General features: G+C 39.5%; 2 protein-coding genes across 2 annotated transcripts; both read right to left on the minus strand.

The window, feature by feature from the left end:
• Window positions 1-19565: 19565 nt before the first annotated feature.
• Window positions 19566-24731, minus strand: LOC110940760. The gene is made up of 2 exons (XM_022182324.2): window positions 24433-24731; window positions 19566-24002 (listed from the first exon to the last, which is right to left on the minus strand). The coding sequence occupies exon 2, from the start codon at window positions 22909-22911 to the stop codon at window positions 22195-22197; it is 717 nt and encodes a 238-aa protein (XP_022038016.1). The 5' UTR covers window positions 22912-24002; window positions 24433-24731; the 3' UTR covers window positions 19566-22194.
• A 4270-nt stretch (window positions 24732-29001) lies between these two features.
• Window positions 29002-31401, minus strand: LOC110943313. The gene has a single exon (XM_022185064.1). It carries the CDS (start codon window positions 31399-31401, stop codon window positions 29002-29004), a length of 2400 nt encoding a protein of 799 aa, XP_022040756.1.
• Window positions 31402-72089: the final 40688 nt, after the last annotated feature.

Below are 72089 nucleotides of genomic sequence, written 5' to 3' on the forward strand. Positions count from 1 at the left end.
AGTCCGATCGGGTGGCAGCTCGGTCGGCTGGCCTCTCGATTGGAGTGCACGACGCGGCAATTTTTGCAGTTTCGGTTCGCATGACGAGCGTTGCGATGCGATGGAGTTTCCTATTCAAATTACTTTTAATCCCAACTACTATATCTAACATACAATCATCCTAATTAACCTGCGTTTAGTGTTTGCGATTGATTGCGATAGCATTTCGATTAATCACCACAACATAAACATAAATAAACACGCACAAGTAACACATAAGAGGCACACACACGTAACACAATATTCAGAACGCATAATTCGAGATGCGAGTGCGATTGCGATAAGCGATAAAGCGATAAACATCGATAAATAGCGAATAAACCTCGATTATTAATAATTACTCCACATAATATAACTAACGCTATAAATAAAGTAGACTATCTACGAGTCAAAGAAGTCAAAACAGGAATTGAGCAAGGAGTGACAGATCGCAATTAGCAATCTTTTCTTCCTTTGACTTCAATCTTGACTTTGACTTTGACTTTGGAAACACGGGGTGTTACAGCCTCCCCCTGTTTAGGGAATTTCGTCCCGAAATTAGGCTTCAGCCATAACAAACAGCTGCGGGTACTTCGCGTTCATGTCGCTTTTGAGTTCCCAAGTGAACTATGCGCCTCGTTTGCCTTCCCATCAAACCTTCACAATGGGAATGCGCGAGCGTCTGAGCTGCTTGGTTTGGCGATCCATGATTTCGACAGGCTTCTCCACGAAGTGTAGTGTTTCGTTTACTTGGAGATCTTTAAGAGGTACGAACAGATCATGCTCAGCCAGAAACTTTCTGAGGTTAGACACATGGAAATCGGGTGGACGTTGGTAAGTTCCTCCGGTTGTTCGATTCTGTTTGCCACTTTTTCGATCCTTTCCAGAATCTTAAAGGGTCCAACGTATCGAGGCGCGAGTTTCCCTTTCTTGCCAAATCTGACCACACCCTTCCAAGGTGATACCTTTAGGAGTACATGGTCGCCAACGTCAAATTCAAGGGGCTTGCGTCGTCTATCGGCGTAACTTTTCTGAAGACTCCGAGCTTTCAGCAAATTGTCTCTTATTTGGAGAATTTTGTCAGTTGTTTCTTACAATAGCTCCGGACCGGTTAATTGCTAGTGACCAATCTCGTGCCACACAATAGGCGACCGACATCTTCTTCTGTATAAGGCCTCGAACGGCGCCATTTGAATGCTGGTATGATAGCTGTTATCATATGAGAATTCGACTAGAGGCAAGTATGCATCCCAATTACCACCGAAGTCTATGACACATGAGCGAAGCATGTCTTCCAAAGTACGGATCGTTCTTTCAGTCTGACCATCGGTTTGTGGATGGAATGCGGTACTCAGATTAAGCTCAGTACCGAGTGCAGCTTGAAATGTTTCCCACAGACACGAGGAAAACCGTCCATCGCGGTCAGAGATGATGTCGCGAGGCATACCGTGTCGACAGATAACTTCGTTTGTGTAGATTCGGGCTAATCTTTCTACCTTGTAGTAGGGGTGAGCAAACGTTAATACCCGACCTGACCCAACCTTTACCCGACCCGACCCGATACCCGATCCTTCATAAAAACACTAACCGATCAGTGGACCTACTTAAATAATAGGGTATCGGCTCTCAGTGTATCGGTCCTCTCGGTTCCTACCCCTACCCAAACCCGATTTTCATTTCAACTTTTCAAGTGCACTTGATAAATTGAAGATGTAATTTCAGTTACACACGTATACGTATGAAGATTCTTCCCACTTCAATATGCAATCACTATTTCAGATTTCAAAATTGGTGGATTGTATCACAAATTTGAAGGTATGTTCTAGTCACTTATAATTCTGGTATTACTGTTAATTGTTTGATTGGTATGAAACCACTGTTGTAGTGTTTGATAGCTATCATCAAATTGGTGGGTTGATGTTGATTATTATCCATTGAAAAGGCTAGTATCTAAGGTTGCACTTTTTCTCACACAAGGTGTTCGATAGAATGTCGAAGTGAAATAAGTACCATAACTAATATGTTTGCTATAATAACTGAAAACTGATAGGAATTTGCAAGTATTTGATGCTTAAACATCCAAAATTTGATAACTTAAGCATCCAAAAATTCAAAAAAAATATTAACTTCAAACATAACAACGAAAAACATGTAAAAATCCAAATAAAATCCAACAAATCCAAAGCAAACGAACTGAAACCGATACTACTTTAAGAAGTTTAAGTCCTTTCTCGTTTTTCCATATCCATCTCCAGCTATCCGTTAATCGACATCGATGTTCATGTGATCCGGTTCAACTTTATCATAAATTTCTACATGAAAATAAATATAATGATAATTACAACGTAAACAACAAACAAGGATGTATTTCGGTGTATGTCAAAACTACCTTTTCCAATGTCATCGAACTCTGCCGAATCTTCGATGTAGATTTTCTTTTTAATTGATGCACGAATCCAATCCTCTATACATATCAATGCCTCGACAATCGGAGTTGATAAAGAAGTTCGATAAGTATCGACAACTCTTCCGCCTGTACTAAACGCCTCCTCAGAAGCAACACTGGATACCGGGATAGCCAATATGTCTATAGTGATAGGAAGAAAATCTAATTAACACTATCGTATTATTATAAGTAAAAAAAATAAACTACTAATTAGTAAACATACCTTTCGCCATTTTCGCTAATTCAGGGTATTTTGAAGATGCAGCCTTCCACCAACCCAGAATATCAAATCCCTTGTAATGGGCCTCCTCTCCGTCGTCTAGGTACCTCTCAAGTTCTGACTTGGTGTTATAAGATGTAGAACCGCCATCCGCTTTAAATTCTGTAAAAAAATCGCTCTCTCCTTGTGATGATGGTTCAAAGTTGTCCTGACTTGGTGAAACTTTATCTGAATCTTGTTTTTCACTGCTTGATGCATAATGCTCATACAAAAGCTTCAATTCATCCTTTATACTATTAACTACAATTTTAACTCGTTTCTTCAAGTCATCTTCTGTCTCATCGTCTTTTTTTCAGCCCTGAATATTCTCTCAAATCCAAACTGAATAACATGAACCTTTAACCTCGGATCTAAAATTGCAGCAAAATACAGAATGTAATTAAATGATATGCCAGTCAGTAGATTTCTCCAGTACTTGTCGAACTTCAGGTGCATCTTAGCACCCATAAGTTTACCTTCCAAGTCAGATCCATCTTTCATCTTCCTTAAATGCTTGTCTATATCCATAACCTCGTGAAAAAAAATTAACGGTAACTGTTTTTGTAGCAGAAGCGTTGGCAGTTTTACGTTGAAACAATTCTAACACACTTGCCAATTGTCTCGTGTAGTTCCAGTCAGTAACTCTAGGAGCATCATCACCCATATCATTTTTATAATTTGGGATATCCAGATCATATCTGTTAAACGCCTTCTCAAATTTTTCTGCCTTGTCTAACATCTCCCAAGTCGAGTTCCATCTTGTAGCCACATCTACACCTATGAATGCTTTGCTTTCGATCTTTTCTGCCTTAACACATTTTTTAAAAATGTCTAATCACTGAGGAGACAGTCTAATATTGAGAATTGCATCTCTGATACGATCTACGCATGCAGACCCATCACGTAAGCCGTCTTTCACAATCAGATTGATTATGTGTGCCATACATCGGATGTGCAAGTATCTCTCGTCGAACAAGAGGTTGTTTAACATATTTTTTAGAAACTGTATGGCAACATCATTAGCTGACGCATTATCTAATGTAATGGTCAGCACATTTTCAATGTCCCATTCTTTTAAACATTAAATAAGGGACCTACCTATCTCGTCTCCCTTGTGGCTGAATATTTGCTTGAAGTTGATGATCCTTTTGTGTAACACCTAATTGTCATCTATAAAATGAGCTGTAACACACATATAGTTAACCCGCTGACTTCAAGTCCATGTGTCTGTGGTTAGACACACCCGTGTGCTATTCTTTGCAAAAATGACTTCAACTTCCCCTTTTCCTCTAAAAATATCTCCCCAATATCCCTCGCAATCGTAAACCTGCTTGGCATCTTAAAAGTCAGATTAAAACTTTCTATAACCCTTCTAAATCCCTGTTCTGGCATTATATCCATATAGAGAGACACTAAACAAACTAGATTATATGTTCTGCACCTAAAAAGTTTTCAATTATAATGAGAATTATGTTTTTAAACACCCATGCTTGTGCTAACACCTGAATGAAGATGAATATAAAGGCGGTCGTTAGTAAGTAAACAAAATGGTATATGAACTTCCTGAATTATGTCTTAGTCTGTCTTGAAATTAAAGTAAACAAAGTTGCCAAGAGATGCAATCAGTTACCACTTATGGAAAAATCTTAAATCATATAGCCAAATCAACATTGTATTTTGATTTTGCATTCATGACAAATAAAAGGCATTTGGAGCCTAAGTAAGTTCATATTCAAAATCAGATCGATCTAATGGTTTGAACTAGTGCCCTTGAATAGATGACATTACTTAGAATTACACCCAGTGAAGTTCTTTTATCATGAAAATAACAATTGTACTTCTGACTGACTACCAAACCATCAACGTCAAGTATCTCGTCCCTAATACAGTAGCCTCCCCTATCTTGACACCTTTTACACACATCCATCACAGGATCTACAAGTATAAGGAAATTCCATGTCTAAATGGTCTAGTTGGGGTGCTAGTTGGCGAAACAGGAGATTATCCATTTACCCTATTAACAGTAAGTATCATTACGTATTTACGCTGCTAATTCTTTCTACTTTTGTGCCTATGATATGATTTGATGTGATTATGATTTGCTCATTGGTAAAAACTGTAAACAACAAAATATTGTATGCAAACAAGTTTTCAGTGAGATTGCAAACCTGATCAGACCAGCGTTTTCTTGTACGGGTTCTGGCGTTCTGCAGTCTTCAGTTTCTTGTATGCGTTCTGCAGTCTGCAGTTTCTTGTATGGGTTCTTCAGTTTCTTCAGCCGTCCCTTATTGATTTTAGGTATAAAAGAATATTGCATGTATAACAGATGATGATTATAATTGTATTTTATGGTCCTGCGTTTTTTTTACAAGTCTGTGGGCCCTGGCCCCTTATCGCTTAATCGCTTATGAACTAACTAATTCACACTTATCGCAATACGCTTTTTCATAAACTTATCAACTCATTAATTAGCCCTGGCCCTTATCAACTCATGTAACTTTCTTTACTGTATTAAATATAACGACTTCATTAAAAATATAGCACGTTCCTTTCTAACGGATTTACCATCTCTTACACTGTTTTGTAGTCTCTCCTAACTCTAAATATGCTTTATTAATATCTGGTGTGTCGAAACATGGAAATTTAATTTCATGAAAATATCATTTTTTATGATCAGGTCATTGAATCGCCCTGCATAATGTGCACTGGCAGTATTCGAACTTTCACATGACCATGCTAACCACGTATGCATGGGTGTCATACCCTCCTAAATGCCGAAATGGTCGTGTACCCAGAAACTGCTCATAAATAACACTCTGTGCGATGGTTTTATTCCAGGTGTCATGTACTTGGTTTCTTATATTGGTGTTGCTGAACAAGAAAGTCTTGCTACGAGGTTATTAAAAACCATCTGGGACAATATATTTTTAATATTCAAATAAATTCAATTAAAAAAACAAAAGTACAGATCTTCAAATTATTTTTAATATTCATCCACCGAACCACCACCATTCTCTAATCATCAGTATTTCTCACATCTTTCGAGATGCCTGATCAATGCCACTTTTTCGATTTTTTCCTTGTCCGCATTGACAACCGTCGAGCAATGCTTGCACCTTGCCTTAGCCTTCCCGTCCTCATCGGAAAACTTCTCAAATTCGTCCCAAACACTGATGTTTGAATTAATCCTGTTTAGAACCATCTAAGAAGACATGATAAAATCATGAGAAATTGCAAACTATATGATATGATCGATTTGTTTTCTTTTTATATACTTTGTAAATCAATTGTGGATTAATATGTCTTGTGTATTCTCTATTGACAGGTTATCAAATCACGTACCTCGTCAAAGATCAGCCAACGATTGATGAATGAATGATCATAGCAGCTAAGTAGGTTAATGCAGATGATATGAATGATGAGCCGTCCTGTTTTGTTATGAATCATACAACATTTGTTTTGTTAGGCGATTATAATATCAAAGGCTGATGCTGGGCTTTTAGCCCATACTTAAATGAAATGTCAATCAAAATTGGTTCCTAGGTTCAAGTCGGTTTTTACTCGTATATACCCGGAACCGACCCGAGACCGATTTACCAAACATACAAGGAACCGAACTTTGTACCTACTAGCTTAGGTCCGGGTCGGTATCGGTTCTTTTTAGGGTCGGTTCTCGGTTAACTTCGGTCCGACCCTATTTTTTCTCACCCCTACCTTGTAGTCTTCTCGTATTGGCAGGAAGTGAGCTGATTTGGTCAAACGAACAACGATAACCGTGTAGGTCCCCTGGTCGTATGGATCGTAACAGAATTGTCAATCCAATCAAGAGTGCGGAATCTTCTTGATCAGAATATCACAGAAAACGTGTAGAAACAACAATTCACAATCAACCGGGTTTCTATTGATTATCAAACGCGAGTATTACAATCAATCAAACCCTAATTCGTCCAAGCTAGAGCTCTCATGAAAATTCTCTCTCACAAACACTGTTTTTGGCTGATTAACCTAAACCCTAAAGCAAAGCCTTGTTTATATAACACAAGGTTTGCTACTTGGGCTAGGGATTCCTACATGGGCAAGCCCAATTCGTCCCCCCTTAACCCAACTGGGTTTTGTTTAGCCCAAACTCTATTATCTAACTATTACAAAGCTAAAGCCGCTAACTATTTATCGTTTTACTAATTACAAGATATCCAAAGACCAAATCTAAGCTGTTGTCACAAATATGCACCAACAAACTCCCCCTTGACAATAGCTTCATAAAATAACTTTGTCTTCAGTCATCTTGCAATCTTCATGTAATCTTGCACTGTCTTTGGTCTTTGGATAGCTTCAGCTTCAATAGCTTCTGTCAGAATTGCCAATCCAATCAAGAGTGCGGAATCCTCTTGATCAGAATATCACAGAAAACGTGTAGAAACAGCAATTCACAATCAACCGAGTTTCTATTGATTATCAAACACGAGTATTACAATCAATCAAACCCTAATTCGTCCAAGCTAGAGCTCTCATGAAAATTCTCTCTCACAAACACTGTTTTTGGCTAATTAACCTAAACCCTAAAGCAAAGCCTTGTTTATATAACACAAGGTTTGCTACTTGGGCTAGGGATTCCTACATGGGCAAGCCCAATTCGTCCCCCCTTAACCCAACTGGGTTTTGTTTAGCCCAAACTCTATTATCTAACTATTACAAAGCTAAACCCGCTAACTGTTTATCGTTTTACTAATTACAAGATATCCAAAGACCAAATCTAAGCTTTTGTCACAAATATGCACCAAAAAACTCCCCCTTAACAATAGCTTCATAAAATAACTTTTTCTTCAGTCATCTTGCAATCTTCATGTAATCTTGCACTGTCTTTGGTCTTTGGATAGCTTCAGCTTCAATAGCTTCTGTCAGCAACAGACTCCCCTTAATCTGATGCATCCAATCACCAAATCTTCAAAACGTTAGTACTTGAGTAAACTCCAGCAACATACTGCTTCAATCTGTATACTATAAAACAAACATATCGAGAAACCATAAGAATATTTCAACACAGTAAAATAAATTATTATTATTATTCAAGAGATAGTTAAACTGTATCACAGATTAAGCATTTTCAAGTTATCACCAACACACAAAACGTTTTGTTCAACACAAAAGAACCTGTCTGATTTAAAATTTTGAACTCACTTTCTAACACCGTCCCCCCTATCAGTAACAATTCCTCCAAGAATAACAGTCTTCCGTACATTAAGAATTTTTAACAGAAAATGGCACTATTTTTGGATTTTTATATTTTCTGAAAGCAAGTAAATAACAAAAGCAATAAACACTCTGTTTTTGTGAGAATCACCGGTAATAGGGGTGTGCACGGTTCGGTTCGGTTCGGTTTTTGGGCAAAATCAAAACCGAAACCGATATGTCGGTTTTTGGTTTTTAAAAACCGTTCGGTTTCGGTTTCGGTTTTTACGTTGGTTCGTTTTTTCGGTTATTTCGGTTTTTGGAACAAAATTATGTAAGATTCAAAACATAATAAGTATAATTTATATTATAACAATCTTTTTATATGTTTACATTTAAGTTATTATAGTTAAACTCTTTAATTAAAATTGTTTACATAAACCTAACCTTCTAATCTATTTTTATATTTTTTCAAAGTTTTTATTAAGATATTTTCTTTTATAATAATTTGAAGATCATTTAATTTTTTATATTAAATTTTGTTATTTTTTATAGGTAACAAATAAATTATTTCAATTATAAATAAACATGTAATTTTTTATTATAAACACTTAACATTCAAAAATAGAATTAATATTTTCTACTAGCATTGGGTAATTTGGGTTAAACACTTAAACAATTTAAACTTAAACATAAAAATATATGGATTGTAACTTATCGGTTCGGTTCGGTTTTTTTCGGTTATTGAAAATGTTTATCCGAAAACCGAACCGAAATTTTCGGTCATTAAAAATCCGAAAACCGAACCGTCGGTTTTTGTTTCGGTTCGGTTTTTTCGGTTCGGTTATTTCGGTTATTCGGTTATAGTTCGGTTATTTCGGTTTTCTTGCTCACCCCTAACCGGTAAGAAGATCATATCAGCATAATCAAACTGTTTCACACAATTAGATAATTCTTTATTTAATTTTTCGTGAAAAGCAGTCCAAGACGATTACCAGTATGTTTGTCCACTTAAACAAAATGCATGAACATTTCAATTACCATTACCGTATGATATGTTAAGGTAATATTATTACTGAAATATTAGTGTGTCCCACTTTAGGATATACCCCCGCGATCAAGGTATGCACAAAAATTCATCGTAGTAGGTGAGTATACTGAATTCATCCGATTTGTATTTTCAACGATAGATAATTGGTGATCAGGTCAGTACTTCCGTACAACAAAGAGACCAAAATATCTAACGAGGGCTAAGACAAATACCATTTTTGGTACGATTTATGCATTTTGCACTTTTTGAATGACTCACTAGGAGAGCTTCTTCATTTATGGGATTTGGCATTTTTTTGTTCTTTTAAGATATCCTGGTTGTGCCTAGGTCAGCATGTATCTGGATGCAGCAGAAGGACAACCCTGATATCCCCAGATGAAATAACAGTATAAAGACCTTGTGATATTTGTGCTTGTAATCATTGTAAACAATTCAGTTATCAATGAAATAAAGTTATTTGATCCCAATGTTTGTTTGTTTATGTTTGACATTTTTCATGTTTTGGTTTTTATTCAATTTCAAACTTTAGCATTCTAGAGAATTATAGGCAAACTGGTGCGTAAACGTAATCATTTAAACGCGACAAATACTCTGGAACATCAATTTATGCTTAACATACCTTAAATAACCCTTACAAAACTTAGAAATAAGTTTTGAAGGCTTTGGTATCGCAAAATCAAGTTTATTCGCTTACACGGACTAAAATTGACAAACTGCGAAAGTATGCCAATTTAAACTGTAACGAACATTCCGGAACATGATCATAAGTTAAACACACCCTAAATATCCTTTACATAGCTTATAAATAGGCTTTGAGGGGTTCGGTGTGCTAAAATAAACTTTATGCTCATTCAGGGACTAAAAGCGTCAAAAAGTGCATAAGTTTGCATTTTCGCGCATAACTTACGTTCTGAATACATCTGGACATCCAAAAATTTATGTAATCATTAAATATTTTATTTTAGTGTTTGGCATGAGAAAAATCCATTCATCGCGCAATTTGGATCTTTTTTCGCGCTTATGCGCATTCCATCGTAATTAAGCAAACATCGCGATTGTACGACCAAACGAACCGACATCCGGCATATTTTGGAGCATGTTTCATGTCCACAATGTTTAAGCATCATTTTAGGGCCTTAAAGTTGGCTTAACGGGCCTTAAACATGTCGGAAATGGCTTTAAACACCAACAGGGACTGAAACTGTCATTTTTCAAAGTTGGTTGCATATCAGAACACTCAGGCGGGGCGCGTAAACCCATGTCTGTTCCTTACGCGGGCCGCGAGGCCTCCCCAGACTTGCAAAACCAGTTTTCACAGCTGTTACACTCACACAACCCAATTGCAAATGGTATTTCTCAAACCATGGACTGAATCTAGGGGCTCCAATGGTTTTGTAAAACTATGGGCACGAGGTGTACGGCCTAGATCGAAGCACGATATTCAACGAACGATCTTAACGGTTCTACTACACCTATAAATACCCCCACCCATTTCATTCATTTCCTACATTTGATCTGAGTTTTTCTCTAAGTGGTTGTGTTTATACACTTCCTACTTGAGATTACTTGGAATCAAATCTTGCGGGGACCCGTTGTAAGTATTCTTTCGCGTTTTTCATTTGTTTTAGCGTTAAAGTCAAACTGCGTTTGACTTTCTGCATTGACCAGTTTATGGTCAACGCAAAGTTCGTTTGAACTTCATAACGTGAGCGTAATCACGATGGTTATAGTCCCTAGTGACTATACCTACTGATTACCACGTTATCTAGGCTCAGTGACGAGTCGTAGTTTTGGCCAAAATGCGTTTTCTCGCGTATTTTGTACCCAAACTACTCTAGGGTATTAAAACCATTTGTTTTAATACCATACCTGTTTTCTAACTCTACTAAACATGTTCTAGCATGTTTAGCTCGTCGCTTTTAGTTTTGTGCTTGTCTAGGGTCGTAAAGGTAAAGCAATCGCTTATACTTTCGAACCCGACCCATTTGGTCGATCTTTAGGATCCGACCAAACGCTTTAGGTGACCATAGTTGTATAGGGAATAACCTTCCAAGGTTATGCCTTATGGTCACGTCGTTTAAGTAGTTGTATGATAAGTAGTTTCTATGCCTTAGGAAAATTACCAGATTACCCTTTTCACGCCAAAAATTCATTTTAAGCCTATGTAACATAATTTTTGGCATATAAACTGATTTGACAACAATATTAAACATGTTAAGGCATATCTTGCTTGTCATAGGGCTAGTTAGGCGTCCCGAACGCGTTTTACGCGAACGACGCGTTAAAGTAGCATAAGCTACCTAAACGGGTCGTAACGGGTACAAAAGAACTTAGGATAAGTTTCGTTTTAGTATGTAGGCTTTGCTAAGCCATATTGCATTAGTTCCCACACTTATTTGGTTTACGAACCCTCGTACTACCCGATCCTCCGATAGGTCCGTTTATTAATGTAGATACCTATATTAGGTGTCGTTTGAATCCGTGATCTTCTAGCTTGCTTGGTGGATATCTAAAGTCTATTGAGCAATCTCAAGTGAGTACATAGTACCCCTCTTTTACCGTTTTCCAAACATTTTGGGGTGAAACACATGTGCCTACTTGTTACTTTTGTGTTTTCTTGTTTTCACATCATATGCTTGCTATGTTCTTTAGTACACTTATAGTACATGATATCATTACATTGTTTTGCTATGTATGTTAACTTAGCATGCTAGCACCTTGATTTCATTACATTGTTTTACTACATATGTTTACTTGGCATGTTAGCACATTGATTTACATGACTTTTCTGCTTTGTATGTTAACTTAGCATACTTCGTACATTGTTTTCATATAACATGTTTACATTTGGTATAACATTTGGTTTGCACATACGAGACTTATATACATTCATTAACATTAGCTACGCCGCTCGGTAGTAAGTAATGGTACCATAGGACTTGACAAATCCCGTTCCTGACATCCTAGGTTTGTTTGGGTGTAAGGAATGACTGAATCCGAAAACATTTCTTTTGATAACCTTTACTTAGGGTTATCCATCTGTCTCAAGGATTGAATGTATGCGTTAACTTACCACATAAATGTTTGTATCATTTAAAACATGCATTTACATGCAAAACATAACTTTTTGATACATTCAAAATACTTTGTTTTGTACATTTTTACATTTTTACATTTTTACATTTTTACATTTGGTTTATCTGACAAATTACATGACTTCATTTTGGACTTTTAAACATTCGACATTGGTTTATACAAGAACATTTGATGGTTGGTTTAAACATGGACTTTATACATTGATGTTTGTTTAAGTGACTTAAGTAACGATACGTGTGTAGTATGATACAAGCATGGTAGATACGCCGCTGGTACTTCCTATATATAAGTGTTTGTATCATATTACATGTCGTAGCGTTTTTTAAATCATTCATTTTGGACTTATACATTTTACACAAATAACATATTTTTCACAAGACTTTGTTTTACAAAACAGTTTATTTTATACAACTTATTTTTACTTGTTTTTTCATTTAATCATACTTTATCCTTCATTTATACATATCATCTGATTTTATCGCTTTTCAAATGATTTACAAAACAAAACAACTTACAAGGTTCATGACTTACTTTTATTAAACATTTTCTTAAATTCAAGTCATGAATCTTATTTTCACTAAACCTATGTATCTCACAGGCATTTTTATGCTGACGTACCTATTTTCACATGTGTTTTCAGGAGCTGTTGCTTAGGATGTTGATCGTGACACGCTAGGGTGGACTTGGGCCTTAGTGACATAAAATGAAGATAGACTTAGTTTAATTATGAACTCTTGTTTCTTTTATTTTAAGACAATGTAACTCTTTGGTTCTTGTTTTGAGACAATGTAATTCCACCTTTGGTTACGAATAAAATATTATTCTAATTACCATGGTTGTGGAACAATAATTCTGTTACAACACTCCCCGACGTTTCCGCCACGATTTGATGTTTTACGTGGTCGGGGTGTGACAGAAGAGTTGGTATCAGAGCCAATGGTTATAGGTAATTAGGTTATTAGTAATGCTTTGACCTAGACTATAACCTTTCTAGGACCCCAACACAAGTTGTCTTGTGTTTAGATTTTAAAACATGCACTTCACCTATCCTTAGGTGATCACCAAAACGTGAACCCAATTTTCTGAAACGATTTTTGAAAAACAATCTTTGTTTTCAAATGATTTATTTTATGGTTTTGAACCCTTTTTGATTTTTCGAATTGATTTTGAAATTTTATCATTTGTTTTTGAATGATTCTTTTGGCCTTGTGCCTTTCAAGTTTTCAAAACCTCGTCAAAGTTTTGGGTTCTAAATAGTGTGAACACGTGCAAACTGGAAGGGTGAATGCCTGTACCCTAGGTTTTCTATCTAAGGCTAGAGTGTTCGTACAAATCCACATAATCGGACCAGTCACTCTTACCTGGGAACTCCTGGGGTGGGTGTTCACTTATAGGTGAGCATGTCTTTGCTAAGCATTATTTTTGGACCCATTTACTTTGATTAGTCACTGTGTGTCGTTTGTTTGCTTTGTGATACAGATGAATGACCACCATCTTTGCCTTTGTTGATTTTGTTTCCTCTCGTTCTTTTCATCTAATCATCTCACTCATTTCCTCTCATGTTTCCTCTTTTTAGCATGCCTCCTCGACGTGAAAACCCATTAACAAATGCCGAAATGGCAGATATTCTGGCACAGCACATGGCTGCCGCACTCCCAAACATTATAGCTCAGGTGAACCAAGCCAACAACAATCAGAATGCTCCTTGTAACTTGAAGAGTTTCAATTCGGCTAAACCACTCAAGTTTAGTGGTACCGAAGGGGCAACTGGGCTCCTTCAATGGTTCGAGAGCATTGAGAGTACATTCCACCACGTTCTGTGTCCTGTGAATTGGAAGGTCGAGTTTGCTTCTAGCGTATTTCAGAAGAGGGCTTTGACATGGTGGAACGGGGTTATGAGAGACCGTGGTGCTGAAGTTGCTTTGGCGCAAACATGGGCTGAACTTAGAACTCTTATGATGAGGGAGTTTTGTCCTCGTCATGAGCTGCGAGCGTTGGAGAGGGAGTTTGATGATTTGAAACAGGAAAGTGGTGAGCACCGGGCATATACTGATAGGTATGAGGAGTTAAGCTTACTTTGCCCAACAATGGTTATCCCACTCGATAAGGCTATCGAGAGGTACATCGATGGTCTACCTGACTCCGTGCAAGACATCATCACTGGTAGTAATCCTACCACCGTCCATCAGGCGATCAAGTTATCTGCGACGTTGAGTGAATTGCAGATTCGAAAGGGTAAGTTGCACAGAAAAGGTGACAAGAAGGGTAAGAAGCAGGAGTTTGATAAGAAGGATAGCAAGAAAGGTAAAAACAAGAAGGGAAATGATGCGGGTTCCTCAAAGGGTTCTAGGAAGTGAAAGGCTTCCCAAAACTATGTCGTTACTGCACAGGCTCAAGCTGCACAAAATCAGCCTACGCAACAACCTGCCGAGAGGCCTTATCTTGGCAACGCACCTTTGTGCAACAGGTGTAACGGTCATCATCAGCCACACCTCCAATGTCTTCAATGCACCAACTGTGGCAGACCTGGTCATCTTGCTGCCACCTGCCGTATTCCTACCAATCAAAATCGGGCAGCTCAGAACCCGGCTCAACAAGTTGCTCAGCCTCTTGCTCAGCAACAAGGTCAAGCTGCACGACCTCACTTCCCACCAGGATCTTGTTATAACTGTGGGGATCTGACCCACTACCATACCCAGTGTCCAAGATTGGCAAATGCAAATCCAGTTCAAGCTCAGGCTCGTGGGCGAGCTTTCAACATGAATGCACAAGAGGCACAAGCAGACAATGATGTGGTGAACGGTACGTTCTTTGTTAATAATCAACCTGCATCTGTTCTTTTTGATTCAGGGGCCGATAGAGTTTTGTGTCGTTATCTTTTGAGCCCTTGCTTCGCGTGTCTAGAACGAAACTAGGTAAGCCTTTGACAGTCGAAGTTGCGAATGGTGAACCCGTTGTTCTTGATTCTGTTCTTCGCAACTGCCAGTTGAACCTTAGCGACCATCTTTTCCCTATTGACCTCACGCCTATGCAACTTGGAAGCTTCGACATTATTGTGGGTATGGATTGGTTAGCCAAGCATCGCGCAGAGGTAGTTTGTTTTGAAAAGATCGTTCGTGTTCCGCTTTCGTCAGGTGAGATACTCCAGGTTCGTGGTGAGAAACCTGCTAGTAGCCTCAAGCTTATGTCTTGTTTCAAAGCTCGAAAGTATCCGCGAAAGAATTATGTCACCTTCTTGGCACATGTTACAGCAGATAAAGATAAGAGTAAGTCTATTCAAGATATCCCAGTTGTTCAGGATTATCCGGAGCTGTTTCCTGAAGAGTTACCTGGTCTACCTCCAGCACGCCAAGTCGAGTTCCGTATTCATCTCGTACCTGGTGCAAATCCTATTGCCAGAGCTCCATATCGTCTTGCACCGTCTGAGATGCAAGAGTTGTCTAAGCAGCTTCAGGAGCTTTCTGACAAGGGTTTTATCCATTCGAGTTTTTCTCCTTGGGGTGCTCCCGTTCTTTTTGTTAAGAAGAAGGATGGATCCTTCAGAATGTGTATCGATTATCGTGAGCTGAACAAGCTTACCATCAAGAATCGATATCCCATACCTCGCATTGATGATCTCTTTGACCAGTTACAGGGTGCTACTTGCTTTTCGAAGATCGATCTTCGTTCTGGGTATCATCAACTTCGTGTGCATGAAGAAGATATTCCCAAGACAGCATTCCGCACTCGATATGGGCGTTATGAGTTCACAGTCATGCCATTCGGTTTGACCAATGCTCCTGCTATTTTCATGGACTTGATGAATAGGGTCTGCAAGCCTTATTTAGATAAGTTCATCATCGTTTTTATTGATGACATCTTGATTTACTCTATGACGCGAGCTGATCACGAGCAACATCTTCATCTTACTCTGGAACTCATGAAGAAAGAACAACTTTTTGCCAAATTCTCCAAGTGCGAATTTTGGCTTAAGGAAGTTCAATTTTTGGGACATATTGTCAACGAACAAGGTATTCATGTAGATCCCTCCAAGATCAGTGCGATTAAGGATTGGGATACGCCTACTACTCCTACTGAGGTTCGTTCCTTTCTTGGTCTTGCGGGTTACTACCATCGCTTCATAGAGAACTTCTCGAAGATTGCAGTTCCTCTAACTGCTCTAACTCAGAAGAACAAACCCTTTGTATGGGGTTCTAAGCAAGAAGAAGCGTTTCAGACCTTGAAGCAGAAGCTTTGTGATGCACCTATTCTGACTTTGCCTGAGGGTAATGATGATTTTGTTGTTTATTGTGATGCATCGAAATTGGGTCTTGGCTGTGTTCTGATGCAAAGGAACAAAGTCATAGCCTACGCATCAAGGCAATTGAAGGTGCATGAGAGAAACTACACCACTCATGATCTTGAGTTGGGTGTAGTTGTCTTCGCTCTCAAAATCTGGAGACACTATTTGTATGGCATAAAATGTGTGGTTTTCACTGACCACAAAAGTCTTCAGCATATCTTCGATCAGAAAGAACTCAACATGAGGCAAAGACGTTGGGTCGAACTCCTAAACGACTAAGATTGCTAAATTCGCTACCATCCTGGTAAAGCGAATGTTGTGGCTGACGCATTGGGTCGTAAGGAACGTACTAAGCTTCATTGTGTTCGTGTTTAATCTGATTTTCAAGCTCGATCTGATATCCAAGCACGCATTTCTCAGGCTCAACATGCTTGTGTTTCACAAGATTTGATGGGTAAGGAATTACCCTATCACACTAAGCCTGATCTTGTTCTGAAGGAAGATGGATCGTATTATTTCATGGACCGTTTGTGGGTCCCAAGCCAAGATGATCTTCGCACCTTGCTTATGGATGAGGCCCATAAGTCTCGTTATTCTATTCATCCTGGCTCAGACAAGATGTATAAGGATCTTCGTACTCGGTATTGGTGGCCTGGTATGAAGAAGGATATTGCCTTGTACGTTTCAAAGTGCCTTACTTGTCTTAAGGTTAAGGCTGAACACCAACATCCTTCTGGTCTTTTGGAGCAACCAGAGATTCCAGTTTGGAAATGGGAAAACATTGCTATGGATCTCATTACTAAACTTTCGCGCACAAAGAAAGGTCACGGTGCCATCTAGGTAATTGTTGATCGTCTTACTAAGTCAGCGCATTTCTTGCCAATCCGTGAGGATTTTTCTGCTGAAAGGTTGGCTAAAATTTATGTGGATGAAATCGTATCTCGACATGGTGTTCCTTTGAACATTATTTCTGATAGAGATGCTCGCTTCTCTTCTCATTTTTGGAGAACCATGCAATCTGCCATGGGGACCCAACTTAATCTGAGCACAGCATACCATCCACAGACTGATGGCCAAACTGAAAGAACAATCCAGACTTTGGAGGACATGCTTAGAGCTTGTGTGATCGATTTTGGTGGTAGTTGGGATTCACATCTTCCATTGATTGAATTCTCCTACAACAACAGTTATCACTCTACCATCAACATGGCTCCTTTCGAGGCTCTCTATGGTCGAAAATGTCGTTCACCAGTCTGTTGGAATGAAATAGGTGAGGCTCAGCTTACTGGACCTGACCTCATCCTAGAGGCAACTGATAAGGTTAAGAAAGTTCGTGATAACCTACAGACAGCTCGAAGCCGTCAAAAGAGTTATGCGGACCGATGACACAAGCCCTTGGAATTTCAAGTTGGTGATCGTGTATTACTTAAGGTCTCACCTTGGAAAGGTGTGATCAGATTTGGAAAGAAAGGAAAACTTGCACCTAGATATGTTGGACCTACAGACTTGATTTACCTCCTGAACTTGGTAATGTTCATCCAACTTTCCACGTATCCAATCTCAAAAAGTGTTTAGCTGATGAGAACCTCCACATACCACTCGATGAAATTCGTGTTGACAAAACACTACATTTTGTTGAGAAACCTATGGAAATTTTGGATCGTGAAGTCAAATGGCTTAAACGCAAGCGCATTCCGTTGGTTAAAGTTCGCTGGGAATCTAAACGTGGACCTGAGTTTACTTGGGAATGTGAAGATCAAATGAAGGCGAAGTATCCACATCTTTTCTCACGAGTTTCCTCTAAACGAATTTCGGGACGAAATTTCCACAAGTAGGGGAGACTGTGACATTTGTGCTTGTAATCATTGTAAACAATTCAGTTATCAATGAAATAAAGTTATTTGATCATAATGTTTGTTTGTTTATGTTTGACATTTTTCATGTTTTGGTTTTTATTCAATTTCAAACTCTATATCGCTTTCTGGAGAATTATACGCAAACTGGTGCGTAAACGTTATCAGTTAAACGTGAAAAATACTCCGGAACATCAATTTATGCTTAACATACCTTAAATAACCCTTACATAACTTAGAAATAAGTTTTGAAGGCTTTGGTATCGCAAAATCAAGTTTATTCGCTTACAGGGACTAAAATTAACAAACTGCAAAAGTATGCCAATTTGAACTGTAACGAACATTCCGGAACATGATCATAAGTTAAACACACCCTAAATATCCTTTACATAGCTTAGAAATAGGCTTTGAGGGGTTCAGTGTGCTAAAATAAACTTTATGCTCATTCAGGGACTAAAAGCGTCAAAAAGTGCATAAGTTTGCATTTTCGCGCATAACATACGTTCTGAATACATCCGGACATCCAAAAATTTATATAATCATTAAAATATTTTATTTTAGTGTTTGGCATGAGAAAAATCCATTCGTCGCGCAATTTGGATCGTTTTTCGTGCTTATGCGCATTCTGTCGTAATTAAGCAAACATTGCAATCGTACGACCAAACGAACTGACATCCGGCATATTTTTGAGCATGTTTCATGTCCACAATGTTTAAGCATCATTTTAGGGCCTGAAAGTTGGATTAACGGGCCTTAAACATGTCGGAAATGGCTTTAAACACCAACAGGGACTGAAACTGTCATTTTTCAAAGTTGGTTGCAGATCAAAACACTCAGGCGGGGCGCGTAAACCCCTGTCTGTTCCTTACGCGGGCCGCGAGGCCTCCCCAGACCTGCAAAACCAGTTTTCATAGTTGTTAACAGCTGCTACACTCACACAACCTATTTAAACTAATAGTTTGATGTCTGTCGTAATGGACATGCAAAAACCTATTTAAACTAATAGTATAGAATAAGCAGGGTATCGAACCAAGGGAGGACTGTGGAAAGCGTTTTTATGCTAAGTATTGATTAACTGTTACTAAATTGAGAAATTGGTTTGTTTGATTATGTGAAAGAACTAAGTTAACGAGTAAAAAGTGTGATTTAAATCAGTAGGAAGAAAGATGGTTCCTCAAGATTTCAGGTTTTGCAATTAGCTTCAATTATTTGTTTAATCAAAACATCCACATAGACATAAATGTTTAACCTAATTAACCAATTGTGATAACCAACGACTAAGTACTCCGGTCACTACATAACGGGAGGTTATCGAATGATTATCAATTACAATTACAAACCCTAATCCCATGTCAAATATATCCCAATTACTAGAACTCTCGGGAACTGAATGCTTAGAAATCAAGGTTTAAATAAATGCAACCAGTTACAATCAGTCAATTAAATCCATGGTGAAAAGCATCGAATGCTTAGATCACCAAGTTACAATGATTAAAAACACATAAAAGTACCTAATTACATAAACCCTCCATCCGGAGGAAACCACAAAAAGTTTAGCCGCTCATCTCGCACGAAGAATCTTCAAAAGCTTGAATTGATGAAGAAATCATGGTTGATTCGGTGATGAAATTAAGAATCTTGATGGATTTGGGGTGAAAAAGTCTTCAATCTTTTGTATTTTGATGCCTTGGATCGATTGGGAATGATAGATAATGAGAAACTAGGGTTTTTATCTTATAAAACCCTCTAAAATAAGCCCAATTCGCGCTCCCCTATTGCCCAGCTTCACCCACACTTCAGTACCGTGGGTCACAGTTTACCTTTGCTGCACTAACAGGAATTCTGAACAGGGAGTCACAGTCTGAAGTGGGGGTCACGGTATAGACTTGCTGTTGGTTTTATAACTACATACTCCTGAACCATGACTCATGGTTTACAAACCATGGGTGAAAACGTGAATTGCCTCACTTTCCTCCAACAATTGTGCAACTTTCATAGAATGGCAAGATTGGTCCCCCCAACTAAACTCCCATCATCTTCTTAACATATACCCATCATATAACTTTCGTTTAATGACCCGGAGACCCCTCAAACTTCAATATCACTTATGTCTTCAATATTTCAACTATGATTAACTTCCAATTAATTACCAAACGGCCCCTATACTTTGTAGAATCTTGTTTCTTGCATATTTAGGCACAAAGCAACTTCCAATTAAGTACCAAATGGTCCCTGAACTTTGTTCTTTCATTCTCCTATCACTCGTGGGCCTTCATATCACCCGAACAAACTTCAATATTCATCCTTGAGCTGCAATATCCCATCCAAAGCTCACAACTTCATCTTTAACCATCGTAAATGCACCAATTTACGTGTTTTCCCTACAAATCACCAAAATCTCATAGTTACTTCATTCCAAGCAAATAAACACATCAAATACACATAAAACATGATAATTAACCACTCTAAAGCTCGGGTTTCACCCTCTCCATCACATTCCCACACTTGCCTTTGCTTGTCCTCAAGCAAACCAACTAGAACTAGTCACCATAGCACAACACCTCTAAACTCCCTAACCGGTTCAACCTGTTCAGTCCCAAGTCATACCCATCCCATAGACTGACACAATCGAGATTGACAGTCTGACAAGTAAATGATGCAATTTTAAAAATTTAAGACTTGTCTATCTAAAACTAACATGTTTACAATTAGACACATGCTACACACCCCTCACAATGTACTCTCCTCTCGGGTTAATATCTGGACTAGCGTGTAATGTGCTAGTATACAAAACACTCAAAAAGCAAACATGAAATCCTGTAATCATAGGCTTGTATGACAATCACACCTCCACTGTATCATCTAACATGGCACATATCACAAGGACTTTCGGGTTTTGGGCTTAGGGTAAAGGTAGGAAATTATTTTTGGGTTCTTTTTTTTTTTTCTAATTGGCTCACAAACACTAACCAAACCGTGATACTTTATTCAAACACAACTTATACTTTTGGGTTGGTTTCTACCCAAGAACACATACGATATTCACAATACTTATATTTTTTTTCTTTTCTTTTTCATTTTTTTTCACATATTTTTCTATGTTTTTCTTTTTTTTTTCATTTTTTTTCTTTCATAACAATATCATCACGGTCGGTTTTTCACAGTAGATAATGGGCGAACAAACGAAAGGTAGTTAGGCTCAACAGGGCTACTAATGGAAATTTGGTGAATAACACAAAAGAAACACAAACACACAGGGTGTAACGGAAATCCTAATGCCTTTATCATATATGTGCACATGTCAAACTCACAGTCTCAGCATGCATCGAATCATACAAGTTCTAACACAGAATAACACGTAGCCTGCACTCAACAAATGAATTCATCATATAATGTATCCTATTCGTCTACAGGCTCAAGATCTCACCAAGAAAAGGTAAAAAATGTTGACGACATGTAGCATATGCAATTAAAACATGTTACCCCTAGATAGACATCTCTTTTCAACTCGTTTCCTATAAAACACTTGTCAAACCTACTCTCATGAAACTTAAAGGGACAACCATGACAAGGGACTAATCTAGTCTACTACCGGTAAGAAGCCTATTAGTGATTGAAACTTCAGGTTTTCGTATCCAATTAGCTTGTTTAAGGCGATGAAAAATTCAAAAGCTTCAAAATTTTCAAAATTTTCAATTTTTTTCAATTTTCATCGATTTCAACCACTTTCAATCGCTTCAAAGCTTTATCCACAAACCCTTTCCCGGGCTCCCCCATCCCCACACTTGGGATACATTGTCCCCAATGTATGATGCTTTCAAAATATAGCCCGGGAAACAAACCAACTATCCTAAATAAGCGGCTAACTCATACCAAAACAAACCAACGAAACACATCCCATAAAACGACACATAGAGTTTAAACACCACCAAGTACAAAACATGAAACAAACATAAAGAGAAGCAGTTAGTTGTTCATAACGGGGGAGAGCACATGGACCTGAACAAATCAGAGAGTGCCTCACTGATATGACGGACCCGGTGGCCCACCATAAAAACCGCCCAAATGCTCATAGAATGAGCTCATATCAAATATGTCTGCTAGATGCCCTCCTTGCTGCTCCTGTTGCTGTGCAGATGACGACTGAGGCTCTTGATGTTGTTGCTGCACAGGATACTCATACGGTGGTGGCCGGTACGGGTACGAACTCTGAAAATGTGGCTCCGAATACTGTCGCGGGAGCCACATTGAGCCATGTACTTGAGGCATCGGATGTCGAGGCATGCCTGGCTCATACGGAGGTAACTGACTATAATCCACATACGGTGGATTTTCAACAATGGGGACCCCGGCATAATAATCCAGATGCCTTCGAATTTGATTCCTGTCATAAGCTTGCAAATTCAGTTCCATTTGAGCATCCATATGCCTTACCTGATCAGATCGATGCATGTACGCCATCAACTCATCATGCTGTTGTTCTCTATTGACATCCTGCCTCGTCCCTTGATCATAGATAGCCTTCTGCCACAATTCCCAATCAGCATACTCAGGTGGCAGACTACTATCTACTCTCGCTTGCATCTCGTCGTCAAACACTCCCCATGAATAACCCGAATGTCTCGGCTCATACTGTACCAGTTCTTCTGCTCGAACACTAGACCCCTCGCCACCAAGTTCTCCAGCTGCCCTTTTTCTTCTTATCAACTCCTCATCGCTGGAGTCTAAGTCATCCATTCCGCCCTGACTCGGTTTCTCCTTACCCCACTGTAAAATCTTCAACTTTGCTTTATCACTGAATTCAATTTTCTGCCACACTTTTGTTTGCTTATATAAATGGTTCTCATGCAAGCAAACTTTGCTAAGTCGGTAAACTATATGCGGCCTATTGTACGGTTTCTCTTTTGGAAGCAAAGCTTGTTGTTTTTCTAACAACGCACTGATCAAGCGCACATGAGGTGTCAGTTTCTTTCCTTTTTGATTTCGGCATCTCTATACATTCAGCAATACCAGATGTCGAAAAGAGAACTTGATTTCTCCAGTCAGGATAGCATATAAAATTGGTATTTCCCATAACCTCAGTATCGATTTATCACCTACCCTCGGGCTCACATTCGCTGCCACAAAACTAAACAACAACCGTACCAATGGCTTAAGATGGTCTCGCTTCATTGTGACTTCTCCCTTCTCTAGCATAAACAATTCTCGTTGCGTTACACTCTCACTGGCCAGATTTTTCTGATGCAAGAACAGATCATTTTCCTTGACATAGTTATAAAACTTATCTGCCTTTGAATCAAATGGGGCCAACTGTTTCAGGTTGCAAATGACATTGTAGCCGGCTTCCCGTTCACCATGCCGGTCAATGTAGTGGTCTACGACGGGGTCGGCCCGTCATCCTTTGTCAGTGTGCTCATCCATTCTAAAACACTTTTCAAATAAATATCCCCGTTTTTGTTACCTTGAAATTCCATCACAGCCCCCCACCCAAGATCTTCTAACATCTTGTGGAAACCCAAAGCTTTGAAATCAGGCTTGTACACCACTTTCTCGAGAGTCAAATTAGCCTTAATCGTCGATTCCGCGCCCATTTTTTCATAATATAACTCCGGTTGATAGGCAGCGGCCATCTTGCTAAGCGATCCTTCCTTCCATTGAACCGTATACGGAACATGCGCAAGACCGTATTGCGGTTCTATGACCGCTGGTTGCACTTCCTCCATTTCAGCGTCCCTAATTTCGATTCCAGTGCCTCTCCTTTTCCTCTCTCTAGCCGGTGCAGCAGGCTCCACCGCTTTCTGTTTTCCTGCATCTCTTTTTCGACCCATCTGCGCACAATTAGCCAAACAACACAACACTTAATTAGTTTACTTCGGCTTAAGCGCAATCAAGAACAAGTGTATGTTCCCGTGAACACCCCCACACTTGTTCTACATCATGACCATACTTACTAGTTCGTGAAATCATCACCTATAAGGTCCGATTCACTACTTTCAATAAGACTTTCAGAATTGTTATCATTAACGGCTTTTAAACAAGTCTTACATCATCAACAATGGTCATATGTTCATCTAAAAAAAACATGTGAATACCCCCAACCTCTTTAGTTCAGCAATTCAAGAACAATGTTCGTCAATGTATGACTCCTAACACTCTTAACCAAACATAGTATGACTAAGCATGCAAGAATCAAAAACAAAACAACTCACCATACCTTGACTTCATTGATTACAAAGAATGCAGGGGCGAAAATCATACCTTTCTGCCTTAGGAGGCTTGGAAAGACACTTATGTGACTTTAGATTCACGTTAGAAGAAAAACCCCCAAATTTGGAAATTAGGGTTCTTCGTGCTCGATATGATTCGTGAGATTCTGGATGTTTTCAAAGGAAACCGAGGTTACAGATGTGTTCCTCTCGAAAAAATACTCAATTTAGAGCTTTGAATCACTCGATTTGGTCAAGGAACGAGCAAGTTATGAAGGTTAGAAGCTATGGAGTTCTTGAAAGAACTTGGTGACGAAGAAGAAACATCTCACGTGATTTTGTGGTGAAAAGCTGCTGTAAGTTGACTTAGATGGATATAAACATGGATCGGGTGTTATTATTATGGTTTTATTCGTTTTATAAGCCCACTTAACCGACCCGGTACGACATATCGCTGATGTTGACGTCGTTCTGTGGCCCACGGTTCCAAACCGTGGGTCACGGTGCAATGTTGCGGTGCGAACAGCGTTTCCAGGCCGGGGGTCACGATCTGAACCGTGGGTGACTTTATGGGCCCTGTTGTGCTGACGCCGTTCCGTGTCCCATGGTTCCGAACCATGGGTCACGGTGCATACCTACTGCGCATACAGCGATGTTGAACTGTGGGTCACGATTTGCAATGGGGGCCATGGTTCCTTGATGCTGCTCAAACAAAAGCTTTGCATTGGAGTCAAGGTTTGTATTATTCAAGAACCTTATTATGAATATACATACATACAAATTTATTATTATTATTATTATTATTATTATTATTTTTTTAAAACTAGACTCTTTTTATTTTTTTTAACTAAAACGTGACTTTTGCTTTTTTTTTCACCAAAATTATTTATTATTTTTAACTATATATATTTTCTTTTACACGCGAGAATCGTGTTTTTTTTTTCGAATAGCTTTGCCTTTTACTTGTGTACTTCTCAAAATTCTTAACTCGCTCATTCCCCTTTGAAAACTAGTGTTGTCCTCAACACTTGAATTCGACTAAGACGCATACCTGGCGAGTCGAACTTCCTCACACTTGAATTCGGCTGTGGGTGTACTACGAAAGCTTGAATTTTTTTTTTCGATTACTCGCCCGCTCCACCCCCCGTGAAAAATCTGTGTCGTCCTCGACACTCGATTTAGTGCTAAAACATACCTGGGCATCTCCGACGTTCCCACACTTGCTCGATGTCGTGGGTGTATGTTCCGGAACTCCTTCAAACCAAAAAAAAACCAAACAATATACAAAAATAAAAATGAACGAAATGAAATATGTACCGAAATCCGGGTTGCCTCCCGGTAGCGCTAAGTTTTAGTCTTCAGCCGGACTTCTCAAGACCCTCAGTCGGTCATATATTCCGGTGAACCTTCAAGAAAGCTCACCTCTTCTGGTAACGGATTCAAATCATCACCGTCTAGATACGGTTTCAGCCGATGACCATTAACTACTTGTCTTCGTTGGTCCTTCGGATCCTCGATTTCCACATCTCCGTATTGTCCCACTCGTGTAATAACAAACGGACCGGTCCATTTGCTCCTTAATTTACCTGGAAACAATTTAAGACGAGAGTTAAATAACCAGACTCTTTGACCTACCGAAAACGCCAAGCGCCTCAGCTTTGCATCGTGCACCACCTTCATCTTATCTTTGTACGCGGCTGCGGTATCATACGCCTCATTGCGTAATTCCTCCAATTCACTCAATTTCAACAACCTGTGGGCACCTGCATCAGAATAGTCAGTATTTACTTGTTTAATGGCCCACAACGCACGATGTGCAATTTCTAGGGGTAAATGACAACCCTTTCCATACACCAAACGATAGGGTGTAGTGCCGATAGGAGTTTTATAAGCGGTGCGATATGCCCATAAAGCATCATTTAATTTAGATGACCAATCCTTACGATCAGTTCGCACCGTCTTTTGCAAAATTTCTTTAATTTGCCTATTCGACACTTCAACCTGTCCACTCGTTTGTGGATGATATGGTGTAGCAATTCGATGGTCAACGCCATACCGTTTTAAGAGTTTGCCAAATTAAAGTTTTTAAAGTGAGATCCTCCATCACTAATTATCACCCGAGGAACCCCGAACCTGGAAATGATGTTTGAATGGACAAACTTGCAAACAACGGTATGATCATTTATCTTAGTGGCAATTGCTTCAATCCACTTTGAAACATAATCAACCGCCACTAAGATGTATAGGTTACCATTCGAATTGGGAAACGTTCCCACCCCAGACATCAAAAATATCAACAACCAAGATTGGTTGCATTGGCATTTCATCCCTTTTTGAAATCCCACCCATCTTTTGACAATTCGGACAATGTTTAACAAACTCAAATGCGTCTTTAAACATGGTTGGCCAATAAAGACCAGCTTCAAGAACTTTATGGCCTGTCTTTTGTCCGCTAAAGTGACCGCCACATGCAGATGAGTGAGCATGATGTAATACTTCCAAGAACTCTGTCTCGGGCACACATATTCTAATAATTTGATCAGCACCAATTCGGAACAAGTCCGGTTCATCCCAAATATAATTCTTCACCTGCGACAGGAATTGTTGCTTCCGACGCTTATTCCACGCATCTGGTATCGTACCTGAAACAAGATAATTTGCAAAGTTAGTATACCAAGGTCGGGAACTCGCAGCCATTATAAACTCATCCGGAAAGTGCTCATTGATCTCGGGTGTGAACTCCTCTACTTCAACCGGTAGTCGTGACAGATGGTCAGCAACTACATTTTCACACCCCTTCTTGTCTCTGATTTCGAGATCAAACTCTTGCAACAGTAGGACCCACCGAATCAGTCTCGGTTTGGCGTCCTTTTTCTCCATCAGGTACCTGAGTGCACTATGATCAGAGTAAACAATTACCTTGCTTCCACAAATATAAGATCGGAATTTATCCAAAGCATAAACAACGACAAGCAACTCCTTCTCTGTTGTGGTATAATTCAACTGAGCGTCGGAGAGGGTTTTGCTTGCGTAGTAGATAACTACCGGCTTCTTATCTACTCGTTGGCCAAGTACAGCCCCAATAGCGAAATCGCTTGCATCACACATTATTTCAAACGACTTTGTCCAATCGGGTGATTGCAAGATTGGGGCTTGTACCAATTGTTCCTTTAATACATTAAAAGCATTTAAACACTTATCATCAAATTCGAACGGAACATCTTTTAACAATAGATTACATAAAGGTTTCGTTATGACACTAAAGCCCTTAATAAATCTACGGTAAAATCCGGCGTGTCCTAAAAAGGAACGAACGCCCTTCACATTAGTAGGGGGAGGTAAAGTAGAAATGACTCTCACTTTTGCTCTATCGACTTCTATCCCCTTACTTGACACGACATGTCCTAAAATATACCCTCTTGAACCATAAAATGGCTCTTCTCCCAACTGAGCACTAAATTAGTTTGGACACATCTTTCTAACACCCTAGATAGTTCATCTAAACATGAATCAAATGATGACCCAAAGACTGAAAAGTCATCCATAAATATCTCTAAGGCGTCCCCGACCATATCCGAGAATATGCTCATCATACACCTTTGAAAGGTGGCCGGGGCATTGCACAACCCAAATGGCATTCGCCTAAATGCAAATGTGCCATAGGGGCATGTAAAGGTGGTCTTTTCTTGGTCATCAGGGTGGATAGCTATCTGATTGTACCCTGAATAACCATCAAGAAAGCAGTAAAATTTCTGACCTGATAATTTCTCGATAATCTGGTCAATAAAGGGCAAAGGAAAGTGATCCTTTGATGTGGCAGCGTTCAGCTTCCGGTAGTCAATACATACCCGCCACCCGGTTACCGGCCGGGTGGCTATCTGCTCGCCATTATCACCCTTGACAATTTGAATGCCTGCTTTCTTCGACACCGTTTGGGTTGGACTCACCCACGCGCTATCTGAAATGGGATATATGATCCCATGGTCCAACCACTTGATTACCTCTTTCTTTACCACTTCCCGCATGTTAGGATTAAGCCTCCTTTGTGTATCCCGTGCAGGCTTCGCATCTGCATCAGTAATAATTTTATGCATACAAACAGAAGGACTTATACCTTTCAAATCAGCGAGAGTCCACCCGATCGCAGCTCGATGGGTCTTCAGCACCTTCAGTAATGCTTCTTCTTGTTCTTTCTCCAAATTAGCTGCAATAATTACCAGGAGAGTCTGATCCTCTCCCAAGAATGCATACTTTAGATGTGCTGGCAGCTCTCAGCTGGAAGGCTCTCCACTTGATGAGACCATGGAGGCCTTCTCTCTTGAACTGCTTGTGCCTCCAACTTCCGAACTTCCTCTTCCAAATCACACATGTGATTTTCTTCTACCCTGTCACAAAACAAACAACACTCGGGCACCTCATCCTCGACATGAGGATCACATCCATCTATAATATCTGCCATGAAACATTCATCACTTTGAAACATGTCAGTAACATTAGAAAACACATTTAATCGGACCTTTCTATTGCCGAATGTCATGTCGACTGTGCCGGTGCGACAATCGATCTGAGCATGTGCAGTGGCTAAGAAAGGTCGGCCCAAGATAACATTTGGTTGATTGTTTTAATCAGCAGAGACATAGTCAAGCACCAAAAAATCAACAGGGAAAAAGAACTCTTCCACCTTAACTATCACATCGCGAACTATTCCTCGAGGAAGCTTAGGGGTCAAATCTGCCAACACAACAGTTGTGTCGGCACGACGCAGTGGACCAAAATCATATTGGTCGTACAAGCTTCCCGGAAGGATACTCACGCTAGCTCCGAGATCCAACAACGCCCTACTCATTTTAAAATCGCCAACTTGTATAGAAATTAAAGGCGTTCCGGGATCTCGTAGCTTAGGTGGAAGGACCCCATTCAATACGGCACTAACTGTATCAGTGAGATCAACTTTTTTAGGGACTTTGTGCTGCCGTTTTTGAGTGCACAAATCCTTTAGATACTTAGCATAAGCCGGAACCTGTTTAATGGCGTCAATTAAGGGTAAGTTGATTTTTACTTGTTTAAATACCTCTAAAATTTCCTCCGGTTGAGGTCCCCTTTTATTGATTATTTTCGTGTTACCCGGATCCTTCAAGGCTTCAGGAAAGGGAGGTAGAATAGATTCCCCTTCCTTAGCCTTGACTGGTTCAGAAGTTGTAGGTCGGGTGTTTTTACCATTACTTTTAACAATGTTCGGCTCCGACTCATCGTCACTCTCACCATTTTCACCTAAATCCTCCACCACACCATCCATGGGCTGTGGTGGAGTGTCGACCTTGTGATAATTTCTACCACTACGTAGAGTACTTACCTGGCCGACTGGACTGCCTTTCTTTTGATGAGCGGGATTTGGTGTTGTATCACTTGGTAGTTTCCCACTATTCTGTTTCAGATCCTTCACATCGGTTGCAAGTTGGGCCATTTGTGTAGTTAATGATTGAACGACTTTCTCTCGCATCTCCTCCTTCTGAGCAAGATTTTTCAATTCAAGTCTTCGACTCTGTAAGTCGAGCTGAATTGATTTCAACATCTCCATTATATCGTTACCCCCCGAAGTGTTAGACGACCCAGCTTGTCCTCTTTGATCATTTTGGTAGCCACCTTGAAAGTTGCCCTGAAATCTGTTCTGATTGAAGTTTCTTTGACCACCAGACTGATTGTTGCCTTGAAATCCCGGATTTTGCTGATTATTCGCATTCCCATAGCTAAAATTCGGGTGATTTCTAAGGCCCGGGTGATATGTGTTGGATTGCCTGTTGAAATTTCTTCCACCACCCCCACCTTGTACATAGTTCACATCTTCATTTTCACCAATTATGCCTGGGCATTGATCCGCTCTATGCCCTAGATCTCCACAATGTCCACACAATGGAAACTGACCATTTACCTCCGGTGGATTCTCTACTGCTCTCACTGTCGAATGTCGTGCACTTCTAGAAGATTGAGCCTTGCGTTTTGACGCCCTTGCGTTTCTTTCCAAATATTCCCAATCATCTTCTTCGTAATTCATTCCAAAAGTACCATTGGATATTGAATTTACATCCCTGGCATCTTCATCTGTTAGGCCTTCGTGGAATGTATTAATAAGCTCCCATAAATATATCTCATGATGTGGACAGTTCTTGAGCATCATTTTGAAACGATTGAACGCTTCGTGAAATAACTCACCGGGCTGTTGTCGAAACGCTCGAATATCTTTCCTTGCATTGTTAGTACGCAAATGAGTATAGAACTCATCTAAAAATTGCTGCTGCATTTCGCCCCAGGTGAATATCGAAGCTGACGGTAGCGAATGAAACCATTGCTGCGCTTTGTCTTCAAGTGTGAATTGGAGAAGTACCAATTTCACATCATCAACTGAGAAACCTTGGCTGCTGATTGTGTTGCAACGTGCATCATATGCAGCAATGTGTAGATATGGTTCTTCATGTGCATGACCATGAAACTTAGGCAGACTGGATATTGATTGCGTTCGTACTTCGAATGACCGCCCTCCTTGTAAATGTGGGATCACAACCGGTGATGGGTTGTTAACTATAGCAGGCCTGAAGTGGCTCTCTATACCTCGAACTGGACCTTGATTATTTCGACGTGGAATTCCTTCCGGTAAAATCACTGGTCGGTGTAAGTTTCGTGGCAGCGGTCTTGGCTGACCCTGCATCTGAGGTGCCGGCGGTGGTAATGGAATGTCCACTACCGGCCTTCTTGGAGCAGGCTGCTGATTGAGTGGGTCAGGTTGATGATATTGTTGTGGAATCTGTTGTATAGGCGTTGGTTGCACATATTGTTGATACCCTACGTTCCCTTGATTGACTCTCTCGGCCGCACCCAATCCGACTGTTTGCCTCTCATAGCTACCCGTGTTGACCACTTGTCTCTCGTTCTGACCCATGTAGTTATCATATTCCTCATAGCCATCATCAAAATCACCTGAGTTATTTCCTTGATCATATAAGGTTGATCTATAAAGATTTGGCATTGGCTGACTTTGCTGTGAAATAACCGGTCGAGTGGCTTGCGGAATTGATGTTGCATTAGGTGCTTGAGTTTGAATCGGTGATGGAGTGTCATCAGGAATGATTCTAACGTAAGGAGACGACTGCTGTAAATTGACAGTCTGGGTTGTAGTTGGGTGTTGAAGAGATGTTGTTTGGGTGGAAGTTGGTTGATTGTTATCAAAGTTTGGGAAAAAGGTTGAGAATGATGGTACTGGAGATGTAGAGGTAGGTTGTGTAGATTGCGGTTGTTGTGGTGGAATTGGTATGGTAGTGTTTGGTGAAGGTTGGGTAGGTGTTGGCGAGAATTGTTGTGGTTGTGAAGTTGCGGGTTGTTACTCCGGTGTTGCTAAGTTCTCCATTGTTTTAAATGTTGGTATAGGTGATTGTAGGATCTTGTTCTCACGATGTAGTACTCGCTTTGTATGCTTTACTGTTCTTTCGATCTCTGGGTCGAACACTAATGGTGATGACTTCCCGGAATTTCGAGTATGATGCATACACTTACTAGATCACCTGCACAAACAAAAACAAGAAAACCTCGCGTAAATCCGAACAAAACAGAACAAACTAAAAAGACACTATTTTTGGATTTTTTTTTATTTAACTAACTAGAACTTAACACTAAGCACTTTGCGCACGCCTCCCCGGCAACGGCGCCATTTTGATGTCTGTCGTAATGGACATGCAAAAACCTATTTAAACTAATAGTATAGAATAAGCAGGGTATCGAACCAAGGGAGGACTGTGGAAAGCGTTTTTATGCTAAGTATTGATTAACTGTTACTAAATTGAGAAATTGGTTTGTTTGATTATGTGAAAGAACTAAGTTAACGAGTAAAAAGTGTGATTTAAATCAGTAGGAAGAAAGATGGTTCCTCCAGATTTCAGGTTTTGCAATTAGCTTCAATTATGTGTTTAATCAAAACATCCACATAGACATAAATGTTTAACCTAATTAACCAATTGTGATAACCAACGACTAAGTACTCCGGTCACTACATAACGGGAGGTTATCGAATGATTATCAATTACAATTACAAACCCTAATCCCATGTCAAATATATCCCAATTACTAGAACTCTCGGGAACTGAATGCTTAGAAATCAAGGTTTAAATAAATGCAACCAGTTACAATCAGTCAATTAAATCCATGGTGAAAAGCATCGAATGCTTAGATCACCAAGTTACAATGATTAAAAACACATAAAAGTACCTAATTACATAAACCCTCCACCCGGAGGAAACCCCAAAAAGTTTAGCCGCTCATCTCGCACGAAGAATCTTCAAAAGCTTGAATTGATGAAGAAATCATGGTTGATTCGGTGATGAAATTGAGAATCTTGATGGATTTGGGGTGAAAAAGTCTTCAATCTTTTGTATTTTGATGCCTTGGATCGATTGGGAATGATAGATAATGAGAAACTAGGGTTTTTATCTTATAAAACCCTCTAAAATAAGCCCAATTCGCGCTCCCCTATTGCCCAGCTTCACCCACACTTCAGTACCGTGGGTCACAGTTTACCTTTGCTGCACTAACAGGAATTCTGAACAGGGAGTCACAGTCTGAAGTGGGGGTCACGGTATAGACATGCTGTTGGTTTTATAACTACATACTCCTGAACCATGACCCATGGTTTACAAACCATGGGTGAAAACGTGAATTGCCTCACTTTCCTCCAACAATTGTGCAACTTTCATAGAATGGCAAGATTGGTCCCCCAACTAAACTCCCATCATCTTCTTAACATATACCCATCATATAACTTTCGTTTAATGACCCTGAGACCCCTCAACCTTCAATATCACTTATGTCTTCAATATTTCAACTATGATTAACTTCCAATTAATTACCAAACGGCCCCTATACTTTGTAGAATCTTGTTTCTTGCATATTTAGGCACAAAGCAACTTCCAATTAAGTACCGAATGGTCCCTGAACTTTGTTCTTTCATTCTCCTATCACTCGTGGGCCTTCATATCACCCGAACAAACTTCAATATTCATCCTTGAGCTGCAATATCCCATCCAAAGCTCACAACTTCATCTTTAACCATCGTAAATGCACCGATTTACGTGTTTTACCTACAAATCACCAAAATCTCATAGTTACTTCATTCCAAGCAAATAGACACATCAAATACACATAAAACATGATAATTAACACTCTAAAGCTCGGGTTTCACCCTCTCCATCAGTAAACCCCTGTCTGTTCCTTACGCGGGCCGCGAGGCCTCCCCAGACCTGCAAAACCAGTTTTCATAGTTGTTAACAGCTGCTACACTCACACAACCCAATTGCAAATGGAATTTCTCAAACCATGGACTGAATCTAGGGGCTCCAATGGTTTTGTAAAACTATGGGCACGAGGTGTACGGCCTAGATCGAAGCACGATATTCAACGAACGATCTTAACGGTTCTACTACACCTATAAATACCCCCACCCATTTCATTCATTTCCCACATTTGATCTGAGTTTTTCTCTAAGTGGTTGTGTTTATACACTTCCTACCTGAGATTACTTGGAATCAAATCTTGCGGGGACCGGTTATAAGTATTCTTTCGCGTTTTTCATTCGCTTTAGCGTTAAAGTCAAACTGCGTTTGACTTTCTGCATTGACCAGTTTATGGTCAACGCAAAGTTCGTTTGAACTTCATAACGTGAGCGTAATCACGATGGTTTTAGTCCCTAGTGACTATACCTACTGATTACCACGTTATCTAGGCTCAGTGACGAGTCGTAGTTTCGGCCAAAATGCGTTTTCTCACGTATTTTGTAACCAAACTACTCTAGGGTATTAAAACCATTTGTTTTAATACCATACCTATTTTCTAACTTTACTAAACATGTTCTAGCATGTTTAGCTCGTCGCTTTTAGTTTTGTGCTTGTCTAGGATCGTAAAGGTAAAGCAATCGCTTATACTTTCGAACCCGACCCATTTGGTCGATCTTTAGGATCCGACCAAACGCTTTAGGTGACCATAGTTGTATAGGGAATAACCTTCCAAGGTTATGCCTTATGGTCACGTCGGGGGGGGGGATATTGCACGGTCCTCCCAACCGCCGGAGTGATCTCACTCCGGGAGCCGCTACCCGACCAAGCTAGCTCCGCGGTGACTTCCCCATGCCGAGTTCTTACCCTGGGCGACATATGCCACTCCCAAGACTCAAACTCAGTACCTCTGGGAAGAGGTGGGTGTCGGTGGCCAACTGGGCTACCCCAGTTGGTTAAGTAGTTTAAGTAGTTGTATGATAAGTAGTTTCTATGCCTTAGGAAAATTACCAAAATACCCTTTTCACGCCAAAAATTCATTTTATGCCTATGTAACATAATTTTTGGCATATAAACTGATTTGAAAACTATATTAAACATGTTAAGGCATATCTTGCTTGTCATAGGGCTAGTTAGGCGTTCCGAATGCGTTTTACGCGAACGACGCGTTAAAGTAGCATAAGCTACCTAAAGGGGTCGTAACGGGTCAAAAGCACTTAGGATAAGTTTCGTTTTAGTATGTAGGCTTTGCTAAACCATATTACATAAGTTCCCACACTTATTTGGTTTACGAACCCTCGTACTACCCGAGCCTCCGATACGTCCGTTTATTAATGTAGATACCTATATTAGGTGCCGTTTGAATCCGTGATCTTCTAGCTTGCTTGGTGGATATCTAAAGTCTATTGAGCAATCTGAAGTGAGTACATAGTACCCCTCTTTTACCGTTTTCCAAACATTTTGGGGTGAAACACGTGTGCCTACTTGTTACTTTCGTGTTTTCTTGTTTTCACATCATATGCTTGCTATGTTCTTTAGTACACTTATAGTACATGATTTCATTACATTGTTTTGCTATGTATGTTAACTTAGCATGCTAGCACCTTGATTTCATTACATTGTTTTACTACATATGTTTACTTGGCATATTAGCACATTGATTTACACGACTTTTCTGCTTTGTATGTTAACTTAGCATACCTAGTACATTGTTTTCATATAACATGTTTACATTTGGTATAACATTTGGTTTGCACATACGGGACTTATATACATTCATTAACATTAGCTACGCCGCTCGGTAGTAAGTAATCGTACCATAGGACTTGACAAATCCCGTTCCTGACATCCTAGGTTTGTTTGGGTGTAAGGAATGACTGAATCTAAAAACATTTCGTTTGATAACCTTTACTTAGGGTTATCCATCTGTCTCAAGGCTTGAATGTGTGCGTTAACTTACCACATAAATGTTTGTATCATTTAAAACATGCATTTACTTGCAAAAACATAACTTTTTGATACATTTAAAATACTTTGTTTTGTACATTTTTACATTTTTACATTTGGTTTATCTGACAAATTACATGACTTCATTTTGGACTTTTAAACATTCGACATTGGTTTATACAAGAACATTTGATGGTTGGTTTAAACATGGACTTTATACATTGATGGTTTGTTTAAGTGACTTAAGTAACGATACGTGTGTAGTATGATAGAAGCATGGTGGATACCCCGCTGGTACTTCCTATATATAAGTGTTTGTATCATATTACATGTCGTAGCGTTATTTAAATCATTCATTTTGGACTTATACATTTTACACAAATAACATATTTTTCACAAGACTTTGTTTTACAAAACAGTTTATTTTATACAACTTATTTTTACTTGGTTATTCATTTAACCATACTTTATCCTTTATTTATACATATCATCTGATTTTATCGCTTTCAAATGATTTTCAAAACAAAACAACTTACAAGGTTCATGACTAACTTTTATTAAACATTTTCTTAAACTCAAGTCATGAATCTTATTTTCACTAAACCTATGTATCTCACAGGCATTTTTATGTTGACGTACCTATTTTCACATGTGTTTTCAGGAGCTGTTGCTTAGGATGTTGATCGTCACACGCTAGGGTGGACTTGGGCCTTAGTGACATAAAATGAAGATAGACTTAGTTTAATTATGAACTCTTGTTTCTTTTATTTTAAGACAATGTAACTCTTTGGTTCTTGTTTTGAGACAATGTAATTCCACCTTTGGTTATGAATAAAATATTATTTTAATTACCATGGTTGTGGAACAATAATTCTGTTACAACACTCCCCGACGTTTCCGCCACGATTTGATGTTTTACGTGGTCGGGGTGTGACAGACCCAAAACCTCAGATTCTGGCAATCTATCAACGCAAGAATTAAGGTTATTAAACCATACACCACTGATGTGTTCCCCACTCATATTCAGTTCATTTAGGTTTATATCACTTTGGTAAGTTGATTATTTCATGCTTTTTGCCTACTGGTACATCGTATGATGAAGCTGCTATCACACTTAAGCAATTTAATTTCAGTTTGAGTGTAACAGTCTAACTTGCTGATGTTCTATCATTTCTTCTTTTTCACACAGTGATAACTCATTTTTGATTTTCTATTTTTTTATGTTTTTGATTTTTTAATGTTTTTGTATTTTTTATTTTTTAAGAAAAGCAGTAAACTATTTACAAAATTATTATAAAAAACCAGTTATTCAGGATTCCTCATCCCGTTGAGTTCGACTAAAGGTTCAAAGCGAGCCCTGTCAAATGCTTTAGTATAAAGATCTGCCAGGTTATCTTGTGTGTCGACTCGATGAAGTTCAATTAGTCTCTTTTCAGCACAATCCCGTATAAAATGATGACGAATGTCAATATGTTTTTGTAACAACTCTCACAAAAATCAATAATTAGGATGATAATTAGTCAATAAGGAAACCCTAATTGAGACACCCAAGTAATTCTGCATTAGCCCTAGAATTTTCAGAACAATCAGAATCAGGATCAGGGCCCCTAAAACTCAAGGGGGGCAAACCCTAGCTGGATGTTTATCTACTTAAAACGTTGTTTAAGTCTAATTGGACCAAATTTTTACTCAGCAAGGCTAGTCCCACGCGTGGCAACCCTATGACCCTAGGTGTCCCCTTACGAACCGTAAAGGGTTAGGCTTACGGTCCGTAAGCATGTCCAATTTTGTGTATAAATAGCCGACCTTGGCACTTGCATTCTGTTGTAAAATCGACGAAGAAATTCGTTTGATACGTCGAGTTATAGCTAAATTAGTCCACAACACACACTAATTCATGAAGTGCTGCCGCAATCAGGGTAATAACTCGATCGCTATTACGATTCATTTTCCGACCGATCAATATATCCAATGGATGTTTAAGTGCCGCCCACATTAGGGTTATACTTTGTCGTTCGTCTTTAATTCGATGGATGTTTAAGTATCGCACTTTGTCGTTCGTTGTGAGAATTTGATCTCGTGAGTTATCGTAAATGCTGTATTGATTATTAACCCGGTTTTGTGTGCATGGTTATTTAAATTAGATTAATCACAGACAAATCAGTAAGGCTTAAACTCTGCTCGTTAAATCTGCAATGTGAGTCCATTCTCTTTTCTCACCATTTGTGAGTCATTCTCTTTTTATCAACTGTTTTACAATACTCCAAATTATTTTCAAAAGTTATAATTACAGGGACTAAGTCGTGGATATCTTGAATTATTGGTTAGTCGGGTATTGTGCACATTACTAATTGGCTCCCAGTTAGGTTCATTGACCTACTAGGGAGAAACGTCACTATTAGAGTTCATTGACCTAATACTGGTATGACTATCGTCACCATTGTGACTTGTCACCATTGTGACAGAAAGCCAGATAAAAATAAGATATGAACCATTGTAATCGCTCTTATGCTGTAATTTTATAACTAAGAATCATTTCCTAAAACCTAAATGAACTCACTCAGTATTTCCCGCTGACAAAACCTTTTTAAAACGCGTTTCAGGTAATTACAGTAGATAGGAGTAAGAATTGGATCCGGCACCGAAAGACTTCAAGAAGTGGCTTATTAATTAAATCAAATTAAGAAATATTGTTTTATTAAAGCTACCATTGTAAAACAGGGGTGTATCCCATTTAAATCAAATTCGGTGTTTTATAAACTCTGATATTTTTCCTAACTCACGGTCCTGATGAAAATTCCGCTGCAACGTTTTTCAAAAATAACCACCGGTACCACTGGACTGCTCACGGCACCGATTCCGGCCAGATGGGGTCGGGGGTCGTGACAGTTTTGTGCGACTGTGTTTCATGGGATTATTTGTTATAGAAATTGTGGCATTATTGTCTATCATAATAGGAGTACGAGTGAAATCCAAACCGTAATCGCGCATCTGCTGTTGTATCCAGAGAACCTGAGAGCAGCAGCTACCCGCAACAATATATTCAGCTTCACACGTAGAGGTAGACACACAAGATTGCTTCTTGCATTGCCAAGACACAATCCTGCCTCCTAAGAACTGACAACCACCTGTTGTATACTTTCTGTTTGACTTGCATCCTCCAAAGTCTGAATCAGTGTAAGCAACAAAGTTCATATCACTATCAGCTGGATACCACAACCCAAGTTTAGGTTTCCCCTTCAAGTAAAAAAGAATCCGCTTCACTGCTTTCATGTGTGAATCTTTTGGATTAGCGTGATATCTGACACACAGACATACAACAAACATGATGTCGGGTCTTGAAGCAATCAAGTACATTAGAAAACTAATCATCGCCCTGTATTGAGTTGGATCAACATCTTCAGTACTTTCAAGATCTAGGCCAAGATTGTGATTTTCACATATGGGTGTGTTGAAAGTAGAGCAATCATTCATTTTGAACCGACTCAAAATGTCATACACATACTTTGTTTGATGAATAAACATCCCATCCTCCTTCTGTTCAACTTGTAATCCTAGAAAGTAAGACAGCTCACCCAAAGTGCTCATTTCGAACTTGCTCTTCATCACCTGCTCGAACTCTTTACACATGTTTTCATCTGATGACCCAAAGATGATGACATCCACGTACACCTGTACCAGCAGAAAATCTTCCTTCTTTCTCTTGATGAAAAGTGTACTGTCAATTTGACCTCTTTCAAAACCATTCTTGATCAGATGTGTAGACAGTGTCTCATACCACGCCCTGGGAGCTTGATGGAATCCATAAAAAGCCTTATCAAGCTTGTACACACGATCTGGATAATCAGGATCAACGAACCCATCTGGTTGTGAGACATACACCACTTCTTGGACTTTCCCGTAAAGAAACGCACTCTTCACGTCTAGTTGGTAAACTTTGAAGCCCTTGAATGTTGCGAAGGCTAGGAACAAACGAATTGCTTCCAACCTTGCCACTGGTGCAAACACTTCATTGTAGTCAATTCCTTCTTGCTGATTGAAACCTTTTACCACCAATCGAGCCTTGTTTCGCGTTACAATTCCTCTTTCATCCTTCTTGCACCTAAATACCCATTTAGTGACAATCTCTCTTTCACCTTTAGGAAGGTCAACTAACTCCCAAACCTTCAACTTAGCAAATTGGGCCAATTCCTCTTGCATAGCTTCAACCCAAGAATTGTCTTTTAGAGCCATATGAATGTTCTTTGGCTCCTCTTGAGAAATGAAGCAACTATACAAGCACTCGTTCACAATCCCAGTCATCTCAATCGAAACAAATAAACCTGTATTCGCTGCTATGCTTGGCCTTGTCTGAACACCTGTAGTAGGATCTCCAAGTATCATGTCAACTGGATGATCTCTATTTGCTCGTGTAGTAGCAACGGTATCCACTTCAAGATTGTCACCCAGGTTTGATCCAACCTCCCCCTGAATGTTCTGATCCGCAAACGGATTAATGAAATCATCCCCTTGATTGGGTTCAGGTTCACTATCGCTTGAATCAGGATCTGCAGCACCTTGGGAAGCTTTCGGAGCATCTGTCATATCAACATTCGATCTAGGCATGAACTCGCCTTCATCGTCTTCACTGATCATTGTTTGAATAAACTGAGAATCATCTACATTGGAAAACTTAGGAATATAAAATGATTTAAAAACACTTTCATAATCATATAATATAGCAGGTCCATTCGTTGATTGTTGAGGTTTGTATGTAATAATTTCAACATTAAACACAACCTCAATTTTACCAGTGTTTAGATTAAAAACCCTTTTATTCGGTGCGCCAGGTACGTAACCTAGAAAGTAGCCTTCGTCAGCCATCTCACCGAATTTGTGTTTGTCTTTATTTCGCACAATGGTGTAGGGTAATTGATGTGCGTGTGGTGTGATATATATTTATGTATATTTTTAGCCCTTTTTTTAACCACTTTAGTCAAGTTTTAAATTTTTAGAACACGGTATTTACTAACACCAAACACACATATGGGCAAGTGCACCCATCGTGAGCGTAGTATAGTGTTGGAAAGATACCGAGGTCGTCCGAGGACACAAGAGCTTTTAATACCGGTTTATCCTCAACGTCTAATCAAATAAAAAATTTAGGAAAAAAGTTTTATACTTGAAAATAAAAACTAAAATCTGAAAATAAAAATAAAATAAAATAAAAACAGATAGACAAGATGAATCACTTGGATCCGACTCGCCTTTAGTGTAACCTTTAATTATTTCCGAACTTTTGCACTTTTTAAGAGATTATCTTAGTTATTGTAGTAGGCCCCTCTTTTGAAGGTGACGTTACCCTCAACCCAGTAGTTTGAGTCAGCAAGGTTACAATCCTAAAGGGTCGGATTATTGAAAGATAATTAATTAAGTTATTAATGAATATTATGGTAGGCCCCTCTTTTGAAGGTGACGTTACTCTCGGCTAAGTAGTCTGAGTCAGCAGGGATACAGTCCTAAGTAGTCGGGTTAAAGTTTTAATAGTAGCTTACATATGAGGGATCAAAGAGTTTGGACCCCCGCCATCCAATACCATTGGGTATTGAAGGAGGTCCTACTAAATTTGACCCAGGTCCTTGCAGGATCTATACACTGAACAATGGCAAGACTCTTACCAAACCATTCCCTTAACCCCCAACCAGGTAGCCAACATATCTCCATATAGACCGTGGAGATATGAATGGTGGAAATCTTTTATTTTATATAGACAGTAAAATAATGCCAAGACACCACGGACAAATGATAAGGAAGAATCACCTTCAACATATGAAACTAATTATTAAAGTCATTAATACATAACCAAATAAAAAGTGCAAAAAGATTAAAAATAAAAAGTATTACACTAAATGCTTGTCTTCACCAAGTGATGTAAGAGACTTTGGCAAACATGGCCTTTGATTGTCAAGAACTCTTACGATCAATCTTGGATCCCGAGACGACTCACACACTCTATGATGGAAGATGGATGATGGTGGTGGATGATGGTGTTGTGGTGGTGGAGTGTGGGTGAAGTGTGAGAGAGGTGGTGTGCCAAGGGATGATTTGCAAGTGAGCCAAGCACGCCTATTTATACCCTGAACCGAAGCTCGGGCACGACCCTGTGTCTATTGGGCACGGCCCCGTGTCCATCCCTCTTCTCTTTCTTCATTAATTGCAGTTTGTCTGCATTAGTTGACCACGCCTCCGTGTCCGCTGGGCACGACCCCGTGTGTAGAAGCGTATCTGTACTATCAAGATTTCCTCAGGTTCTGCGAATCTTAGAGTTGACCACGGCCCCGTGTCCACTGTGCACGCCTCCGTGGTGGGTGATAGAAGCTTCTATAACTTTGTCTTTTCTGCTGACACTTGGGCCCGCCCCCGTGCTCATTGAGCACGGGGCATGTTCAGTCTTCTGTTCTCTTGTTTTTGCTTGGGAAGATGTTGTCGGGGGGGTCTAGCATACCACGTTTGTTCCTTTTCTTGTATTTATGTTAGATTTAGCTGCCTTTTTTCTTCTTTTGTTCATTTGAGCTCATTTAATCCTTAAAATACAAAAGGAAGACAAAAACACACTTTTTCCAACATTAGTACTAAAAAGGGTTAGTTTTATGCCACAATTGATGTAATTTATATGTTGCATTTTGTACACATCAAATACCCCCACACTTGAATCTTTGCTTGTCCTCAAGCAAAACCCTTATAATGTGGCTTTTCACTCCCAAATGGAATGGGTAGAAGAGAAGGTTTTTGGGCTTGTCATAGAGTGTCGGGATTCCATGATTTTTATTAGGTTTTATTTTTATTTTATTTACAATCCTATTCGTCATGATTTATTTAAAACATTACATAAGATAAATTACTTATTAGGGCATAGCATGCCTTTTTAAAATTCCATTTATATACAAGTTCACATACCTCACGGGAGATCACTCAACACTCGGCCGAAGATGTATTTTAGTGAAACACTCGAGAGCGTCATGGAACTTACTTCTACCATAAGCTTGCCAAGCAATCAGTCCTCCTCCTTTTTAACTATATACCTTTGTAAATATTAAGAGGGCTTTTGGGGTGAAGGGTTAGGCTTGAGTTACAAGTAGGTGGTTGGGTTAGTGGTTAGTAGAAAAAGGGCAAAAGGCGTAAAAAGCATCGGTTTTCGTAAGACTTTTTATTTTGATGAAGCATTTTTTTCAAACAAAGTTCTTTTTGATAAACTTGTTTGTTTATTTCTTTTGGCTTCATTATCATTTTTTTTGGAAGTCATAAGAAAAACCGAGCTTTGTTACTAAAATAAAGGGTTTAAAATAAAAAGGTTTTGGTGGGTAAAAGGGTGTTTGTTTTGGGTTAAGAAATGAAAAGGTTTAGGCTCAAAGGGCTTAACTAGGGGGATTTTAGGTAGGTGGTAAAAAAAAGAAAAATAATGGTGTAGAAATAAAAAGGGTTAGTCCTAATGCCTCCATCATTTACTTACTCGGGTTTAAGTTGGTAAGGACCGGGAATGTATCGTCGTGGCAAGTTCTAGAGTTGTAAGAAACCAAGCGGCTATTCACACAAGAAACGAAAGATGAGCATTTAGTTTAAAGATATGTATTTGTATGCTCAATAAAGGCTCAAAACTCACTTTTGTGGGAATGGGTTTTTATGTGATCAAGTATATATAATAAAATTTTAACTAGATTTGTCAGGCCGTTTCATAATTTCCTTATGTTTGTTCTTTTTATCACGACGCTATCGGTTGTAAATTTTTAAAAACATAACCTTTTTAAAACTTGTAATTCCCAACTTAAACCAAGACAAGTGACAAAAAAAATGAAAAAATTTTGAAAAAATTTGGGGTGATTAGCGGTTCCAATAGAGTTTTGTGTAAGGCTTGTGATTGACTTGCAAAAATTCAAGGTTTAGCATCCCCCCACACTTAAATTACACATTGTCCTCAATGTGTCCCAAAAATAAGTTTTTAGGTTGATTGAATGTGTTAAAAAGTGTGAAAAAGCAAAAATTTATGTTACTGGGCGTCTGGACACGGCCCCGTGGTGTCCGGACACGGCCCCGTGTTCAGATCACAAGTAACAAAAATTGGTAAAAAGTAACAGAAGCCTGGGCACGGGGGCGTGTTCAGTGAGCACGCCCCGTGTCCAGTTACCTGAACTGGGCATTTCTTGCAGATTGTGCAGCTCTGGGCCGTGTTGGGCAAGCACGGCCCGTGCTGAACTTGCTATAACGAAGAAAAATTTTCGAGCAGTTCTGTTTTTGTGCATGGGGTGCTGGTGCAAGTTTCCCTTAGTATCCTTCACCATCTTGAGTGTGTTTTATTTATTACATCATCATCCAAACACCAATTTTTAACTAAAACCATCATTTATTAAAATAACACATTACATAAAGTCCTAGAAAATTAAAAACAATGCAGAAAATAAAAGTTAAAGATAGATAAGTCAAGTGATACATAAAATCATCCTAAGGAGTTCTATTTTTTCTGTTTCATCTAAATTCCGGAAATAGCTTTCCGATTTAGTAGAACTCCGAGCGGAGAGGTGTTCCCTAGATGTTGTTTAAAGCCATTCTTCTATTTCTCTAGGGAGGAAGAAGGCAGCTTCATTCTCCTCAACATCTTGCGGAGGGGGAGTAGCACCAACTGGGACCCCTTGTAGTATATCGCGAGGAGGCCCCGGGTGTATGGTGTACCACTCGGCTGGTATGATGACTTCAGGCACCACGTTCCATGCCCTTTGGGTGATGACTGGTACCAAAGGAGGAGATGCGAGAATGTTGTTAGTGCATTATCTGTCTATTGCCTCCGTCAATCTAATCCGTAGCAGAAACCGAAGAAAACGAGAGTTACATTGTTATTTTAGAGTTAGTTAGTCAAAAAGGCAAGGTGGCATAACTGTAATTAATGAGAAACCTCATTAAACCCCTTGGCCTATAAATAGAACTCTAGGGCTTCTAATTTAGAACTTTTCCCATTTTCACATCTTGGAAAGCTAGAAGCTAGAGAGAGAAAGTTTATTGTTCGTGATTCAGGTGCTGTACGTTTTCAGATTTGTCAATAGAATCACAGTTTAGATTACATCTCGTGTGTTCGGTCACGTTCGTGTACGGATTCCGCACGTCACATGTTCGATTACGCAATCGTTTCGGAGTCAAACCGGTCCTAACAAGTGGTATCAGAGCAGGAGCTCGATTGCACGATCAAACACATCGTCTTCGTACCAGATTTCAGCCGATTCAGATCCAATTTCATCTATTTTCTTCATTTTTCACATTTTATCACGTTTTTTACTGATTTTTGTCAAATCGAACAGGTTTTCACAGTTCGTTTCAGCTGATTTTTGGATATGTTGTGCGTATAGGCCTGATCTACAACCCTACCAAGTTTCAGATCGAAATTCCAAGCCGTTTAGGAGAAATTCAAGTTTTTAGGTCTGAAGTTCGTTTGAATCAGCGTCTGGCCATTTGAAACAGTATCTTCCGTTTGAAATTTGGTCCTATCGTTTGAAATGTTGGTCCCGTTTGAACGTATCGTTTGAAAGTGATACCTTCCGTTTGAAAACAATTGCTTCCGTTTGAAAACAACACCATTTCGATTGAATTATCGATTGAAACAAGGCTTCCGTTTGAAACATCGTTTGATGCAGCATACCGTTTGAAATCCATCGTTTGAACATTAGTCTACCGTTTGAAATCTGTCACATCGTTTGAAACAGTGGTTTATGTCCGTTTGAAAAATTATCGTTTGAAACACACCGTTTGAAAAATGCTTTGAAGTGTGTGAATCGTTTGAAAAACTTCATCAATTCATGTGATTTGTCAGGTCTTATTAGTTGTGGTGCATGTGATATTATCGAAAGTGCATTGAGTAGTGTGAACGGTTCATCATTACACGTGATAAAATTGTTGTGATCAGATCTATATCATTGATTTGCATGTGATGTCAAGTTGTCGACTGGTTGTTATTGTCTGCACTGCACTGTTTCCACCACTTAGATTTGTTTGTTTGTTTTAAATGATATTGAATGTGATGTGTGGCCCATGTGTTGTAGTTGATCACTAAATTGTGTGGCCCAATCATAGAGTTATGTTGTCGTTGTATGATTGTAAGCCATAAGCACCGCCCATTAAAAGAATTCGTCCCAATCCCAGCCCGTTGCTACAACCGCCCAACTTCTTTTTGTGGCCCAATCAACAGATGGTTAGTGTGACATAAAGCGGCCCAATATGGTGATCATTAAAGATTGTTTGTTGGCTTTTGTGTGATTTAGCAACTCTGATTCACCGACCCATTAAAGAAGGGTGTTGTTGAGATCACTAAAAATTTGGCCCAATCCCAATCTTTGATTAAGCATCTTAGTTACACCGCCCCATTCATATTGTGACCCAATCAACAAGTGAATATGTAATACATATCACCGACCCACTAATTCAAGAAAGGCCCAATCATTGTTTAGTAGCCCATTTGTCGGTTGTTAAGTGTTAGTTGGCTTATTTGTCGGACACACTTAGCTTTGCACCGACCCATTGAATGTTGGCCGTTATATGATATATGATAGTTGATTTGTTGTTATTGTTAAATGGCCCAATCACAGCATCTTTTCCGCCCATCTTAGATTACAGCCCATGATTTGATAAGTTTGTGGCCCTATCAGCATTCAGATCCCATTTGTAAAGTTTGATATTGCACCGCCCGTTTTTAAAGTTTAGTGGATATATTTGGCCCAAGTTCAAAGCTTATTAGTTCAAAAGAGGGGGCCAGTTCATTTGAATTTTGTCAAGTCATTTGGATTTAAGTTCAACTTGCACAGTTTGATCACTCAAAGGTTCTGCTCGTATAAATTTTGCCGGGTCATAGCTTTTCATACGGTTTGAAAATTTGAATCTCAGTTCGCATCAAGTTCAGTTCGCCTGGTGTGTCAATCTTCAGTCTGCTCAGTCTGTCAACCTTCAATCTCGCACAGAATATTCACCAGTTCGAGTATTTTGTTTCAGTTGTTTGATAGTTTTTGAACTGATAAAGTATTTGTTTGTTTTGTGATTGTGATTCAGGTAATTGAAGAAATTCACATCATGGCTGAGGAAATCTACAACACGTTCTTCAACGCGTTCACATCCGAATCGACTGAGATTGCAAATGTTACCCTGAAAACCATTACGAAAGCCATCAACGAGAATATCAAGCATGATAACTTCTATGGAACGCATTCAAAGCCACCAACTCTTGATAGCATTGAAGATTATATCTGGTGGAAAGAACGTTTCATCAATTGGGCAAAAGCGTATGCGCATGAAAGCTGGTTCTGTCTGGAGTTTGGATACGAAAGGCCAAAAAATGACAAAAACGAAGAACTACCATTCAAGAGTTTTTTCAAAAGATGACAAAGCAGAATTTGCTGCCGAACAAAGAATGATTGCATTGATCCAGTCAGCAATCAGAAATGATATATTTGCTTTGCTTACTCATGATGGATCATCAAAGTCGGTTTGGGAAGCTTTATGAGTTAAAGCTGAAGGGGGAAAACAGATTCGGAAAAATAAAATTGCTTTACTAAAAAAGGAATTTGATCTGTTTGATAATATAAAAGGAGAGACAGTGAGACAAATGATCGAGAGATTCTGTCATCTTAAAATAGAGCTTGAACGTTTTAAAATTGATTAAACGAGAGAGGAACTTATAGATAAAGTCATTGAAGCGTTACCACGAGCAGATCAGTGGAAAACATTTGTTTTTATCTTAAAAATTGATGCTTCATATGATGAAATTTCTCTTGATTCTTTGTTTGAAAAGATTGAAAGTCATGATCTGGAGTTACAAAAGCAGAGCAAGATGACTGGTTCTTCACATCAACAGAATGTGGGCTTGTACTACAAAGGCAGTGTACCTTCTGATAAAGGCGTTGGTTCACCAAAAACAACATTTAGTGGTGAAAAGATGAAAGAACCACCAACAACATCAACACGTCATCATTCTGGATATCATTCATCTTCAAAGACAAATTCTGATGAAACTGAAGAAATTTTGTGCAACATTGCTCTTAAACTGAAGAATTCTCCAGCAATGAGCATCAATGCAGCGAAACAGCAAATGAGTTTTCTTGCATCTGTCCTGGAGTCATATGAAGATCTTGTAGCTGGTAAAATTGGAAACTCCGAATTGACCAAAGAAGACTACGACCAGATTGATCCGGAAGAAATGGAACTCATTGACATCCGTTGGTGTTTAGCTAGTTGTGTTCGTCGCGCTCAGAGGTATATGGAGATTACCGGAAAACAATCGCTTGGAGGTGCTTCAACAAAGCTTGGATTCGACAAATCCAAAGTGACCTGCTTCAGATGCAAGCAAAAAGGTCATTTCAAAAGAGAATGCAGAAACTCTGAAGTTGCTGAAGGAAATGAACGTCCTTTCAACCATGACTATTATCGAAAGGCGATTTACCATCGAAGCAGAGAAGAGCCAAAGCTGATTGAAGATAAACCGAAAGAAAAATCAAGAGCTTATGCTGTAATTTACGAGGATGAAGGCTATGATTGGTCTCAAATTTGTCCAGAAGAAGATCGATTGGAGAATGTTCGAAAAACAGCTCATGGGAGAGCTATGACAGAGGAAAGAAAGTTTGTTTTTGTTGCTGAGATTCAAGATGAAAACAAAGACAAAGCCACTGCTGTCACACCCCGATTTCCACGTGTATCACCGGTGGGCCCGGTGGGGGATTACCGTGACGTAGTTGGCAACAATATGGTCAAACCACAATATATGAATGCACAGCGGAAGCATAAAGATAAATATAATTCTACCATTTACTGTAATATCCAAATGTATCACAAGTAGTTGAATAGTATCCACAGGATGGATCAAATAAATAAAAATATTGTTCAACAGATAGACATCAAGCTTGCGAGACTTCCTTAGATGCTAGGGAGCTACTACCAGCCAATTACGTGTAGTACCTGCACTTAATCTTTTTGGGAAAATACGTCAGTTTACACTGGTAAATACAATCAACTGACTCATTTTGTAAGATGGTTAAAAATTAGTTTGGATGCACATGGCATAAACATGTTTGTTTAACTTGGGAGAATTATTTAAAAATTATAATCTTGTGAACGAATTACATGTTCCTTCTATGCGTTCAGTAGCCCGGATCCTGTCCGGGTTAAAGATCAATAGACACACCACATTTGCGTAAAACCGAGGTGGGTAAACCATCGGCTACGTCTTTTAATAATATAGACATAATACCGGTTGTACGCCTACACCCGACTGTCAAGGTCGTGGCCGTTTCTTCGAATGATGCCAAGGATATCCGGGACATGGTCATTAACCCCCCAAAGGCTTTTAAGTAACAAGACTGTTTAAATGAGCCGATCAAACTATTCAATTAACCACCTAAACGATGGAATTATTTGATGCTCAATCAAGCGGTATTTTATATACCGTAACCCAAGCCCGTATAAGGGAAAATAAGTTAAAAGTATTTACCTTTGCAATGTATATTCCTTAATCAATTAAATCACTGATATCTTTTACTGGGGCTCCTTATTCTGGAACGAAGGTTTTAAAATAACCTATTAGAATCCTAACGGGTCTTTATATTAGCCGTAGCCTAGACCGGTTAGTTTCGAGGGATCGATACGGTTTAATCGCGTGAAAGGCGAAAACCGAGAATGGAGTGTGATTCTGACCCAACAAGTTCGGAGACTTGTTTTGTATGGGTTTAATATTCACACTCTGGATTTTGGGGTCAAAATGATATGGTTTGACCCGTATCGGCTAATTTATGTAAACTAGTTACATAAGCCGAACCGTGCGCGCGATAGGCGCAACGGGTAACCGTAAGAGTCTTACACTGTTTTCCTAAGTTAATATACTTTTAAAGAGGTTGTGGTATCAGTAGGATACCTTCCATAATGCCCGTAACGAGTTTTAGTTCATTATACGCCCTGTAGGGGTTTTCCGGTTATTTTAAAGACTTTTTAAAGGGATTTCTGAGTTCTACCGGAAACCTGAGTTTCCCGATCAGTTTGATAAGTCTAAAACATCTTATTTAATATTTAAAATCAGTAGCAACTGGAATCGGGTCAAAAGACCTTGTAGAACTCAAGTTTTGGCCGAAAAGGGCATATTCGGTATTTACCGAACCGTGGCCATAACCGCAGGTTATGAGCAAGGTAAAAATAATTAAAAATCTTTAAAAATCCCAGAATATTAATTTATAACAGTGGGTACAAGTTTTGGTGACGAAATCATGGTTTAGATAGTCGTTATGCTAATTGCGCCGTTTATTACCAAAGTTTACTTTAATTGCGCTTTTTAGCATATCTTCCATTCTAGACCTCGGATTGACGTGAAACTTTAAGGACATGCTTATAATTTAGTAAGCAAGGTTATGGTCCCTTCACGTGTCCGAATATACTCGTTTTATTTTAAAAAGGGCGTTACGGTCAACTTTTAAGTAATTAACGGAAATGCGTAAAAGACTCGGATAAACAACGAACCGGTCACAAAGGTTTATACCATCATGTAACCTGGTCCTCAGAGAGTCCTAAGGCATACCTACATTGTACTAAAACGGGTCAGAACTGAAGTCAAAGCAAAAGTCAAACTTTTGCGACATTCGGCTCCGAACCGGGTCAATATAGCAAATGGCCGAATCAAACGAGTTTAGACAAGTTTATATACTTATTATCGTGTTTTATGATTGTCTAAATAGGTTGTATATCATTTGTATTACAGATTATGCAAGAATCGCAAAAATAACTTTCTGTTGACTTTTTAAGCATTCGTTTGACTCGACATTTGAGCTAGTTAGAGTGGTGATCATGGGGAACCCTTTCAGAGGTTTATTACCCACATAAACACCAACACATAACCACCTTTGATTCGACATAAGACTGAGCCATTAAGGATTTATCGTGAAGTCAAACCGTAGTTACGACGGTTTGATTTTTAGCTATTTTACTAAGTAAAACTAAACCACAAAAGATATAAACGACTTACAGAAGCTTGAACACGAGTAGGATGATAAGAGAAAGCTTTGAGAGCTTCAAGTAGGATCAGAAGAGTGTTGTTTGAAGTGTGGTGAACTTATGCTTACAATGAGTCTATTTATAGTGTAAGACTTACCCTTAGATCATTACAACACACCAAACAAATGAGTATGGATGATGGGCAGGTGTCCCAAGGTGGTATAGGTCGAGTAGGGGGCGCCCATGCCTCACTTATTGGCTAAATGATCGTTCACAAGCTCAAAAGGCATGCAAGTGCAAACTTTCTGCATTTGGGCGTCCCACGCGGCCCACATGAAGGAATCATGCACTTTGTACGCGGGCCGCCTGAGTTCAATATCAGACGCGTACAATTTAGGAGGCTCGCGGCCCGCCTCAACTTAACCAAAAACATAACGCGGCCCGCGAGAGGGTTGATTTTCAAGTTTTTTTTTTAGATCTTTTGTAATCATGACGAAATCCTGGTAATTAATAACGAAATCTTTGGTATTTATTAACCTGACCTTTCGGGTTTGAAGGGGTAACTTTGCGGTTTGGCCCTTGATTATTTACAACTAAGGGCCTTGTGTTATTTACCCGCATTGTTAAGTCCCTGGTTATGTTTGTTAATTATTCGGAAAGTCTTAACTTTCATTGTTGACGCTTTTAACCCTTCTCGTACGAATTTGATCATAACCTTCTCGTTTTAAAACGGAACTTCGCAGAATTTATACAGTATATTCTAGCGAGCGTATTTTACTGTTACAAAGCTCCGGGTACGTCAAAGGGTCACTCAGAGGTATAATTAAACATGTTGACACAGTTAACCCCTGTAGCTTGTAATCTCTCACTTTCTTCCGCGTCTCGCTTCCGTACGATCCATGATTTATTCGTTTGAGGGTACGAGCACCATTTAGGGTTACTATACAGTATACTTACCCTTGTTTGACATTTATAACCCTCGAATTTACATACTTTCAAGGTTTGTCAACATTAGTCCTTTATTTAATATGAAATGCCACGTGTAAACTTAAGACACGTGTCAATACATTATTGGACACAAAATTTCGAGGTGTTACATCCTCACCCCCTTAAAATAAATCTCGACCCGAGATTTACTCAAACAAATAGGGATATTTCTCTTTCATCGTGGATTCTACTTCCCACGTGAATTCGGGACCTCTACGGGCATCCCATTTAACTTTAACTATTGGCACATGTTTTCTTCGGAGCTTTTTCACCTGTCGGTCTTCAATCGACAAAGGCTTCTCCACAAACTTCAAGCTCTCATCTATATGCACATCTGTGTGTGGGATCACCAATGATTCATCAGCGAAACACTTCTTTAGATTGCAGATGTGGAACACATTATGAATTCCATTGAGCTCTTCCGGTAAGTTTAATTTATAGGCAACCGACCCGACCCGTTCGATAACCTCAAAAGGTCCTATGTATCGCGGGCTCAGTTTACCCTTCTTACCAAAACGCATCACCCCCTTCCAGGGTGATACCTTTAGCAACACTTTTTCACCTACCTCGAAGTGAAAATCTTTACGCTTCGGATCAGCGTAACTTTTCTGCCTATCACGGGCAGCCTTGAGACGTTCCCGAATCTGGACAATCTTGTCCGTTGTCTCGAAAACTATCTCCGGTCCTGATAATTGGACCTCTCCCACTTCCGCCCAACAAACAGGCGATCTGCACTTCCTACCTTATAATGCCTCGAAAGGCGCAGCCTTTATGCTGGTATGGTAGCTATTGTTGTAGGAGAATTCGATTAGGGGTAGGTTCTTATCCCAACTACCGCCTAGATCGATAGCACATGCTCGCAGCATGTCCTCTAACGTCTGAATAGTACGCTCACTCTGACCGTCTGTCTGAGGATGGTAAGCCGTACTAAAGTTCAAACGCGTGCCCAAAGATTGTTGGAAACTCTTCCAGAAATGTGACGTGTACCTAGTATCCCTATCAGAGATAATAGATACAGGTATGCCATGTAAGGCGACAATCTTATCAACATATAACTGGGCCAATGTATCGGAGCTATAAGTCTCCTTGATGGGTAAGAAATGAGCTGACTTAGTCAGTCGATCGACTATAACCCATATTGTGTCGTTTCCTTTGCTCGTTTTTGGTAACTTGGTGATAAAGTCCATAGTTACACACTCCCATTTCCATTCAGGAAGTTCAGGCTGTTGTAGCAAGCCAGATGGCTTTTGATGCTCAGCCTTGACTTGCGCACAAGTCAAGCATTTGGCTACATAGGCGGCTACAGACTTTTTCAAGCCTATCCACCAATAATTTGCCTTTAAATCCTGATACATTTTGTCTGCCCCAGGATGGACAGAGTATTTGGAACTATGGGCTTCCTGGAGGATAACATCTCGTAGTCCTCCGTAAATAGGAACCCATATCCGCCAATTCAATCTCAAAAGTCCATCCTTGTGAAGAGTTAACTGCTCCTCAGTTACTCCTAACTTTTCCTTATGATAATTAGCTTCCAACACAGCCTCTCGCTGTGCAGCTAATATCCTTTCAATCAAGTTATTCTTTACTTCCATCCTCCTTGCATTGATTCGGATGGGTTTCATCCTTTCTTTCCGGCTCAGGGCATCAGCGACTACATTCGCTTTGCCGGGATGGTACCTGATTTCACAATCATAATCATTCAAGGTCTCCATCCAACGCCGTTGCCTCATGTTTAGCTCTTTTTGGTTGAATAGATGTTGAAGGCTTTTGTGATCTGAATAGATCACAAACTTGATTCCATATAGGTAATGCCTCCATAGTTTTAGTGCGAATACAACGGCACCCAGCTCCAAGTCATGGGTGGTGTAATTCTTTTCATGCACTTTCAACTGTCTTGAAGCATAAGCAATCACCTTGCCTTTCTGCATGAGCACACACCCCATGCCAGTGTGTGATGCGTCGCAGTAGACTACAAACTCTTCCGTGCCTTCCGGTAGCATCAACACCGGAGCGTTGCTCAGTCTTTGTTTCAAAACATCAAAAGATTCTTGTTGTTTAGGGCCCCAAATAAACTTTTCCTTATTCTTGGTTAGAGAAGTTAAGGGTGCAGCAATCCTTGAGAAATTCTCGATGAATCTTCGGTAGTATCCTGCTAATCCCAGGAAACTACGGATCTCTGTGGGCGTCTTTGGCTCTTGCCAATTCATGACCGCCTCTACCTTAGCGGGATCCACCTAGATACCACCCTCGCTTACGACGTGTCCAAGAAATTGGACTTCTCTTAGCCAGAATTCACACTTGGAGAATTTGGCATAGAGTTTCTCGTGATGTAGCAATTTGAGAATACATCGTAGGTGTTTCTCATGGTCAGCTTCGTTCTTTGAATAAATGAGGATGTCGTCGATGAATACGATGACGAATTTGTCTAAATACGGCTTACAGATGCGATTCATGAGATCCATGAACGCAGCCGGTGCATTTGTGAGCCCAAATGGCATCACTAGGAACTCGTAGTGACCGTAGCGAGTCCTAAATGCTGTTTTATGCACGTCTTCATCTCTGACCTTCAGCTGATGGTAGCCCGAACTCAAGTCGATCTTTGAGAAATAGCTAGCCCCTTGCAATTGGTCAAACAAATCGTCGATTCTTGGCAATGGGTATCTATTCTTGATCGTGACTTTATTAAGTTCACGATAATCGATGCACAGACGCATCGATCCGTCCTTTTTCTTCACAAACAGGACAGGTGCTCCCCAGGGAGACGAACTAGGCTTGATGAAACCTTTTGCTAACAGTTCATCTAGCTGGGTCCTCAGTTCCTTCATTTCAGTCGGTGCTAGCCTGTAGGGTGCTCTAGCGATGAGAGCTGCTCCAGGGATGATATCTATTCTGAATTCCACCTGCCTATCTGGGGGCAACCCAGGTAGATCTTCGGGAAAAACTTCTGGATACTCTGAAATGACAGGAATGTCCTCTATTCTTGGTTTGGGCTCTTCGATAATCACTTGTGCCATGTAGATGACACAGCCTCTTTTTAAGCACCTTGAAACTTTGAGCATAGATACGTTCTCGGGCAGTCCATACTGCGTATCCCCTCGAATGGTGAGCGATTCACCAGTCGGGGTCTTTAGCGCAATTTGTTTTCTATTGCAGACTATCTGGGCCTGGTTGTGCGACAACCAGTCCATGCCCAGAACAATGTCAAAACCAGCTAGATTAAAGGGAAGTAGAGATAGAGGAAAAGAATGGTTCTTAATGGATATCATACATCCCTCTAATATAGTGGAGACGGTTTCTACAGTGCCGTCTGCTAGCTCTACTTCGTACTTTACATTTAGGGTTTTAGTAGGCATGTTCAACAGTTTGCAAAATTTTTGGTCTACGAAGGATTTGTCAGCGCCTGAATCGAAAAGTACTCTTGCAAATATATTATTCACGAGAAAAGTACCTGTTATTACGTTGTTGTCTTGCAGGGCTTCCTTCACATCCATTTTGAAGACCCTAGCGTTATTCTTTTTGGGTTCTTCAGTCTTCTTAGCGAACTTGGGGCAGTTGCTCCTGATGTGCCCCTTCTCACTACAGTTGTAGCAGGTTGCGTCCTTGATCTTCTTACAGTCCATAGTTTTGTGGTCTTTGGACTTGCACAGTCCACAAGCATACGTCTTTGACTGCGACTGTGAGTTCGACCCAAGCCTGCACTTCCTGAAGTGAAATTTCTGGCAGTTCTTGCATTTGGGCTTCTCTCCTGATTGTTGCCCATCCTTTCTCGACTCGCCCCCTCTCTTGCCATCACCGTTTCCACGGTGTTTCTTTCCTGACCTTCGCGAGGTATCATCCTCACGCTTCCTCTTTTCGGCCTCTTTGTTCCTCTGCGATCTCAGTCGGACCGCGTCCATCGTGAGGGACAAAGAGAGGTCAGTCACAGACCTGAAAGTCGTTGGCCGAGAGGCCTTCACACTAGCCTTTATCGCGGGTTCTAATCCCCCGATAAAACGAGCAATCCTCCTTGGTTCCGGGGTGACTAGATAAGGAACCAAGCGAGACATCGTATTGAAGCTCGTCAAGTAGGCCTGGCAGTCCAGATTTGTCATCACCAATGACACAAAATCGGACTCTATCTTCTCCACCTCATGCTGAGGGCAGTAATTTTCCCTGATGAGAGAAACGAATTCCTCCCACGTCATGCTGTAAAGCACAGCTTTTCCTGAGGCCTGAACCAGCGCCCTCCACCAAGCTAGGGCCTCGCCCTTAAATGACTGGGACACAAACTTCACTACATCCCTTTCAGCGCAGCCACTGATGTCCACTACTGTGTCCATCTCATCCAACCATGTCATGCATTCGACAGCACCCTTCTCCCCCGTAAAGTCTCGGGGTTTACAAGATACGAAGTACTTGTATGTGCAGCCCCTAGCACGGGAAGCATCAGTATACTCCCGTTCGCGACGAACACTATTTTCGTTTGACGAGTGATTGTCGTCGTCTTTCTTGGGCTTGGATGAGTGGTTATCGTCGTCCTTCTTAGGTTTGGATAGTGGTTTGCTGTGGGTTTTTGAGTGTGTCTTTGGCTTTGATGGTGGTTTGGAAACTGTTCTGCTTCGGGATTCTGTATATTGTCGATCCAGAGCTGCTTGCACAGCATTGTCGACAAAAGCCTTGAGTTGAGCGCCCGTTAAATTTATTTGGGCATTATCATAATCATTTTCATTTGTATGACTACTCCCTCCATTTGGATTCGCCATATTAGCTTGTATATGCTGCAGAAGATAATGAAAATTCTGTTTAGGAGTTTATCATTGAATTATCTTTTATGGCAATTCATCAACCATGGTATTGAAGACCATATTTGGTTAATTTGTTACTCACATTATATTTAGGATTTGAACATACTTATCCTAATTACAATTTATATTGCTAGTGGCATAAAAGCCTAGTCAGGAGGACGTTATTATAATGTTAGCCGAGATTACAGAGAATCAAGGTATGAAGGTTTGAACCGTAGTCCTTTTACTCCTTCTGACAGGGAGTCATAAACCACCACTGTCTTTTGTCTTATTATGACAGCAATTATGGCCCATAGGCACTACATCACTAACGGATGTTTGATAATTTGGCCCTTAGGCACTACATCACTTATGGATGTTTAACAAGTGATCATCTTTATTGATGATTTAACCCATGATTTATTATATCATTATTTTGGGCTTTGGAATCCTTTTAAGGATTCTTATATAAGAATGGCGTGTGTAATTTTAACGAATCACATCTGCCATGATTGTTAACATGCTTATAGAGGTTAACAGGGAATCAGAATCTTTTAATTAGGTCTTACCATCTTGGCCGGATCTTAAAAGACACCTGGCTAGGTTTCACTCTAAGATTCTTTATTCTGGCAGATCAAATTAAAAGGAATGGTTTTTGATTTATTTCATATATAGTGATTACAAAATGAAATTCATAACACAATATTCCAAAATTTTAATACGATTACACACCGCCCTAAACGGGACTTTTAAATAGTACATACCTACATAGAGGTTTAGAATAAGTGGCAAGTCCACGCAGGGACTAATACAAGATAAGTGTCCATGCAAGGACTAAAAGATAAGTCCACGTAGGGACTGAAATACGATAAATGTCCACGCAGGGACTTCTTTTAAAATAAACATTACATTAGAACATACATAAGGACTAATGGTCACGTTTCTTCTTCTTGCCCTTTAGTAGGTTTGCTAAGCCCTTGAGGAATCCTCGGTGGCTCTTACGTTCTTCCTCGAATTCTCTCTCCACACGGCTCAAATGGTGGAGTATTTCTTCTTGTTCGGGAGGAGAGAAACGTGGTTGTGGTGCTTGTTGCGGAACTGGAGGTCTGGGAGGTGCTGGATACCCATGAGCTGAGTAGTCCGGTGCTCCCATGTTCCCATGAGCTCCGTCGGGATATCGTGCATTATACCTGGCCGACACCACATATGGGTCGCGCTCATAGTTGTAGTTGTATTGTGCTTGCGATGACGGTTCAAACGGGTTGTAAGCCGTTGGACCTGTGTACGCAGGTATTGGGTGGTCATACCCAAATGGTGGCGAATTTGGTGCAGCTGGTGCGGAGTTCGCCTCCTGTATAGGACTTGGAGGTCCTTCTTCTTGTAGTGGCGGATAGTGGATACTACTAGAGTGTCGAGGGGTGCTGAAGTGGAAATCCCCTCCTCCTCGTGTGGACATACGAGCATTTGTCCTCCTACGCCTTGGCAGATCAGGCATTACTGGCTGTACCGGTGGCGGAGGTGGTGGCGTAACTGCCACAAAGCGTGAATCCTCGGAAGGATCTTGCGGATGTCGCGGTTGTTGTGATGTCTGCTGAGGTGGTGTGTAGTACCACTCATGTCGGTCGAACAACGCTTGGAAGCTATCTGGTCCCTGATAGGTGTGCCATGGAAGGATGACCCATCAGAGACTTCTATTGGATGCGTGGGCGTACCACGAGCAGGTTCTGTCGGATCAGTATCCTCGTCCATATGATCTTCGGAGAAATGATCTTGTGGCCCTAACGGAACAAAGCCTGAAGGTTCCTGGATGTAGTCAGCTGGATTAAACTGACCTCTGAAGTATGGAGTAGGGTCGTCAAAATTTCGATGCGATACCGAACGTTGTAGAGGTATGAAGGAGGGTTGCGGGTTGTTGGGATCATTCTAGGAATTTGGCCCGAATGAGTGCCGGTATGATGGCGTCGAGCTGTGCGAGGTGGAATGCCTCGCAGGTTCATAAAGGTCTCTTCGCCTCTGCGGTTCTTCACTCCTTGTAGTTGAAGGAGCTCGCGTATTTGAAGGCCCGGCTTCGTGATCGTGGTGAGTAACGATCTCTCCTCTGCCTCTTCTTCCCCTTCCTCTTCCTCGGAAAATCACTGGCGGCATATTCCCTGCTTTCAAAATCTTTAAGTAAAAATAATAAAAGAAAAGACAAATTGGGAATAACAATTCGAATTTGTCCTATGTTCTTGTCTAGACTCAAGTATGTGCAATTGTGTCACTGAGATTAAACACGTTAGGATAGTGTTTAATTCACTCAATGTTGGCTCTGATACCAACCTGTCACACCCCGATTTCCACGTGTATCACCGGTGGGCCCGGTGGGGGATTACCGTGACGTAGTTGGCAACAATATGGTCAAACCACAATATATGAATGCACAGCGGAAGCATAAAGATAAATATAATTCAACCATTTACTGTAATATCCAAATGTATCACAAGTAGTTGAATAGTATCCACAGGATGGATCAAATAAATAAAAATATTGTTCAACAGATAGACATCAAGCTTGCGAGACTTCCTTAGATGCTAGGGAGCTACTACCAGCCAATTACGTGTAGTACCTGCACTTAATCTTTTTTGGGAAAATACGTCAGTTTACACTGGTAAATACAATCAACTGACTCATTTTGTAAGATGGTTGAAAATTAGTTTGGATGCACATGGCATAAACATGTTTGTTTAACTTGGGAGAATTATTTAAAAATTATAATCTTGTGAACGAATTACATGTTCCTTCTATATGTTCAGTAGCCCGGATCCTGTCCGGGTTAAAGATCAATAGACACACCACATTTGCGTAAAACCGAGGTGGGTAAACCATCGGCTACGTCTTTTAATAATATAGACATAATACCGGTTGTACGCCTACACCCGACTGTCAAGGTCGTGGCCGTTTCTTCGAATGATGCCAAGGATATCCGGGACATGGTCATTAACCCCCCAAAGGCATTTAAGTAACAAGACTGTTTAAATGAGCCGATCAAACTATTCAATTAACCACCTAAACGATGGAATTATTTGATGCTCAATCAAGCGGTATTTTATATACCGTAACCCAAGCCCGTATAAGGGAAAATAAGTTAAAAGTATTTACCTTTGCAATGTATATTCCTTAATCAATTAAATCACTGATATCTTTTACTGGGGCTCCTTATTCTAGAACGAAGGTTTTAAAATAACCTATTAGAATCCTAACGGGTCTTTATATTAGCCGTAGCCTAGACCGGTTAGTTTCGAGGGATCGATACGGTTTAATCGCGTGAAAGGCGAAAACCGAGAATGGAGTGTGATTCTGACCCAACAAGTTCGGAGACTTGTTTTGTATGGGTTTAATATTCACACTCTGGATTTTGGGGTCAAAATGATATGGTTTGACCCGTATCGGCTAATTTATGTAAACTAGTTACATAAGCCGAACCGTGCGCGCGATAGGCGCAACGGGTAACTGTAAGAGTCTTACACTGTTTTCCTAAGTTAATATACTTTTAAAGAGGTTGTGGTATCAGTAGGATACCTTCCATAATGCCCGTAACGAGTTTTAGTTCATTATACGCCCTGTAGGGGTTTTCCGGTTATTTTAAAGACTTTTTAAAGGGATTTCTGAGTTCTACCGGAAACCTGAGTTTCCCGATCAGTTTGATAAGTCTAAAACATCTTATTTAATATTTAAAATCAGTAGCAACTGGAATCGGGTCAAAAGACCTTGTAGAACTCATGTTTTGGCCGAAAAGGGCATATTCGGTATTTACCGAACCGTGGCCATAACCGCAGGTTATGAGCAAGGTAAAAATAATTAAAAATCTTTAAAAATCCCAAAATATTAATTTATAACAGTGGGTACAAGTTTTGGTGACGAAATCATGGTTTAGATAGTCGTTATGCTAATTGCGCCGTTTATTACCAAAGTTTACTTTAATTGCGCTTTTTAGCATATCTTCCATTCTAGACCTCGGATTGACGTGAAACTTTAAGGACATGCTTATAATTTAGTAAGCAAGGTTATGGTCCCTTCACGTGTCCGAATATACTCGTTTTATTTTAAAAAGGGCGTTACGGTCAACTTTTAAGTAATTAACGGAAATGCGTAAAAGACTCGGATAAACAACGAACCGGTCACAGAGGTTTATACCATCATGTAACCTGGTCCTCAGAGAGTCCTAAGGCATACCTACATTGTACTAAAACGGGTCAGAACTGAAGTCAAAGCAAAAGTCAAACTTTTGCGACATTCGGCTCCGAACCGGGTCAATATAGCAAATGGCCGAATCAAACGAGTTTAGACAAGTTTATATACTTATTATCATGTTTTATGATTGTCTAAACAGGTTGTATATCATTTATATTACAGATTATGCAAGAATCGCAAAAATAACTTTCTGTTGACTTTTTAAGCATTCGTTTGACTCGACATTTGAGCTAGTTAGAGTGGTGATCATGGGGAACCCTTTCAGAGGTTTATTACCCACATAAACACCAACACATAACCACCTTTGATTCGACATAAGATTGAGCCATTAAGGATTTATCGTGAAGTCAAACCGTAGTTACGACGGTTTGATTTTTAGCTATTTTACTAAGTAAAACTAAACCACAAAAGATATAAACGACTTACAGAAGCTTGAACACGAGTAGGATGATAAGAGAAAGCTTTGAGAGCTTCAAGTAGGATCAGAAGAGTGTTGTTTGAAGTGTGGTGAACTTATGCTTACAATGAGTCTATTTATAGTGTAAGACTTACCCTTAGATCATTACAACACACCAAACAAATGAGTATGGATGATGGGCAGGTGTCCCAAGGTGGTATAGGTCGAGTAGGGGGCGCCCATGCCTCACTTATTGGCTAAATGATCGTTCACAAGCTCAAAAGGCATGCAAGTCCAAACTTTCTGCATCTGGGCGTCCCACGCGGCCCGCATGAAGGAATCATGCACTTTGTACGCGGGCCGCCTGAGTTCAATATCAGACGCGTACAATTTAGGAGGCTCGCGGCCCGCCTCAACTTAACCAAAAACATAACGCGGCCCGCTAGAGGGTTGATTTTCAAGTTTTTTTTAAAATCTTTTGTAATCATGACGAAATCCTGGTAATTAATAACGAAATCTTTGGTATTTATTAACCTGACCTTTCGGGTTTGAAGGGGTAACTTTGCAGTTTGGCCCTTGATTATTTACAACTAAGGGCCTTGTGTTATTTACCCGCATTGTTAAGTCCCTGGTTATGTTTGTTAATTATTCGGAAAGTCTTAACTTTCATTGTTGACGCTTTTAACCCTTCTCGTACGAATTTGATCATAACCTTCTCGTTTTAAAACGGAACTTCGCAGAATTTATACAGTATATTCTAGCGAGCGTATTTTACTGTTACAAAGCTCCGGGTACGTCAAAGGGTCACTCAGAGGTATAATTAAACATGTTGACACAGTTAACCCCTGTAGCTTGTAATCTCTCACTTTCTTCCGCGTTTTGCTTCCGTACGATCCATGATTTATTCGTTTGAGGGTACGAGCACCATTTAGGGTTACTATACAGTATACTTACCCTTGTTTGACATTTATAACCCTCGAATTTACATACTTTCAAGGGTTGTCAACATTAGTCCTTTATTTAATATGAAATGCCACGTGTAAACTTAAGACACGTGTCAATACATTATTGGACACAAAATTTCGAGGTGTTACAACTGCTGAAATCCATGAAGAAAAAGTTGAGATCAAAGAGAAAACTCGAGAAGAGATCTTGAGTGAGAAGACCTACAGAGAAAGAAATGTGGTCTACAACAGAATGGATGACATGCAGGAAGAGTATGAAAATGCTGTCAGCAGTCGAAGATGGGATAAGAAAAGAGAATGTTACTACAACAGAGAAGGAGAACCGATCGTTCCAAAGAAAGACATAATTTTTGATGATGTTCTTCTTGATGTCCCATTGAGAGCCGAATACTACAGAAGGGTGATGAAGGATGATGCATATGTTAAACAGTATGAAAAAGATATCAGATATGCTATGCTGTCATGTTTGAGAAAAAGGGATGAGGAGAGAATGAAGAAGAGTGTTAAAGAGATGGTGAACAATCTGAAGAAGGTTGTTGAAGAGGTTGAAATAGAAGCTGTGAAAGCAGAAGTTGTGAAAGAAGCTGTTACTGAAGAACAGCAAATTGAAGAAGAAGTGAAGACAGAAGAAAAGAATGAGAATGAGAAAGATGGTGATGATGGTGATGAAGTCAGTACTGAAGTGGAGCAAGATGATGATGAGATGAAGCAGACAGAAGCTGCTGAAAACACCGAAGTGCCAATCACTGAGGTACATTCTGATTCTGAAGTCTTAAAACCAATTGAACAGTGCAAGAAATGCATGGAACCGTGCAGAGCTTGTACTGAAAAAGATGAGCAATTCAGAACAAGAGAACTTGAATTCACAAAAATCGAAAACATTTTCAAAGAAAAATGCAAAGAGATGTTAGAAAAGAAAAGGTTTTTAACGAAAAAGATGAAAAACTTTCAGGAAAATGTACAAAGTTAGAAAAAGAAAATGAAGTTTTGAAAGAAGATGTTTTGAAAATGAAAAATGAATGCACACAAAAAGAAATTGCTTGTCAAGAAATGAAAAAGGAATATGACTCAATGAAATTATCATATCATGTTATGAAAGAGTCATATGATAAAATAAAAGACGAAATGAAATATGCTCAATCTAGAATGAATTATCTTTCTGACACAACCAAAGAGCTTAAACGAATGTATGCTATAAAACAAGATGTTGTTAATTCCTATATTGAAGATGTTGCTAAGTTAAAGCGACAGATTGCTGATTTAGAGCAGGATAACAACAAGTTAAAAAGTTACCACGTGTCGTCATATGTGCTTGAACGAATTTTCAATATAAAACCGGGAGATGGTGAGTCTGAGCAAAACAAGAAAGGCATTGGCTCAGAGTTTCATCAAGTTCCACCACCGGAAAAGTTTGCATTTTATGATGAGGAAAAGGTCAAAAAAGCTTTCAACATGGTAGACCAATTGCCAGACAACATTGACATAACCTATTCCAAATCTGATGATTCTCATGATTCAGAGGTGGTAGGTAAAGTCGTTGAAAGTGTGTTGAAAGAAGAGTCGGTTGATACAGGTAAATCTGAATCACAGGATGAAGATGAAGGAAATCTTCATGATGCATATCTGAAAAACACAAAATACGAGAAAAATTTGAATGATGCTTCAAAGGGATTGGTTTATACCATGATTGGATCAGACAAATTATTCTTAGATGTTGTATTCCCGATTTAGAATGTGATTTCAGAAAAAGTTGACAAAGTTTTCAAAATGGTTGAGATAGAGAAGTCTGAGATTTCAAAGTTTGTCGGTAAGAGTCATAAAGGTTCGTATAACAAACCTGGTTCCAAACAGAAAAATATGAAGGCTGGGTTGGGTTATAAGAAGAAACAACATTGGAACAAAAATGAGACGACAAATTATCAGACTAAAATTAGTTTTGTTCAAGGAAACAGTTTGGATGAAGAAAAAGAACTTAAAATTGGACGACAGTCTAATGCTGAGTTTGAGGCTCAAAAGAAAACGCAACAACCACAGGTCAAAGATGTGTCCATGAGAACATGTTTCAAATGTGATCAAAAAGGACATCTTGCACGCAAGTGTCCAAATCTAAAACCTGTGGATGTTGAACACAAGAGGATTGATGCTGAGAAACAAAAATCTGAGAATGTGAGACAAAGTTCAACCAAATTTGATTCGAAACAAACTTGGAGGTATAACACAAACAAGTTTGCTTCAAATCAAAATTGGAAATCGAACCAGAACAGGTTCAATTCAAGACAGACCTGGAATTCTCACACACCCAGATTCAGAACAACACAAAGTTGGAAAACTTCAGTTGATATGACAAAACCCCAAGAGTTTTGGAAACCAAAAAATGTTGTTCAAAACCAAAGTGTTCAAAAAGATTCACATTTTTACAAACGTGGTACACCGAAAGGTCAAACATGGAGTGTTAAGAAACATGTTGATTCGGTAAAAGATGAGAAAGTTGAAGTTAAAATTGAGAAAGTTTTTGTGAAAAATGACAATGAATTTCCAGCATTGAATGAAAATTATTGTATTGCAATGCCTAAGGTTCAACAGACCTGGGCTAAATTGTTCAAGTAATTCAATTAGTTGAATGTGTAGGTGCTCAAGAATACTGAAGATTGTGAAATTGAAAGTTGGAGCAGCCTGGCACATGAAGAGGAAGCAGAGGCTGCTGGACCCTGTGTTGCTTGAAACAGGGAGTTTATGTGTTTTCTGTACATAAATAAACATTATTTCAAAATCCTAAAAAAATTGAAAAATTAAAAACCAAAAATATGTTTTTAGTTTGTTAAACTTGAAAAACCAAAAATATGTTTGTTTTTAATTTTTGTCAAAAATAGAAAATTACAAAAATATGTGTTGATTGAATACGCCGAAACCCTCACGGCTGAACAAGCATGATTACTGTCACAAGTTGAAGAACGGTTTTCTAACTGTCAAAATCAATGGGTTGTAAATCATGGGGGTACTTTATGTTAGATTTTCTGCAAATCAGAGCACTTTAAGCAGAAAATGGATGGCGAGACAAAGCTATCAGTGTCGGTTATCAAATTTTTTTAATGATTTTGCATTTTAGGGGGAGAAAATTTGTCAGAAAATACAAAAACATTAGAAAATTTGAAAAAGCAAAAAACATGATAAAATTCAAAAATTTGAGTGTTGTGTAAAAAGAGGAAATGATAGTACATAAGTAGACAGTTACAGTATGCTAAAGATTTGTAATGATTAAATAGCGTTAAACAGTCTCACTGATGATATGTCGATAGGTTTTTATACACTTAGTAAACTTTTTCGGGATATAAACCTAAATTCAAACTTGCTTATTTCGTGGGGAACACTACTTGAATATATAGGTAACCCCTGAAATCTCGTTTGAAAGGTCCCATATTCTGAGATACTAGGTCTATATACTCAGTGATATCTGGGGTATTATTCCGGGACTTCTGCTGTATGGAAGTATTGACCTAGTCCCCGAATAATACTTTCTGCAAATGCTTGAAACACAGTATCGCCCTCAGCAAGCTGATGAAACAATAAAATTGATAGTCGCTGCTGTTGTAACTAAAAGATCCTCTAAAAGGGACACACCAAAAGTCGAGCCGTCATCTCTCTGCTGAACGGAAGTTCTGACCTGAGCTCTCACGGTTTCGCATCTAACCCCTTACAGATATCATCTGTGGTATACTCACCTGTAAGACTGAATATCTGGGATTCTGGATACGGGAGTATATTCAAGAGGTGGGACACATGAATGAGTTTAAGTCTTAAAACATCTAAATCGTATCCTGAATCAGTTGAAATTTGTGTGAAAATTTAAGTGGGTCAGTATATCGACAATCTGAGTGAATTGTTTAATTCTTAATGTGTAACTAAGCTCAACGGTACTTGTGACTTGTCAAAAACTGATATGATCCTCTGACGCATATTCAAACAAAAATATTGTCTGTAAATATGTGTGTACATATTTCTTTACTGCTTTATATTTTCAGAAAATACAAAAAGATTTTGATTTTTGCTTTATTTTCGATAAACCGATGTCTGAGTTGCTAAGTTTCAAAATCTAAGTAAGCTAATTGTGTTTCTGAAAATAAAACAAGTTCATTAATTTGAAACTTGATATCAAATCAAAAATTTCAAAAACAGTTGTGATATCTCCAAGGTCATTAGTTTGGACTTGGACGATTAACTGTGAGGGAGTTGGATTCTTTAACACTGCCATATCTGTTAAGTTAGTTGATAGGGGGAGTGGTTTAGAGATGTGATTTGTTGTTTTTAAAATGTTGTTACTTATAAATGTCTGAGCGTTGCAGATGTTATACCAGACTACGATCCCAAGAGCTGAGTCTAAGGGGGAGTCTGAAGACGAGCTCAACGCAAACGGAAGCGTACAAAGAGCCAGGTATCATTCCTGGAAGAGCTTGTAACCGGAAAGCAAGGTGTCGATCCCAAAGCACGGAAGCTTGACGAAAGGGGGAGCCTGACGAAGAAAAGAGTCTACTGAAAGGGGAAGCTGAAGCTGAAGACAGATTCACCGGGATTCTGTTTGAGCAAGGGGGAGTCTGTGTAGCTGAAGATGTTAAAGCTTCAAGAAGACTCAGAGAGAGAGAAAGAAAAGTCGCTACGAGTTTGACTACAGATTGACTACAGCAATATCCAAGGGGGAGTCTGTTAGTGCATTATCTGTCTATCGCCTCCGTCAATCTAGTCCGTAGCAGAAACCGAAGAAAACGAGAGTTACATTGTTATTTTAGAGTTAGTTAGTCAAAAAGGCAAGGTGGCATAACTGTAATTAATGAGAAACCTCATTAAACCCCATGGCCTATAAATAGAACTCTAGGGCTTCTAATTTAGAACTTTTGCCATTTTCACATCTTGGAGAGCTAGAAGCTAGAGAGAGAAAGTTTATTGTTCGTGATTCAGGTGCTGTACGTTTTCAGATTTGTCAATAGAATCACAGTTTAGATTACATCTCGTGTGTTCGGTCACGTTCGTGTACGGATTCTGCACGTCACACGTTCGATTACGCAATCGTTTCGGAGTCAAACCGGTCCTAACAAATGTTCAACCTTTGGTGCAAAAGGCTGACCTCTCGAAGACATCCTTCTAGTCCCACCGTTAAGTGATTGATACGGTCGACCAATGCTTCTTCCACCCCCGTCATTTCATCAATAGCCTCTATTAAAGCGTAAACATAGTTTACAAGAGAGTCCTCTACCGTTGATGACCTCCTCCCCTGTCGGTTGTTCCTTGATTGCGACGAAGATGTTCTGCTCGCCATTCTAAGAAAACAGACCGAAAAGGTTTAAACTTATATTTGGACAGTACCTCAGACACGGCTCCGTGTTCAGCTGTCTGCAGGCTTTTAGAGCAAGGAATCTTGGAGTTTTAAATTATTTTTCCAATTTATAAGGTACTTTTAAGCATAAATAATTTAAAACAAAGTTGTATAACTCATTTAAACAAGATTCCTTGAATAATAACCTTACAAACATTACAATAAAGCTTGGAATCATGGAGATTTCAAGCTTTAATGGAGGTATTGAGTGAAAATTGAAGAAGAAGGCAATGAACAAAAGTGGAAAAGACAAGATGGTTGTTGAGAACCTTCTTTAGAATATACCTAGGATGGTATGTGTGAAGATCTCACCAGATCTTTGTCTTTGGGGTGGTCCAAATGTGCAGGAATCTTGTTGCATTTATAGAAAACGACAGCACGCTGCACACGGCCCCGTGTCGGCTGGACACGGCCCCGTGTGCAGACAAAATCCTGACACATTTTGTCCGTATTCTGACCATAGATCAGACGGGAATCTTTTGGTGGACACAGGGGCGTGTTGACCTGGACACGGGCCCGTGTCTAGAAGCTGTCTTATGGAGTTTTCCTATTTTCAAGGAATTTATTCGGATCGGGCGGTTCCTTACTGGATGGAACAACCCCAAAGTGCCTGAGATACCTTAATTGTTCTAGATTAAGACGAGAACGCAAGAGGTTGTCGGTGACGGTGATTCCTATGCTAAATGTTGGTGGACAAGTCCAACCCTTTCCCGGGCTCTCGTTAAAGAAGGTGTGTGTCGAATCGCTCGGGTCTATGTGTGCATCGAACGAAGTCGAAGGGGAGTCCTTCACGGCACAATCGACACAGGGACGACTATCGCTCAAGTCTTTTCTAGAGTTAGAGGTGATGTCGGGAACAACGAAGTTGTTTTTATCTAAATGTGATCTCAATAATTCTAATTGGGTATCGTCTTGAGATGAATTAAAATCCATCTCAAGTTCTTTTAACCAACTAAGAATTAGATCTTCTAATTGAAATAGTTTGTCAAGAAGTATTTCTCCTAGAAGGTCTGGTTGAGCGCATTCAAGGGAGAGATATGGATTATTTTTACTTTCGCCCCTCTTAAGGCTACAGGAAAACAATGGGTCTATATAGTGGGGTTTGTAATTTAGAAAATAACATTCTAATTCTTTATGGTGACCACCACATATTTGACACCACGTACCATAAGAGTGCCGAAAGTAAAAAAATATCAGTATCACTCATGTTTGTGTCAGAAATTACCAACCGTTGGGATCTTACGGTTCTGTTTTCAGTAACTGACGCTTGGGCATGGGGCGTGTTGAGTGGGCACGGCCCCGTGTTCAGCTACTGTCTGACTTAAAACAGGATTGCCAGTACCAAAGATTGGGCACGGGGCATGTTCAGCGGGCACGGCCTGTGCTGAGTTCTGCAGAAGCTGAAAAAATTAATAAAAAATCCTAAAAAAATAGAAAAAATAAGAAAAACTGATTAGGCCGTTGATTTTAAGCTTTCTTAAAATCCTTGTGTCCTCGGCAACGGCGCCAAAAACTTGATGTGCGTGCGGTGTGATATATATTTATGTATATTTTTAGCCCTTTTTTTTAACCACTTTAGTCAAGTTTTAAATTTATAGAACACGATATTTACTAATACCAAACACACTTATGGACAAGTGCACCCATCGTGAGCGTAGTATAGTGTTGGTAAGATTCCGAGGTCGTCCAAGGACACAAGAGCTTTTAATACCGGTTAAACCTCAACGTCTAATCAAATCAAAAATTTAGAAAAAAAGGTTTTAAACTAGAAAATAAAAACTAAAATGCTGAAAATAAAAATAAAATAAAATAAAAACAGATAGACAAGATGAATCACTTGGATCCGATTCGCCTTTAGTGTAACCTTTGATTATTTCCGCACTTTTGCACTTTTTAAGAGATTATCTTAGTTATTGTAGTAGGCCCCTCTTTTGAAGGTGACGTCACCCTCAAACCAGTAGTTTGAGTCAGCAAGGATACAATCCTAAAGGGTCGGATTATTGAAAGATAATTAATTAAGTTATTAATGCATATTGTGGTAGGCCCCTCTTTTGAAGGTGACGTTACCCTCGGCTAAGTAGTCTGAGTCAGCAGGGATACAGTCCTAAGTAGCCGGGTTAAAGTTTTAATAGTAGCTTACATATGAGGGGATCAAAGAGTTTGGACCCCCGCCATCCAATACCATTGGGTATTGAAGGAGGTCCTACTAAATTTGACACAGGTCCTTGCAGGATCTATACACTTAACAATGGCAAGACTCTTACCAAACCATTCCCTTAACCCCTGACCAGGTAGCCAACATATCTCCATATAGACCGTGGAGATATGAATGGTGAAAATCTTTTATTTTATATAGACAGTAAAATAATGCCAAGACACCACGGACAAATGACAAGGAAGAATCACCTTCAACATATGAAACTAGTTATTAAAGTCATTAATACATAACCAAATAAAAAGTGCAAAAAGATTAAAAATAAAAATAATTACAATAAATGCTTGTCTTCACCAATTGATGTAAGAGACTTAGGCAAACATGACCTTTGATTGTCAAGAACTCTTACGATCAATCTTGGATCCCGAGACGACTCACACACTCTATGATGGAAGATGGATGATGGTGGTGGATCATGGTGTTGTAGTGGTGGTGGAGTGTGGGTGAAGTGTGAGAGAGGTGGTGCGCCAAGGGATGATTTGCAAGTGAGCCAACCACCCCTATTTATAGCCTGAACAGAAGCTCGGGCACGGCCCGTGTCCATCCCTCTTCTCTTTCTTCATTAATTGAAGTTTGTCCGCATTAGTTGATCACGTGTGACACCTGTGCTCCGCACAATGTAGGACACTATCTTTTATCAAAGAAACAATGTTTTTTTAACCTCAAAATTTTGTTTATTTTGGTTTTACAATTTCACATTTTGATTCTAGTTCATTTTCAAGCTTTAAATCGCTTTCTGGAAAGTTAAACGCGAACTGATGCGTAAACGTACTCAGTTTAATGCGGCAAACACTCCAGAACAGTGACATAGGCTTAACATACGTTAAATAACTTTTAGATAACTTAGAAATAAGTTTTGAAAGCTTTGGTGTGTCAAAAACAAGTTTATGCACACTCAGGGACTATTTGCGTCAAACTGCGAAAGTCTGTTGATTCACATAGTATCGCACATTCCGTAACTTGATCATAAGTTAAATATGCCCTAAATATCCTTTACATAGCTTAGAAATAGGCTTTGAGGTGTTTAGTGCGCAAAAATAAACTTATTTGATCAATAGGGGCAAAAAGCGTCAAAATGTGCATAAGTTTGCATTTTCGCGCATATCTTACGTTCTGAATATATCCGGACTTCCAAAAATTTATGTAATCATTAAAATATTTTATTTTAGTGATTGGCATGATAAAATCCCGTTCGTCGCGTAATTTGGATCGTTTATGCGTTCGTTACGACTTCCGTCGTAATTAACCGAATAACGCAACCGTACGGCCAAACGAACCGACATCCGTGATGTCTTTGAGCATATTTTAAGTTCCCTATACTTTAATATCATTTTAGAGCCTTGAAATTGTTAGGACCGGTTTTGACTCCGAAACGATTGCGAACCGAACGTGTGACGTGCGGAATCCGTACACGAACGTGACCGAACACACGAGAACGTAATATAACTGTGATTCTATTGATGAATATGAAATCGTACAAAGCACCCCGAATCACCTTTTGCCTTTCTCTCTCTACTTTCTCTCTCTAGCCTCTAAGCTCTCCAACTAGCAAATGTGGCAAAAGTTCTAATCTCTAACCCTAAGGGTTCTATTTATAGGCAAAGGATATAAGGAGACTTTCGTTATTTACAATAACGCCACCTTGCCCTTTTCTATCTAATATTACAATATAAGCACTAAACTTCTTCTGTTTCTGCTATGAACTGGATTGACGGAGGCGATAGACATAAATGCACTAACAGACTCCCCCTTGGATATTGCCGTAGTCAATCCGTAGTCGAACTCGTAGCGACTTGTCTTTCTCTTTCTCTTGAGTCTTCTTGAAGCTTTAACACGTTTTCATCAACGTAGACTCCCTCTTTCTTGAACAGAATCCCGATGGATCTGTCTTCAGCTTCAGCTCCCGTTTTTGGTAGACTCTTCAGGCTCCCCCTTTCGTCAAGCTTTCGTACTTTTGGGATCGACACCTGGCTTTCCGGATACAAGCTCTTCTGGAATAGTTACATGGCTCCTTGAATCCATGCTTCCTCTTGCGTTGAGCTCGTCTTCAGACTCCCCCCTAGACTCGGCTGTCGGGATCGTAGTCTGGAATGAAATCTGCAACACTCATACATTTATAAGTAACAATGTTTTGAAATTGTCCAGGAATCGTACTCCTGGCTCTATTAAACTTTCTAAATCAAAATCCTGGCTTTAAGATATAATAATATGAATATATCCAGGATCACTTGATACTCTCCCCTATCAATAAACTTCAAAGATTTGGCAGTATTAAGCGAACAGGATTGGAAACTGGCTGTTTTACAGTATAAGAATCCAAATCCTTCACGGTAAATCATCATGTTTAGCACTTGGAATGTTGAAAATCAGCTCTCCAACATCAGTTGTCGAAAATATTTTTGGATTTTCAGATATGCTAAAAAAACAATATTTTTGGATTTTCGTTTTTAACAGAAAGCAGAAAAGAAACTTTTACAAACAATATTTTTGTGAGTCTGTGTAAGAGGATCATATCAGTTTTTGAGACATATCATCAACACCGTTGATCTT

Source organism: Helianthus annuus, chromosome 5 (genome assembly GCF_002127325.2).
Source record: "Helianthus annuus cultivar XRQ/B chromosome 5, HanXRQr2.0-SUNRISE, whole genome shotgun sequence".
Lineage (NCBI taxonomy): Eukaryota > Viridiplantae > Streptophyta > Magnoliopsida > Asterales > Asteraceae > Helianthus > Helianthus annuus.

Coding starts and splice junctions, on each gene's coding strand:
- LOC110940760 (XM_022182324.2), bottom strand. CDS start 22,911: ATGGATGACTTAGACTCCAGCGATGAGGAGTTGATAAGAAGAAAAAGG.
- LOC110943313 (XM_022185064.1), bottom strand. CDS start 31,401: ATGCCAAATCTTTATAGATCAACCTTATATGATCAAGGAAATAACTCA.